Here is a 72,089-nt window from a genome sequence, read left to right as displayed (position 1 = left end):
TTAGAAATTTGCCACTCTGTGAACCCAGCTAGTCCAGTAGCCTCACGCGGGCACTGGCCAACAGACATCTTTCAAGCCGCCTGGGGAGTGGTGTGAACGACTCCCAGGCTGAGAAACTATAGCAGCCCACTGCAGAGAGAGGTGTCCCCTCCCCTAGCAGGAAGCCACTCAGAGTGTTAGGCCAAAAGGTGAACTCCAAAGGCTAAGCTGCCTTTGATGGGCAAATGGCGATGGTACCCATGAGGGTCTGCCCAATGTCAATGCGGCCAGGTGGGAGACAGGGCCAGAGAGGGAAGACCAATCCCCAAATCGGTTTTCCTGTGGGCTTGTAGCCCCCTGGTAGCTACACCTCTAGGGTCAGATACTAAGCCCCTCACAGTCAAGGAAAGGTTCAGACATCTTGAGAATGGCCAGAAAAGTGCACGTTGGGATTCCTAGATGCCAATTATTGCTGGAAAGACATCACCAGAAGGGAGCAGGCCTAGCAGACCCTTGGCTAGTGACTGTGTGGTCCCCTCGGGGTACTTTCCAGGGATAAATATAACCTCTTTGTTACCCTGAACCTCAGATCAAGTCGGAACTGGATCATGAACTGAAGAAGGACTGCCCTGCTGACCCCTGACTTGCAAAAAAAGAGGCTGCAATGTCTGCTGGACCGTGCCTGCTGCACCTTGGGCAAGTAAAGTTGGGACTGTGCCTGAGGTACCGGGCATGGGGAAAAGTCGCCCCCCATCCCAGACAGAAGGAGTGACTCCAAGGGTCAGTTGGCTGGTCCAGTGGAACAGCACCAGGGATATCAAAACTGAAGAAGCCCAAAGCAACACCGAGCGCCACAAGAGACGGATACTCGACAGGCAAAAGTTGTACCCAAGTCAGTCGGACCTGGGAGCATTGTTAAAGTCTAGATTGGTCAACCAAAAGGGACACTAGCCACAACCAAAGGATTTTGGCACCAACCTCTGTGTCCAGAGACCAGTAGCCCCGCAGTAGCTGACCTTGTCTTGAAGAGGACTTTGTGGTAACCCTATCTCTTTGGCTAAAGTCACTCCACATCACTTGTGGACCAAGGAATCACCACAAACGCACCCCTCCCAGTCGACCGCAAAGCTACCAGAGCATCATTGAGCATCTTTTAATCCTGTATCCTCAGCATCAGGACCCCTCCATTGTAGTTTATGGTGCTATCTGTTGTAAAGTTTGGAACTGGACTGACTGGAAATCGCTATGGTGGCCGGGTGACTGTCCAGATCTACCTCACTTATCCCCTAGACCTTCGTCCTGTCCAAACTGGGTTGGAGAAGCCAAACTAACTTTTACAAACGTTTAAAAAGTTTTCAAACATTATTGACCAATGCTGGTTTGCGGTGGAAATTAAACGTGCTCAAATCTTTAAAACCTCTGGTACATTTCCAACATCTTGGACTCTAAAAAAAAAATTCATAAAAATATAATCAATTTTTTAAAAATCAGTGTTATGTTTCCTTCGTGTTGCATGGCTTTTTTTATTTTGCTGCCTGATACTGTTACATGCTTTACACTAAGGGCCTGATTTATGAAACGTTAGCGTGGCCTTTGCGTCATTTTTTGATGCAAAAGCGGTACAAACTTACAAAATATAATTATATTATATAATATCTAATTATATTTTGTACGTTTGTGCCTCTTTTGTATCAAAAGATGACGTAACGGTGGTGCTAACTTTTCATAAATCAGGCCCTAAGTTCCTTTGTGCAAGCCTTGCTGCTCGAAAGCCATAGCTACCCAGGGTTGAGCTTAAGGTTGTTCAAACAAGCCTGACTGGACCCAAGACAATTTTTGCAAGTGTATTTCACAGTAAAGTTTCACAGCCATACTATATAATACACACAGATCCTCACACGTTCACTATTAAATAATGCCAATGTAAGGATTCATTCTCATAATGGGGAGGAATAGATGTTAATCATTGAATTGCATAAAAAATGAAAAAGAGTATGAAGAAAAACACCGGTATTGCAAAAACGCAACAATAAGACAACAGTGCAAAAAGAAAAATTAGTTGCCGTACTTCGATTGTGAAAACATAAGTGCAAAATTGATCTAACCTATAAGTGACAAATATTATGTAGCAATCCTGAATAGCCCGAGTTGTTATGAACATGTAAAATAAAACAAAATAAAAAAGGTTTACAAATTTAAAAAACGCTGATTATAATATTGTTTTCCAGACTAACGGCCGAGAAAGTGGGGAAGAACTCTATCAAATGTGAGCATTTTATGAAACACAAATGTGTACTGTCCTATGTATCCCCATTCTCCGTAAGTCTGAGTTTGAATCTTGAATGCAAGGACTGAATAATGATCTAATAGAATTCTGAGACGTGCGAGCATTGAGTGGATACCTGTAGTTACTGGTGGTAAAAGGATAAAGCCCTGACTACTGCTCTGTACCCGACACTGTTACTAAGTGACTAACATAGAAATAAAGACACCCTCCTCTATGCCACTGGCCCCAGACTCATGTTTGAGAAACATCCCTCTAGACGTTTCAAAATATCATCCTTATTTGTACAAGAATATAAGTGGAGGCGCTGGGAGGAGCGATAGAGCCTTTCTGGGAGAGGAGATAATGCATATGGAGATGGCGGATGGGCCAAGTACAATTTAATTTGAGGTTTGCCACCCTCAAATCCGCAGGAAAGTAAGTCAGCCTATGTTGCTGGGCAGCAATAGCCCGTTGAGGAAGGTGAGGAGAGGACTGAACGACTTGGAGTGACTTACAAGAGTTGGACACTGTGCAGGAAGTGTTATAAATCCGTACCAGATGAGCTTCAACGAGAAATGGCAGCTGGAGGGCAAAGGACAGATGGCTGGTGAAAAGTTGATAGAACAGTGAACTCAGTGTTTGCGAGTGAGTTTGATTAGTAAGGATACAGGAGCTGAAGAAGGTTGAACAGTGTATGGGAGCTGCAGTTCCTGTAGCATAGGGAGGTGCTGGAATTGTAAGGAGATTTTATATTGGTGCATTTTGGCAACTGGAATTACATTTATTATGCTATCTTCAGAAAAAGGCATATTCTGTAAGCTTCATCTGTGCCTGCCATTTCCCAGGAATGGTGAGTGCGTGATTTACCTATAGTTTCCAAGTTGGGGCACAATTTTGAGTTTGCTAGTAGTTACTGGTCAAATGGACTTTCAAAACGTTAGGACACTGTGCAGCATGAGCAGCAGTTGTTTGGCTAGTTCTGAATAGCAAGCTGAAAGTTTTGATGTAAGCAAGGCACCCACGTACCCAACAGAGGTATGGAGCACAAAACAGTGCACCTGGCTACGTGCGTGAGAAAAAGAATAGTCACTCTTAAAACCTACACTGTGTCATTACCCATAAGAGACAGCAAAAACTTGCATTAGCGTGATGGCACTTGATGGTGGCAACAATGTAGCATGGCAGGCACTGTCATCTGCAGCACACGAGGAATTCCAAGCTCGACATTTCTTTCGTGCATGAAGAAGGGAAAAGCTATGAACTGTAAACTAGGGCTGGCGGGGTTGGTAATAGTAAATGGAAAAGGTTGCAGTGAGCTTTCTGGTTACTGGCGAGAGGAGAAAGAAGAAATCTCAGTAATCCAGAGATTAGATGCCTACTGTTTAGGCAACAGAGGAAGTGTAGAACTGTTCCAGCAGTTGCTTGCTTAAAGAAAAGAAGCAAACCTGACTCAAAGGCAATTTTTCAATATACGGAGAATAGTGTCCCAATTCTTTGATGCAGCTGGTTTTTGGATATGTGATTTTATTGTTGCCCTGAATGGTTTCCAATGAAAAATGATTAGATTTATGCTGAAACACATTTTCTAAACACTAAGGGCCAGATGTAGCAAGGCTTTTGCGCCTCGCAAACGGCGAAAAACGCTGTTTGCGAGGCGCAAAAGCCCTCACGCGATGCAGAAACGCATTTTGCGAGAATGCGTTTCCGACTCGCAAATAGGAAGGGGTGTTCCCTTCCTATTTGCGACTCGCAACGCAATGTAAGTTGATTTGCGACTGCGAAAGCGGTCGCAAATCAACTCGCAGTTACCATCCACTTGAAGTGGATGGTAACTCATTCGCAAACGGGAAGGGGTCCCCATGGGCCCCCTTTCCCTTTGTGAATGATAACAAAAATATTTTTTCAGAGCAGGCAGTGGTCCTATGGACCACTGCCTACTCTGAAAAAACCGAAACAAAAGGTTTTGGTATTTTTTTCTAAGTGCAGCTCGTTTTCCTTTAAGGAAAACGGGCTGCAGATAGAAAAAAAAACTGCTTTATTGAAAAGCAGTCACGGACATGGTGGCCTGCTGCTCCCAGCAGGCCACCATCCCCGTGAGTGCCCATACTCGCAATGGGGTCGCAAACTGCGACCCACCTCATTAATATTAATGAGGTGGGTCTTTGCAACCCCATTGCGAGTCGCAGAAGGTGTCTGAGACACCTTTCCTCATAGCAAATTGCGAGTTGCAATTTGCGAGTCGGAAGGACTCGCAAATTGCAACTCGCAATTTGCCACCTACCTACATCTGGCCCTAAGTGTATATTTTCCTTGTAATTGGATGTCTCTTAAGTAAGTTCATGCAATTGATGGGTGAACTCAGTTGGCGGAGATATATAATGTTATTATAGAGTTTACAAGTTCATGTATGCGGTTTCGCAGGTTCATGTGTGAGGCAGCTTAAGAAGAGTGTAGAGTACCTCCTGCAAGGAGAAGCGTGTGTAGGGTGACCTCACGCTTATGCTGCAAAGTTCTCAATTATGTGTTCATTTTCTGAGGTCATGCATGTGATAGGAGCATGTTTCGAATTTGTGTGGCAGGTTGGGAAGGAAGTCTGGTACCTGCTACAGGATAGTTTTATATGTAAAGACTGCATACAAGTCCTAAGTAGTGCGATTTGACATGTACGCTTTGGCCTGTCTAGATGTTCATGAATTCATGCAAGTGGTGTAGATGTGATACATGCATGGAGACTACAACCCATATGCTGTACATGATGTAGACTGCACACAGGTTTTCAATCCTTAGGGGTGCAAATTCTCGCAAAATTCAGCTATTTTGAAAGTGGTTGATATATTACACTCTAAGACCTCGGAGCAAAATATATCCGCTATTGTTTCAGAAGCGATATCCCACATAAGGCTAACTGGTCCCATACCATCTGCCAATTGCCCTAAACTAAATAACTTTTGGAGCTCTATATTTCCATTTCTCAATAAATTATTTCATATTGATATTCCCTAAAATGCTACGATTTCCCTGCAGGATATTATCGTCTGCAAAGAACAGCTAGGTGATTTCGGACGCTGAAATATATAATAATGTTAGGGGCTTGTTTATTAATATTACTGAAACGGAAGTCCCCACTGATTCGATCTTTTATTGACTGGTCCGTAAACATGTCTTGAATTTAACAACTTAAAGAATTATATGCTAAAAGAGTTGGAGCTAGCTCACAACTCTTGAAGATTTGGAAAAAAAATTTCGCTAAAGATGCTGTTGAATTATTGGAGAAAGAAATGGGTGACTATGGACAAAGAAAGAAAACTAAATACCCTGCACTTTGCATATTGAAGTGATCTATAGTGACATAAAAATGTCTGAAGCAGGGGTAATCAGGATGTGACTGCACTTTACTAATCTCTGCACTTTAGATTTACTATACCAGCATTAGCCCTCTCTATGTTCTTGCTAATGTATTTTGAAAGTGTACTCTGTATTTATGTGTTAATTATTTCCGATGTATGCCTATGAAAGCAAAATAAAATTAAAAAATATATTGTGTACAGCTTTAGGTTTGTGTTGATCTCATGGAAACTGATGGCAGATACAGATTTGTGCTGTACTGTGGAGACTGCATAGGGCTTCAGATCAGTGTTCTAAGTAAGGAGATTATATACTGTTCTGGATTTGGGTATGGATGGAGACTGTATTCAACTGTGAGGTGTGATTGAGATTTACTTTTGCGATGTACCTCAGAAAATATGAAGTGATTGTATGGTAATCAGCACTGTGAATGTGGCTGTAGTGATAGGTTTCGAGTTTAGAACCTGTTATGAATGTTCTGTGATGAAACAGAGTTACATAGTCTGCCACTGGTTTGTCCTCTAAACATATGGAACTGGGGATGAAAAGGAAAACACCTGTCGAAGGAGATCTGAAGTTTCTTTGCCCTTGCCATCGTGTGACTGATGGCTATATGTCCTGGATGAATACATGTTGCCTTGTTATTTTTGCTTGAAGCGAGGGTTGGAAAGCCTCATGTCTTCTAGGGTTTTGAGTTTTTTCAATTTCCCATGATTGCTGTATGCTATCTTTGTATGTCTGCATGGGTGTTGGCGAGTGTACAGGGTGTTAGTTGGGCAAATATGTGACTGACGTATTGGCGATTTAGTGATTGCGAATGACTGTGCCAGTACTATACATGTAAGGGAATGACTGTCCTTTGTTTTGCTGCTGTAAAAGATAGATTGTGTAGTACCATTTGTGCCCTCATTCTCTGCATGCCTCAGATTGTGTTAGCAGTGTGGAGAGTAAATGATGTTACAGAATGTAATTGTATTAATGCAGCACTTGCTACCCCTGAAGAGGTGTTAAAGTGTTTGTGGTGAGTAGCATGCTAGTCTGGAAACCAAGCTTAGAGGCAAATAGGTGGTAGCTCAGTAATATGTGTTCCTTTTCCTTGTAGGTTTAGTTTTGTTAAGTTTGTGCTCTTGAGATCTCATGCATTAACTCTAGTGTTTCGAGTAGGGATAGATTAATTGAACTGGATTACTATAGGGAAAATATGAGATGTTGTTTGGGAGAGCTGGATATGTACGCTTGTTAGTTGGATGAGTAGGTAGAAAGAGAGAAGAGTTTGGAAAGCATGTTTGGAAGTCTGTTGCAGTCAAAGGTTTGAGGTGAATCACAGACTGGAGGGGGAGGTAGATATGGAATCTTTTTTTTATTTAAATATAGTGTAGTCTGAAAGGTTTGGGAAGAGTCACAGACTGGAGGGAAAGGTAGATGTGGAGGCTTTTTATTTTTTTTAATATAAATACACAAATATATGCATATATATGTATATATGTATTTACTTACAGACACTCATATACACTTTATACATCATCAGATCTCTACACAAGGCATAAATCAATATATATACACACAATTAGTTATATTTACATGGCCAAACATACACATATGTAGTACACATACATATAGATACTACACACACACACACACACATATATATATATATATATATGTATATATATACACACACACACACTTGCATACATTTTATTTGTTTGTTTTCATTTTTAATATCTTTGTATATCCTTATACACAGAAGTATAAAGCATAAACCCATATACATATGTACATGTACGCAAAACAAGGCAGGGAACTCTGGGTAGTTCTCAAGTTTTAGGCAGAGAGCAGCTCCTTTATACAGAACAATCTGCAACACCCACCAACACTCCAAATCTGCTCACCTCAAATGTATGTTTTTTCTAGAAAAGTTTTAGATAAGATTGTTATACACCCACAATAAGACAATAGCTTCTGTGTCGAGGGAGTCATGCTCATTCAAGTGTAGGCAGGAGAGATGGTCTTGTAATTATTATCATAACACGAGGATGAGTGCAGATTGCAGTTCTGCAGGAAGGGAATTTTAAAATGCTATTTCGGCATCAGAGAATGTTTGCTTAATTACTTAAAATGTGTTGTTTTAAGGTCCCACTCTTGCTTCTTATGAAGTTCTGGTGGCCTGCTAAAGGACAGCATGGCAATATATTTCAGCGAGTTGCCATGAAGCAGTCTTTTATAGGTGGCTCTTTTACGGAGAACCAAGTCCCTCCATCCATTATATACCTTAAACAAACTCAAGAAGAAGATTCTGTCAATCTCCCCCTCCTTTGGATATGAAATTCAAGTGCTGGCTGTACTCAGTCTGCGCCAAAAACATGCAAAGGAATGGGCCCTGCCCCAATGCGCATTCCAGAGACAGAGAAGCTGTACTTTTCCTTGATGAAAACCTTCCCAGACTGCAGCTCTCTTATCACGTCTACCTTCCACATCCCCCATGTTTTGTTCCAATACAATGCTGGTGAGAAAAAGCGCAAACACGTTCTATGTGGAAAACAAGCTTGGTGTGGAAAAATCCTGCACCACCACTGTGATGGCACCTGAAGTTTAGCACCAAATGGAGTCAGTGGTCAAGATGGAGTCGGTGGTAAAATACACATATCATTACACTCCACCCTTCGACCACTGACTCTCATAGCATACCAGTCTAAAAGTAACCTTTTTTGGTATAAACATAGAAATCAGGTTAGGTATGCATTGTATACAGCAACATAGCATTATTATAATACAAATTACTACAAGTATACCACCTAAAATGTACCTAGGTTGACCTAAATCAGGAAGCCAGCTAAATAACTAATCCCAATACCCTTTGTCTATGTCTGGCTTCACTCCCTTCACCAATTCATGCAAGGCCTCAATGTGAGTTTGGATATATTTAGAGTGGTCCGACAGGTTGAAGCAGCACATGCCCTCAAATTCTGAGCAGCCATGATCGCGCTACAACAGTAAATAATCAATGGCTGCCCTGTTTTGCAATGCAGCTTTTCTAGTACCTCATTTATCTAATAATACATCTGCTAAAGCGATAGATGTATGGTTAAGGTTATTGACCATCAAACATGCTAATTTGTTATTAACTTGAATATTGACAACTAATCCTGGAACTCCTACTATAGAAATATTTAAGCTCATGTATTCTGATTTAGATAATAACTGAATTTCAGAGTCACAGTCATCGCTTAATTGAACTGCTTCCTTTGTGTGTCAAGTATGTATTACAGAGTGAAATGGGAACATCATAAGTCCTAACAGCGTAAAAGCACACGGTCCTCCAGTTATATTGGTGGGAATCTACGTATAGGTGGTATTTCGACAAGAGAACAACCACCCCATCCGTAGTTTGACCTGCTTGACGTGACTAGCACCAGTCACAATGTATTTACAAGACATACTATTGTTGACATTTCTACAGGTTTTATGGTTTCTTTGCTGACATAGTACTCGTTGTTCCCACTGGATCTCTTGAGGAGACTCTGTTGTTGCTTCAAGGTGCATTTGAGCACATTTTCCAATTTTGTAAGCGTCTCAAGTTAAGTTGTAGCAGACATCACCAGCAGTAATATTGTAAGTAATCATGTGTGTTAGAGTATCCCATTTCTCATCTGCTGTTTCTTGGCGAAACTAGCATTGTTCATAGGGTGTGAAGTGTGTCAACACGTCACTTTCTTTCAAGGCTCCATCTTTGTTAGTGGCAATAAAGATTTGCAGCAAAACACTAGCAGGAGTTGGTATGGCGACTAAACGAGTTGCAATGACATCAATGGTACTTTTCATATTAGTTATGCAGAAATCCAATCGGTTAAACACAGTTTGTGCCAGGTAAGTCCAAACATTAGAAGACTGGTACAGTTGAGATGTTGATTAGTGCTGTCAGTCAATCACGTTTAGGCAAGGGTCTTTCGGTCCCTCCCGACCCTACTCGCACTCGCCAAAAAGGGTCCACACAGAACAGCTAGCACACAGACACCTTGAAGTATCATCATTAAAAGAGACAAGTATGATCATTCTCGCAAGTAACATTTATAAGCAAGTATATATTCCTATCTCTCCTAGCCTGGTTTTATGACTATCAACACATTATCCTACCCTCTTGCTATTATTTCTGCTGGTTCAGGAGGATGATTGGGGGATTCTACCCATACCTTAGTACCAGGATTGTTGTCAGTTGAACCAAAACCTCCCTCCCCAAGTACTGTAAGAAGGTCTGGGGCAGTTCCCTTTTTAACTATCCCTCCATACACTGGAATTATGACAATCTGAGTAATTGTCTCCAGGTTGTATTATCAAATCAGAGTCTCCACTGTTCAACAGAATCACTTTTGTGGCTGGAGGCACCTTCACTGGAGGTATCTTTAGACGACCCACCTTCACTGCTGTTGCTGAAATGTATCACTTTGGTCCAAATTGATAACAACCATCATCCAAGTATAAAGACATCCCCTTCAAAATGTCAATTCCCAGTATATACTCTAGGACGGGCAACCTCAAAACAGTGTATATATTTTTTTGTCGTTCTTTCTATTTTTATTTGAACACTATTCTGCACTGCAGGGGTTTGCTTCCCACCCATCCATGTGATGGTGTAGTGCTGAACTGTGAACCTTTTTGGGATTTCCATATACTAAAGAGGCCTCTGCTCCGGTGTCCACCAAGGTCTGAACTGTTTGAACATTTTTATTCTTCCTGTGAATTTCTAAATCAACATGGGGGTCTTACTATCTTTGCCAGCCCATCCCTGTAGCGGAGTTTGGTCTATTTCCTAATCTGATTTTAACCTGTCAACTTTTGCCCAAGTCAAGTCGGGCTATATATTCTCATATATGCAAAGAGATTCCTCCAGTTCTCTGTTTTCCTCAGTCAACCAAACATTATTCCAACCTTCCTCCTCCTTCCCCTCGGGTAAACACTTTTCTCTCTTTCTTTTCCTTCCTCCTACACCTGTGACTTGCCCTGATTCACTCATTCGTTATCCTGCTTATTTACTTTTCTGCTCCCCTCCTTTCTGTCCAGCCCTCGCTTGCAGTACATCTCCCACAGATTCTTGGTATCTCTCCCACCTATCTGTACTTTGTTGACACCATCCTTCTGCAATGCCAAAAACATATCTCTCATAAATACTCTGGTTTTATCTGTGTGACCTTCAGACCTCAAGGGCCTCTCAGGTTTCATCCAGTCTCCAAGCTCTCCCAACTCACGAATTGCTCCAGCACATCCTTTAAGGAATTACCTGTCTGATTGATTAATAGGTTAATTATCACATGTTTGTAGGCTGGAAGAGCAAAGCAAAGTATCTTGTTTCGCCCTAATAGAGAGAGCAGTCCATCTAACAGACGGTGCGCATCACCCAGGAAAATAGCAGTTTTCATTCCTTATTCCTTAATTCTCTGCATTTCATCTCTTAAAGTATACCAGTGCTTATCATTTTGTGGCCAGTCTGACTCTGTAGGATATTTCTGATTACACCCCATGACTCCTAACTGCAGTAGGGTGATCTGTTAGTTACCCTGACAGCCCCTAAACTGTTCTTGTACAGTGGGATCATTGCTAAGTATGCAAAACCTTAGAGCATCTCCTACATCCAGCATTACTCCAAAGGCTCCTGTGTCAAATAATCGCAATGTTTCCACATATCTCTGCCTAAATCTATTATATCATTTATCTCTTGTTGTGTATAATCCTCAAGAGAGTCCATAGCTGCCCCCCAGCAGGGTACCCTGGATCATGCTTTATCTTTCGTCTGTGTATGGGCTGCGCATGAATCATTTTCTGTTCATCTGCCTCGCTCTGAGCACCACTGTTTTTACAAAGCTCCTCACTAGAATCAGAAAAATCTGTGGAATCCCAAATATTTGCAACCCAAGCACCAGAGTTACAGTCTAGCCCTGCTTTAGCAATGGCTAAATGAACCTTCTTTTTATTAACTCTCCCCCTGAGCTTCTTGTACTGTGTGATGTGCACAGCAGCTTTCTCCGCCACTGACTGTTAAGTGTCAATTTTATCTTGCAGTCATTTATTCTGACAGGACAGCATGGTTGCATTATTTTTGGCTTCGACTAGCTGCCTCTCCAATTGCCGATTTTCTTGTTCTAACTGGACACATTTATCATGCATCTTTCTATAAGCAGATAGCAGGATCCAGCCCAGTCTGCCTAAAAGAGATAATTCTCACCCCCTATCTATGGGCACTTTTGGCAAACAATTTGATACCCGAGCTGGTTCAGCATTCACAAGACATTTGCCCCAATTTTCATAAAACACCACACCACATGCCCATTCATTCACAAGAGCATTAAAGGGTGCTTTTTTCCATCCTGATATGTCATTTGGCACCTGGGAAACTGCCTTCAACTTTTTGCCAAACATTTTCACTTTTCATCTTTTACTTCGAAAATCCTGCAGAATGATGCCAAGATGTTTTGTTCTACCTTGAACTAAGAGGAAACAATGCCAAAGAAAGCAGTACTCTTAGTCTGAGTAATGAATGTATTAAGGCACTTCCCAGATATCAAATAAAAGCACACACAAATATGAACATGAGCATTTAACTTGAAAGCAGTGAAACACGTGTAGATGCCAAAATACTTACAGCAGTTAAACAATGACAGAAAATGTGCAATATATCAACAACAATGAATATTTGCAGTGCATATATATATATATATATATATATATATATATATATATATATATATATATAAAAAACAGAGTTGCAAAAATGCGACTGCTGTAACCTGTGAGCAAGGAGCTTTTTGCTCTAAAAAGCGTTAGGTTTTTTCTATACTCGTGTTGCCGGATAATCAATAAACGTGCTTGCTTGCACATATAGAGTTACGGCTTGTTGGTTTTTTTTATTCCGAGATTTCTCGGATTTGCAGAACGACGTTACAGTTGGTATGTATATCTATATATATATATATATATCTATATATATATATATATATATATATATATATATATATATATATATACACTCACACACACACACAAATAGCCAAGCTAGATAATTAAGAATCAAAATGCATCACAATAGGGTTGAATTCTTCAACCAAGCCGAGGAACCCTGGACGGCTGAAGAAGGAGGTCTTCCCAACATGGGCTTTGTTCCCAGAATGGTGCATCCACGTTCAGGCGAGCTCCTTCTACCTCAGTGCCAAATTTCCCCACCTTATATACCTTAAACAATCTCAAGAGGAAGATTCTGGCAATTTCCCCCTCCCTTTGGTAATGAAATTCAAGTGCTGACTGTACTCGGTTTGTGTCGAAAACACTCAAAGGAATGGGCACTGCCCCAGTGCGCATTCCAGAGACAGAGAAGCTGTACTTTTCCTTGATGACAAAATTCCCAAGCTGCAGCTCTCTTATCACGTCTACTTTCCACATCCCCCATGCTTTGTTCCAATACGGTGCTGGTGAGAAAAAGCGCAAACACATTCTATGTGGAAAACAAGCTCAGTGTGGAAAAATCCTGCACCAACACTGTGACAGCACCTGAAGCTAAGCACAATATGGAGTCAGTGGTCAAGATGGAGTCTGTGGTCAAATACGCATAGCATTATGGGGGTAAGTAACAAGTCACTATCAGAGAGCACTCCCAAATTGTGTTCTTTGTCCACAATGTTTTTGGGAATGTCCTGTTCCTCTGATCAAGATACAGAGAAGGTTTTGGCTGAAGAGGGCATTAATGCAAGTGTTGTCGCCATTTTTGTGAGGTATTTTACAAACAGCAATTGTTCAGCACCAAAAGATAAACCTAAATAAGGCAGTGAGTCAAGTTGTGGAGGATGCCGGGCTTTTCATTAAGCTTGAGGTTGTACTATGTGTCAACCGCACACATCTCATATCCAACATTGTCTGTATATAAGCATTAAGGATTTGGTGATAAGGCATGGCCCTGTCGTACACCAAAGTAGAATACAGCATACCTTTGCTCATCAAACTCAAAAGTGACAGGTGTTCCACTCCAGAAGTGATGTACTCAATGCCTGAGAGCCCTCCTTGGAACTGACGTAGGTGGGATGTAACACCATCGGAACATGTGTTAGTCACATGCCAGGGGTCAGTGGTCAGGGTTATGCGCCAACCCTCATCAAACCACAGCCCCCCTGGAGAACAGGTGTCCGTGATGTGCTATGGAGGAGTATGCCCTTTTTTGATTCATAGAATGCATATAAGGAGTCTATGCCAAACCTAGAAGCCCCATCCTGAAAGAGATTGCTCTGTCATTATGAAGAGATACAACCCCCTCATCAAAAAGGTGGCCTCTGATGGTGAACTGAACACTATCGATACATATTATTGTAGCCTAACACCATCGGTATTGGATGAAAATGCACAGCAGAGTGCCCCTAAAGATGGGGGTTACAATGTTACGGCTTTCAAGAAGACCTCTGCCATCACCTTGAAAAGCGCAGCCTCAAGGATTTACCGCAGCTGATACCACTGATTAAGGGCAACAGCAGCTGCAGCAACGCCTCGTGCATCAAATTAAATGTTGGAAACAATTTAATCGACACAGAAGATGTTGAAGAATCTATAGCCCCTCCTAAGTCACTAGTCTATGAAGATATGGGGTTTCAGAAGGAAACTGCTCCGGAGGCTGTCATCGGCCAGCAGCTACATGTCAACTCAGATGCCGGTTATGCACCGATGGACCTATGCGACTCTCAAGATTTCAGAGCCACCACCGAGCGCCACAAAAAAGACGAGGTTAGTAAAAAACAAAAATAAATCTGTACACACTTAACGTATATACAGCAATATTTTATTTTTTAACTAATAGTTAACTTTCTTTTTTAACTGTAGAAAGCATCAGCAAAAAGACCCATGGTAGAGGGGCCGCCATCAAAGGTTAACAATGTATATTTTTACTGCTTATGCTGTCCAAAACGTCTGAAAGTTTCACAAGCCAAAACAAAGAGCTGTGTAACAAATGCGTTTGTACCTATAGTAGCGCCGATTTTGAAAAGGAAACTCCAGGCTTCCCCTGCGATGCCATATGGTCAGTTAAAGTTTTTGAGCGACTTTTGCGAACACCTTCATCAAACGTGACTAATATAACCTTTTTTACGCGCATAAAATTAATGATCCACAGCAGGAGGCTCATTCATGTCTATACAACTCATACCAGCCAAGAACAATCTGCCATATATGTAGCAAACAAGACCCACACAAGGTATATAAGCTGTTAAGGGTGGTGTATGGGCCTGTCCGAAGAAAATAAACACGTCCACCCTGATATGATTAACGTCTTGTCAACAATGCTCAAAGAGATCTGATACTTGAGCGAACAAGGCTCAAAACCCAAGCATATGCAAGGGATGTGTATGTATTTTGATAGAAGGATGATAGAAAGGGTTATAGAAAGAAGTATGTGCGATATTTATTTTAAAAATAAAAGAATCAGCCCTTGAGCCCCACGAAGACTGTTTTTTAAAAAGTTGAGGCCGACGGTAGCGGGTCATCCCTGTGTTCTTTATTGTTACATACTTACCCACATTTAGGATGAACATCAGAATGTCGCTGCACAAGATGCCTATGAGTTACTCCCAGGATACATATGTATTGCCAGATTGGTATGTGTGCTGGTTAAAGAAAGAATATATGAAATACACCCTGTAACTTTGCATTCTCTGAAGTTTTGTGAGCTGCCTACAGCGATGCAGTGCAACAGTCCTGAGTGTATCGCCAAATGGTGTATCAACAGGTGACTACCTAAAAAGGATGAATACTGGAGCTCGTACAAATGTCATACGCAGGAGTTAAGACTATAGCTGACGACTGGGTTATGCAGCACCTTGGAGCTTCAGACCGAAGATTATTTCAGAAATAAAGGTTTTGTATTGTCCAACCTAGAACTGTACAAACTTTTGAATGCCATCAGTATCCTGAGTGTATAAAGTTATAGGAGGGGTGAGTAGGAAGTTGTGTCTAGAGCCACTGAGTGTATGTGACGCTGTGGCAGATTAGCAGCCTAGCCCCTAGTAATGTATGTAGCATTTGTCATAATATGTATACGTAGTAAAAAGACAGCAAACTGTCCACGCCGCAGCCGCTGATAAAACAGGTACCAAGAAACTGTAAAGTATGCAGTGTTTATGTTTTGCTAACATTCTTTATTTTTTATAAAATGCCCTTACACAAAACAAGTGTCTTTCATTTCATGGGTTGTAGCGGCTGATCGATGTCGATGGATGGGTTAAGGAAGCTTTATAACGATACAAGAGGGTCCGCAAGCGCCAAATCGCTGTTTAGGAGGGCTCTAGATGAAAATGAGCCCGTAAACAGAGCGTAGGCAAAGACTTGGTTATCTAGGAAAGAGGTGTAGTGTATTCACTCCACAAACCACCCAGGAGGTGTTTTAAGAGGAGACCTACCATTGTTAATGCACAAATAGATTATCAATGGCAGACAGACATTATCAGTCTTCAAGGTTTAACAAAGCATAATTATGGAGCTCTATATATATTAACAGTCATATATGTATTATCCAAGTACGCCTTCGCAGAAGCACTAAGCAATAAAACTGGGGCTAGTGTCAGCAAGGCCTTTAAATCCATCTTCAGGAAAGGCCGAACCCCTCAAAAACTACGAACAGATGCAGGAAAAGAATTTTGAAACAAATTGATTCAGGAATTATTAAAACAACACACTGTTCATTTGTTTATAACGCACCTGGAGGTAAAAGCAGCTGTTATAGAGCGTTTTAACGAAACCTTAAAGTATAAGATGTGGAGATATTTCACGGCCTACAACACATACCAATACGTGAATGTTTTACAGGCTTTTATGGGTGTTTATAATGCCAGTTACCACAGAAACATGAAAACATCTCCCATAGAGGTAACCCCAGATAATTAATTAAAGAATAGTGTACGGGAGCCAGTTTGCTGCAGATGTAAAGAAGCCTCTTTTAAAAGGTGACAATGTTAGGGCTTCAAAGTTGAAAGGGGTCTTAAGGAAGGCCTTTAACGATGAGATATTTATAGTGGAAAGCGTGGAGCTTAAAGAGGATGTATATATTTAGAGGTTATAGGACTATGACAGGGAAATGGTGTTGGGCGTCTTTTACAAGGAGGAGTTACAAAAGGTACCTGACGATCTGCAAAGGGTGTACAGGGTTAAAAAGATTCTGAAAAGGAAAGGTAGCGGGTCTAGCAGGCAGGCCTTTGTCAAATGGAGGGGATCGCCAAAGAAATTTAACAGTTGGGTGTTGGCCAGCTCCCTGCAGGGTGTGTGAGAATGGGGAGGTCTCACTGTAGGCTTCAAGATGGAGACAATGTCATTTAGATTACTCTACCATCCAACACCTCAAAAGACATGTTCTCTGACAGTCAAATTTCAAATTATACAGTAAAACTGGCTAAACTCATGGACCTGAAAAGGGACTGGGAGGTAGCCCTAACATAAATCCAATACCCTAGAACATAGAATACATTTTGAATGCTTGATGCCAAATTTACTATAAAGCATGATCAGGACCCTTTGAGGATCCAAGCTGGCTTTCCTCACTGCTATTACCCCATCCGGGTCCAGTGGTTGAAGCCATCAACAAATCCATAGCAAACATTGAAACGTATATGAGTATTCAGCTAGTGCTAGATAACGTTAGAAGGAAGGTGTTTCTTAAAGCTCCAAATACTCGATACAGTGTTTAGCTGTACAGGTAAATTAAGAAGGGTTTTAGGAACAGTACAACATATAAAAAGCCAAGTAGAACAGGACCCGTCGTGCCCCGATATTAACAGCGGTTTCTATACACTGAAAATAATACAATGGTTACTAATGAATACAACAAACATGACTATGTCACAATTTCTAAAACCCATTTTGACACTATTTCGATCATGATCTTCAAAGACCAGTCTGAGCCGGTGTCCTATAAAGATGAGAAAGTGACAGGGACTATTAAGAAGTCATCATGGTGATTATGAAAACATATGGTGACCCCTCTATGCATAGGGATTATTACAGAAACTAAGCTGGGTATGGAGGACCACCACCATACTTTCAAGGAGCCCCTGTTATGTACAGGCCAGTTTGGGGGGGTTTCTTCCATAGTTTGCCTAGAAGAGCAATGCTGTTTGTAGGAAAGTACCCTCTTTTTGGCATGGCTACCTCCACTTTTTGCCTGCTGCCAGTGTGCTTTGACTGTGTTCACTGGAATTCTGTTAACCAAGACCCCAGAGACTGTGCTCTCTCCCTCTAAATTTGGTTACTTAGGACTCAGCGCACCCCACAATTGGCATACTGATGCCCCCATATAAGTCCCTAGTATATGGTACCCAGGGCATTGGGGAACCGGCATGTATTGTGCCAACCACGGGAGCCCATGCAAAATGTGTCTGCAGGCCTACTATTGCATGCACCCTTTCACTACAGGTCACTGCAAGTTACCCCTATGGCAGGCCCTCCTAGCCCAAGGGCAGGGTGCAAGTACATGTGTGTAAGGGCACCTCTGCATGAGCAGAGGTGTCCCTACTAAGTCCAGCTCCATTTCCCTGGACTTTGTAGGTGCGGGGAAAGCCATTTTATCTGTGTACTGGACACAGGTCACTACCTATGTCCAGCTACAGGATGGTACCTCTTAATCTGGGCATGTTTGTTATCAAACATGTCAGAATCCTATCCCAATACAGTTTCCAGTATTGGTTGGATGATGGCATGCACTCTGGGGGCTACTTAGAGGACCCCCAGTATTGCTCCTACCACTAATCTAGGGTTTTCCTGGCAGCCTGCGCTGCTGCAACCCCTCAGACAGGTTTCTGCCCTCCAGCTGCTTGACCAGCTCAAGCAGAGGAAGGCAACACCCTCTCCCTTTGGAAATAGGTGTTGCATGGCTTGGGAGGATTAGCCTCCCCAAGCCACCAGTATGCTTTGAAGGACACATTTTGTGCCCTCTGTGCATAAACCGGTTTGTACCAGTACAGGGACCCCCAATCCCTGCTCTGGCGGGATACTGGACAGTGTTAAGGGGAGCGACCACTCCCCTGTTCATCACCACCCCAGGGGTGGTGTCCAGAGCTCGTCCAGGTGGCCACTTGATTCTGCCATCTTGAATCCAAGGTGGGCAGAGGCCCCTGGGAGCATCTGAGTGGCCACGTCAGGCAGGTGACGCCAAAGCCTCATACTGATAGGTGGTCACCCTGCTAGGTAACCAATCCCCCTTCCTGGGCTATTTAGGGTATTCCCTCCATTGTAGGGCTTCAGATTCGATGTGCAAGATTCTATCAGGAGGACTCTGCATCGTTTACTTCATCTTCTGGCCACGGAGACTGCAACTGGACCCTCCAGGAACCGACAATCTACAACATCAGCGACTACTCCGCTCTGCAACATTGTTTCTCCCAGCTCTTTCCAGCAACTGCAACGTTTCCATGGCTGTGCATCCTCTGAGAGCGAGCAGTCTTCAGCCTGCACAAGAAGCAAGAAGGAATCTTCCTTGGAGTGAAGGAGTCACTCCCCTGCATGCGCAGGCACCAATTGCTATGATGACCGGCTGCGTGGATCCTCTCTCCTTCAGAACTGCGTGGTTCCTGCATCACAGGTGAAGGTCTGCAGTGGTCCCCTTGGTCCTCTCTACCAGCTGTCCAACTTGGCAGGCGGTGAGCACTTGCCTCTCCTTGCCGGAACGCACCTCTGTGCACCCTGGCTCTTGCATCTACCAAGGCTTACTTGTTCCCCTCCAAGGGATTCTTCAGGCTCTGTGTACCCCTGGCCCCCAGCACTCTTCCCTGCAAAGCACAGTCTCCTGTCTGCTGCTCCAATGACGTGGGACTCCTCTCCAGGGGTGTGCTGAATGGGCCTCACTGCGACTCCTGTGCCTGCTGCCTGTGAGTCGCCTGTTGGGGCTACGTCCTCTTCTTCTGACTCTCTCAGCTGCTCAGGGTCACCTTAGACTCCCCTCCTTGAGTCTAGTCCCCTGGGCCATGCTGGTCCTCTTCAACCTTGCAAAGCCTTCTTCATCAACTCTTGCATTTGCCAAGGCTTGCTGGTGGTTTTCAAGCACCACTAACTGACTGCATCACGACCGCCGACGTGGGACATCACTTGCATCACTTCTATAACTCCTCTTCTGCTCTTGTACTGCACTGCTAACTTTCTTCATCTACCGTCAACCTGGTTCTGCATCCACAGAAGGGTGGGTCTTGCCACAGCCAGACACTCGAACTCAAACTAGGACTGGGTCCCCTTCTTTTGCAGGCCCACTTCTGTCAGGATCCACCTTTGGTTTCTTCCAGGGTTTGGGGTAAAACCAGATACTTACCTCTTTTCTCCTGGTCGCTGTGTGTCACCCTGGTACTTACCTTTTGGGGTTCCTAGTTCCTCAAGCTCCCCTCTACAGATTCCACTTCCTTGGATAGGGGAATTACTTTCGCATTCCACTTAGTATATGGTTTGGTCTCCCCCTAGGGCCTTCACTATTTTCTATTGTTTTACTATTGCTTTCTATGCTAATCACTGACTTCTAATGTGTATATAATAGTATGTTTACTCACCTCCTAGTGGAGTATTGCCTATACAGTATTTTAATATTTGTGTTACCATAATAAAATACCTTATTTTTGTAACACTGTGTTGTTCTTTCATGTGTGTAAGTGATGTGTGACTGTAGAGGTATTGCATAAGCTTTGCATGTCTCCTAGATAAGTCTTGGCTGCTCATGCACAGCTACCGCTAGAGAGCCCCGGCTTCCTAGACACTGCCTACACCTCACTAATAGGGAATACCTGGCCCTGGTATAAGGTGATGACACCAGAGCTGCTCACCACACACCATGCCAGTTTCCTACACCGTTCTTTAAAAAAGGCTATCAAATTGCAAAACCGGATGTTAAAGCGGTGGCTATGAACACTGGACAGGGTGTAGTGGATCCTGTGACGTCGACTGTTGTCGACCGCATGAATAAACAACCCCGAAAAGGGTCCACAGGTATGTATCTGGGTCTCAACAATACGCTGCTGCACCTTATCTGTAAAGTCGTAAAAATGGACGGTTCCAAGATAGCGAATGTTGCTAATGTGGCGGCGATCGCTAACCCCATCGCAAAGATGTTTAATCAGGTGGACATCACCGTCGCGACCGATTTATAATTCAAAGTGATAACATGTACGCATATAGGCTCTACATAGGGAGTATTCTAAATTATAGACGTGATGCCCTGGACACCCCAGCATTCTGCAGGGCTCTTCTACAAAGCTATCTACAGACATTTTGAAGACAATGAGCTGGAGGGAACAACCAGGTTTTTGTAAAAAGAGCAAGCTTCACCGCAGGCAGTAGACAGTTTGACCTCCTTGGGCGTCTACATTCAGATCTTTTCTTCCAAGAAGAATTACTAGTCAGTAGTATCGATATTAAGATCAAACTTACCTGCGACAAGGACTCATTCTGTCTCATCAGTGGGGATGTGGAACATTATAAACTGGTCATACTGCCCACTAGCTTGTTGGTAAAGAGAGTGAAAGTGTCACCAAGCATCAGACTGGCTCACGCTGAAGCTTTACGGCTATAAACACCAAGTACGCCGTTTATAGAGTAGCTCTAAAGATATTCAGCATCCCAGCCGGTACCAGATTAACTCAGCAGCAAAATTTACTTCTGGGGCAACTACAGAAAATGATCATAGGTTTTGTGGACAATACCACTTTTAGTGGCCTTTATACCTCAAACCAATTTCAAAGATTACAACTTCAACTATGTTGCGCTGGTCCACGAGGGATCTATAATTCCTGCAAAACCATCCACACCTAGTTTTGGAACAGCTACTTTTATCAGGAAATATCTCGGTCTGGTTTCAATAACCGGGAAACACCTGCGGGACTCAGGAGTCGTCGTATGAAGAGAAGGATATGGGGCTGGCTACACACTGTGCGCGTGCGATCTGATGCCTGACATGGAAGATGGTGACCACTATGATCTCATCAAAAACAGAAATTTTAAAGCTGAAATACGTTTTAGTCATCCCTTGGCTACCAATGTGAACATGGTTGTATTATTTGTACTCAGCAGTGTCATTCAGATCAGCCACTCTCAAAAGATTCTGTTTGACTATCTTAAAAATATTGCAAAATAGACACTGTTCAGATATGCGAGTTCTTAAATCGTCATAAATAAGATAAGAAATACTTTTTAGGTGTTTTTCCAAACGATTGACCACCTGAGGAAATAGGGATAGAAAGACCCCACCCGCTCTTCTTTAACACAGATCCGCATTACAAGGGTGGGGCACACTGGGTGTCCCTGTTTTTGGATATCAACAAGGTTATAGTGTTTAACAGTTTAGTGGCGTTCCCCGAACACAGCTCTATACAAAACCTGTATTCAAGTATGTAAAAAGCTGCTGTGTAAAGTTGTCTAACACGTGTATGTGTAACAATGTATGTCTACAAAAAAAGAATTTAAACTTGAATTCAGACTATACATCTTCATTTTGACACCAGGACACACATTTTTTAAAAGGTTTTAAAAGACCACAGAAGTATGTTGAAAAATTAAAAGTGTTCATTACAAACAGTTTTTAGTACAAACATTATGCTGCTAAACTTACTAAAGAAATAAAAGAAGAAAATGTCTTCAGTATGTTATCTGTTACAAAACTATATACCGCGAACACACATACACAGGTACAAATGTCAGAATAAACTTCATACATTTAACCACGTGTTCATTTTGGACAATGCCTTTTTTTTTTAGGTCCCAAAGCCAGAGCTGGGGTGTTCCAAGAGGGTGGTAGCCGAGGAAAAAAAAAAAGGGGTTACTGGCATCTCAGCATGGGAGTTAAAAACAACAGGTGTTGCAGTACTTGGGGGGCTGTAAGTCAGATATTATAAACTTTCAAGCAGTCGCCTATATTCAGCATTACCAACGATAATAGAAGGAATGTTGAGTTCCGCAGTAGCTCGTTGAAACTGTTCCCACCCTCTAGGCACTTTCTGGAGTGATAGTGTTTTGGTGTGTGTGAGACCTTTGACTAAGTTGTATGTGTAGGACCCAGTAACCAGTTGACCTTTGTGGAGGAATTCACCCCGCTCATTCCACAAGATCAGGTCTTTAGAAGCTGACATGTTACTTAGCAACATTTGTGCTGCCCCTCTGTACTTTTGACTTGTATATAGAGGTTTTCAACAAAGATGTCTGACGATGGTGGTGGCGACTGTGGTGGTGGTTGTTGATCTTGAGGCATTGCAGGGGTTGGTGGAGGTGGTTCAGAGGCTGGGGTATATAGAGTCAGCTTGTTTTTTTTCACTATACTATCACTTGTAATATTGTAAAATGTTTTGAAGAGCTCTGGAGTAAACACCTGCTTTGTTGTGAGATTTTAAACCAGTATGGTTCAAAATGTCTTTAATCTCGGCACCTAGACGTAGCACCTAGACAAGAACATCTTTTGATCATAATCTATTGGTTCCCTGCTAGGAGGCTTGTAATTAACTGTATCGCTATCCACAACAACGAACCTATAAATCCATCTGACTGCTTTATCAGTTTCTTCTTAGAAATGAGGGAAGCCCATTTATTACCAAGCTTTTTGAGAAGGTGATGCTTCTTCTACAACACATGGAACTGGCTCTCTGATATAGGGACACTGCATTTTGGGGTGTTTAGGGCAATTTCTGAAATGGCAGACACTAAGTCATCTGAAGCTATTCCACAGGATGGCCTTTCTTTGCTGAGGGCTAGCTGTGACTAGCACTTTTAGAAGGGCTCCATTACGGCATAGACTTGCAGACATGGTCAACACTTTATACTGTAAGGTTTAGAGTGTATATGCTACCAACGTCTTTTTAACAATTCTTTTTATAGGCCCTGGGTCTGGTTTTAGTTGTGTAAGCGACAGGGAGATCGGATGGGAAAATACCAGCACGTAGTTTGTAGTCTTCTAGAGTGCTGGGTTTTAAGTCTACCACTAAATAGCCATGGGGGTTCGTGGTAGCGTCATTAAAGGCTTCCAAGAAAAACTGTGTTTCCAGGGTACATCTGTTAAACGATGATAGATATCTGCTGTTTGTGATAGGGGTGTTTAAATAAAACAAGGTATGAGGTGTTGAGAGCTATAGAACAGCTGCCCTTACCCTTGTAAAACAAGTTCTGCACGATGTAGCATATGCTTAGATTGTGATGGTGTTAATATTGAGTAAAAACTTTTTCTATCTCAGGGTAATCCCCACCTTCGCGCATAGGATCGTCTACAATCATCATGTTCACAAGGCCTGTAGGCAACAATGTGTCGTCATTGAGATTACTAGGTATGCCTTCTATAAATTTGATGTGGGAGAACCTTAGGGATAGTTCCGTATAAAGATCTTGCCATCATGACTAAATCCATCCAATATTGTTAGGGGTTTAAGATAAAACCTCAGGAGCATTTTCTAATAGCTTCTTTATAAAAAAAAAAGTTTACCGCAATTTGAGGGACCTGCTGAAACGCAGGAGAACAGATGTAGCAATCTGGTGTCCATAGTTGGGGACGTGGGGGGATTCAAGATTCTAATGTACCTTTAATAACTCTATGGTAGTGTCTTGTATCCTTCAGTCAGGACTCTTTTATCAAACACTAAAGCGTAAGGTTTTATGCAACAGTTTGGTTGTGATTTCCCACCATTTTTTGGACCGGACTATGCTAGGCGGTTTTACAACACTTGTTTAATAATTGTCACGGTTGCTTGATATAGCGTATTCGTTCACCAGATCCTCTAGACCAGAGGTCTTCAAACTGGGGGGCGGGCCCCCCTGGGGGGCCTCAAGTGATCCCGGGGGGGGGGGGGGGGCGCCAAACTCTGGCCAAAAGAAATATTATACAGATAACATGCCTTTGTTTTAAGCAGAAGCATGTTATTTCAGTTTAAAAAAGGTAACAGTACTTAACTGCAATGTTTAAATAGGTCTAGACATATTTAAACATTGCCATCTTTCTAAAATAATTGTGAAAAATTCTGAAGGGGGCCCCAATGATTTTTATTTTTCAACTGGGGGGGCGCAGCATTAAAAAGTTTGAAGACCACTGCTCTAGACTGTCAAAATGTATTTTGACGGTCTTGTTAACATTTTAAGGTGATGCCATTAAATTACATACACACTGCATTGTTAGATGTTTTGTAAGGATAGGTCTTGAGTCTGGGTGGGGTGAACTCCACTATGTACTCATCCTTTTCTGGCTTGCTGGTCAAATCTCCTGGATATACACCTAGTGGAGGGTCTTCATCCCCTACTTTCCTCACAAAAATAACAGAGTTGGTATTGTGATTCAAACACCTGGTCCTGAAGTTTATTCAACACCCTGTAAAACTCTAAACAAGTGTGAGTGGTAATGAAACAGGCTATGAAAATGTTTATATTAGTACAGGTTGTGGGGTACTCTTTTGTGTATTTCCAACACAGAGCTGCGGTCTCATCATCGATAAACTCGCAGCTGGACACCTCGTAACATGGCACAAAAAGGTACTTAAACAGTTCTTTAGGATCTGTTATTATGGTCGTGTTTGACAAGATTGTACTCTGTGCAAATTTTCCCCACAAGGAGTTTGGCAGAGCTTGGCTAACTGACGGCTGGCTAGGTTGACCTCAATGAACTCGGGTCTCAAGCTTAAACCCTTGTGAGCGTAGTAATTGTCAATGTACTTTTGCCTAGAGGTCTCCTTAATACACCATTCTGGAAACCCCAATGCCTCCTGCTTGTCTCTGAAAAATAAGTTGATATAGTCAGAAAAGAGTGGGGTTGTGGCCCTTTCAAAGTGCCATGTTTCCAGTATTTTATAACGTCGGTATCCTTTCTCTAGAGCCGCTTCTACCTCAATGCTACACCAAGTCCCAGCCAGCATCCTTTTCTCACAATTGTGTCTGCACTCGTTAGTCTCTTTACTTTCAGTGCATGTTCGACATAGTGGGAACATTAGCTTACCATCAACTCTGTACGGTAGCACTGGGAAGTAAAGCCTCAGGGCAGACAGATTTGGCATTTAACTAGCCCAAAGTATTTGCATTTGGGTTTAAAGTCCCTATATATGATGGAGGGGTGGCCTATGGGATATAACTTCAGTTTGTTCACAAACACGTACAGACTTGTGATATTGTAATAATGTATTTTTTCACCCTCTCTCACAGCCCTGTACAACTGTATAGCGTTTTTGTAATACCTACAAATAAGGCGTCACAGGGTTCCATGGGTTCGGGTAACTTGTGACTCTTAATGAAAGAGCTGAGTTCTGCATCTGATGTTAGCATATCTATCTGCTCATGCTCCCAAATGGATCTAATAACAAAGCTGCAGTTTTCAACATTTTGCGCCTTACCAAATTACAGCAGTGTAAGTGTTCAAACTTGGTACCCAACAGCCTGTTAAACTCATGGGGTTTGTAAAAACGAGGTAAAAGCACCCGTTGTATTCAAAAGCCTTTGGCACACCGTTAATTACAGCGTATCCATCTAGGTAACATGGCCCCAGACGGTAATTATCACCCTGTAAGGCATGTTGAATGAAGATGTTTTCCTTGTCAGAGAAGTACATGAGCCATTGGATAGAGGGGGTGGAATAACACTTGTTTACCGTTAGAAAGGTGGGATGGTATGCTTTCAGGTTTTAAAAACATGTGCTTGTATATAGACATAAACATGGAAGCAAGTGTTACGTGTTGAAAAGTGGTCATCTTGGGTGTGTTAGGTTTCAAAATCTTTTCCTGTTTAGTCATCTCCACCACAACGTCTCTGAAGAGATTGGATGCTGTTCGCAAGATCATTACATCTTCCTGACAGTAAGCTTTCAAGACTGTTTGAAAATTAAACTTATTTTCACGGTTTTCACTTTATCATTGTAGAAAGCTCTCTTTCTCTGCAGGCATCATACACTCAACACCGTAGCTTTTGGGGGAGGCATGGGGCCCTAATAATTCTGATTCACCCAGGTGTTAAAAAAGTGGGGGAAATAACCTTTACACCCTGAAAAACCAACAGCCTTTGGCAGCTTGCTCAATTTCACGGGCAGAAAATTCAGGTTATCAATTAACCTTTTTTGTAAAGGCACAGCCGTTAACAGCATCAGTTGGGAGCCCGAGTGCTAAGTTCTATGGGCAACTTTTGACTGAAAGTGCTTAGGAAATCGTTGACACATGAACGTCCTCGAAACTCCAAGTTGTCATCGGAAGTTAAATGATGAGCGTCTGGTGTACACCTGTCTCTTGTGTACACTCTATATCGAACACTATGTAGTCTTCTGTTTTGGTCTGGGGCCAACCTTTAATCATGTAACACGTGTTCTGTTTCCACCTGAAAAGACGCATTACACCTGGGACATTTCATGCCTTTGCATTTGTGATCTCCAGCTACATAGCGCCCACACCCCCTACAGTCTGTTTTAAGGATGCATCAAACATACCTATTGTGTATGCTCAAGCAGTTTTGCAAGCAACGAAACAGATTACATGTGTGACATCTCACCTTCTGGGACTACGACGCAACTGTCCCTTTGACACATTTTACAGTGCATTTCACTATGGTGAGTTGACTGAGTCTTGTAGAAGTGGTTGCAATGGTGCGCACATACTTGGCTCCTAGAAAACCCTTCAGGTTCAAGATATCACAAAAGTGGTTTTCATGATGGAGGACATAAATGGGCTTGTTTTTCACACGCTTCCCAGTTGTGAAGTACTTTTAAGATCTGTTGTGGTAAAGAACTTTCACCGTAAGTGCAAAATAGATCTAAAAAAGCCCTAGGTCCTCAACCCCTAGCAGTCTGTCATGAGGTATTTCAAGCACTGCATGGGCTTCAACCACTCTATAGACATAATATCCGCATTGGGTGAGCTGCGATCCAGCAGTACCCCCGTGTTGCGGGTTCTTTACAATAATTTTACTGTACAAGATACTCTTTGAAGGTCTGGAAACACCCCCTCATGACAAGGGAGATGACTCTGAAGGTCCCATATGCTACTATTTCTGCCTTACTCTGTAAAAGATTGGTGAAGTTTTCTAAAAAATCCGCAGCGTCAAACACATCGTGGGGCGTTTGTCTAGTGAACATGGCATTGTCAATGCCCTGCCCCTGGAAGCATGGTTGGAAGAAATCATTAGGCACCACAGCGTGGAACAACCTCTCTATGAGGGTTTGTACAGCCCGACGGATAGCTAAAACCCTTTGATCAGAGGAGTTAATGCGCTCTGAGTTAACAAACCTGAATACTTTGTAAAACTCTGCAGTGTTAAATCTCTCTACAGTACAGCTGTACCATCTAACACTCTCTAAAAACACAGGCTCTGAATCCTCAGATTGGTGTTGGATGGTGAGCTCTCATGTGAATCCTTTTGGGATGGCTGACTTTTGTTCTGAGCAGGTGTATTTTTAAGCCTCTGTGTAGCTTATATTCTGCCTTTCTTTAATTTACTTATTAAAAGCCTGCGATGCTTAGCGCTATTAGTCCACTTTTGTTTCTTACAGGCTCACCTGTTTTTAGGCAAGCTCACATATCCTATTTGAACGGTAGCGGTTGTATTTGCGACCGGTGTCCTCGCAGCTTCCCCTACTACAGACCCAGCAGTGGGACCTTCTGGGTGTTCAGGGTATTCAAGTCTCTCAACTTAATACCATGAGTGCCTGAAACATCTGGAGCTCATGATGTTCTCTCCTAACTTTATGTTTTGAGGCCTCACCGGGTCTTATTTATATGGCTCTGTCAATGTGTTTGGAACTTTTAGATCTTGGTTGAGGGGTTCCAGCTGCTTTTTGTTCTTGAGGACTCGTAAGAATTGAAGGGCTTTAATAAGTATATCTTGAACCTACTTTTTATATTTTGACCTCTGGACAGCTTTATTAATAAATGTGGAACTGTCACTCTTTAGGGCACGCCATAGGCCTAGTCATGCTGGTATAACACCTATGTCTGCAGTGGCTGATTCACAAGCTTGTAACACCTCTCTTCTAAACCTTTTCACCCTCTGAGTTATCTCCCTCTTGGCATCCCTTAAGGGACTGTTCTTGCTTCCCACCTTCCCCCAGTTTTAGCATCTTAGAGTTCAGCTTGGCTTTTAGCTTTCTGAGAGCCTGTTGTATGTTTTTGATATATATGCCTAGTGTCGTTTTTTGGTCCAAAACAACATGTTCTGGGGCATAAGCTGCTCCAGTTGGGGTGGGATGTATATTACCATGAAGCACACCTAGTTCGCTGGTTACCATCAATAGCCCCATATTGAAAGTGTGGACTTGGGTGTGTCAGAAATACAGGATCCCAATGTAAATGCCCTGGCGCCATGGAGGACGGTTCCCCACTAGACGCGGTTTCAAAGCTCTTATTTTGAAACCTGCTCCATCCTGTACTACTGTTGGGGTATGTTGATGGTAGATTTATACCCGATAGGGGGCTGGTGGGATGGTACGCTCCAGGAGGGTGTAATCGGTGACATCAGATATGGGGAATTTAAATGCTGGTTGTAATAGCTCAGGGCTGCAGAGGTGTAAAAAGCGCAGAGATTGGAAACAGGTAATTGCAGAACATGTGCTTCCGGCCCCTTGGAGTCTACACTACAAGGTCCGCTATGTGTGGCGGCTGCTGGTGTTTCAGAACTCTCCATAACCCTGGTCACTGCCCTGAGAAGCCATATACATGCAGAATAAGGGTCCTCTACGGGGTGATAATTTTCAAGCCTTAAGTCCCAAAGACTATGCGGGATAGTTATAGATGGTTTAGGGGATTGTCCTCTGGGGAGCACATCTACATTAGACACCTCAGACGTTGAACATTTAGAGACCTGTGGATTATAGGGACCTGCCTGAGGTGTAATAGTATTTTTTAAGGATAGATCTAAAGGAACTGTTTGTAGCTCCAGGACTACTGCCTTCTGCTTCCGATTCTTTAAGGAAACACGATTCGCTTTAGGGTTTTTGATTGACTTGAGACCCCCATCAAAGCTTTTACACAGTCTTTGGTGTTGTTGTCTGTGACTGGAAGTGCACACCCTTTGGGTTTCCAGCCCTAGGCACAAATGAAGTTCCTGTAGGAGGAACAATATACTGGTTATAGGCTTTACTTGTAAAGTGGTGTATGGGTTAAAGTTGGTACTGGATCTACGACTGTTATTTGCAGAGCCAGTGCATGGTTTGTCCCGACACACAGTGCAGCTCTCACCGGTTGTTGACGTCTGGATGTTTTGAAGGGTCTCAGTGATGTCCTTTAGAGGCGTTGATGTCCACTTAGTCTTACACTGGACTCCTCTGGAGATCTTTTGTGATGGCTGTACGATGTAGACATAAAAATACACATTAAATATTATTACATTTTTTATACTCCACATCCTTACTATATGCTAGAGGAACAAGCTGCTTCAGCGAGAAAGGCATTAGGATTCTTTTGAATCTGCATTGTGTAAAAACATATCTGATATCTTCCTTTGCAGAGTCCCTTTCTTTATAGGAGGACCGTCTTAAGCACTGAAGATTTCCTTTTTGGACAACCTTTTTTTCTCGCAGTTCTACTTTTTGCGGTGGCATACTTTTCTTCAATGCCTCCAGGGGATCTGTAAAGAAAAAAGCAATAAATGTCACATTTACAATATAATACACACAGACTTGGCACGCTTTCTGAGAACCCCATCTATATGGCCTCTATGGAGATGGATTGTCAGGGTTGATGCCTACATAGACTTTACACCCGAGCTAATTTTATTTAATTGCAAGAGCTGTATCCTAATGCACTATGGATGCCGCATCTTGAGCCTCTACGATTTGCTGTAGCGTGTCGATCGCCAGCTGTACTTTGGCATCATAACCTGTAAAAAACACACATACACAAGAAAACATTTTTAGAAAAGAAAAATGTAACAAATAAAACAATGTTGTTGAGACTGGTAGGTTAACAATGGTCTCTGAACTATAGAGCCCTAAATAGATGTGCCTTGCTGAAAGGCTGCAGTTTCCTCGAGGGTCCACGTTAGTTCTGGGAGATCCTGCCTACAGAAGAGACAAATTTTGCTTTAAAAAATAACTCTAACAATCACAGGCAGCTTTAGACCATAACTCATTTGGCCCACATTTTATAAACATCTGACAATGACACATTTTGAATTATGTACTTGTCAAGTGTAATAGACTGCTAAAAAACATATCCCAACAACCTGGAAAAGCAACCACTCCCAGGAGACTGCGTGGTTAAGTAAAACACATGAAATATAAACAGAAAGGGCACTGATTACCATGATGTATTTACACTATTTGTTCAGAACTACAACCATGTATTTTGCATGCAAAGTTAATCATATGAACACAAGACCCTCAAGAAGTCTCTTTCAACAGCTGTTTTAAATTATGATCCAGGCTAGACCTTATGCCACACTTACCTTTCTGTTTAAGAGATTTACTGTAGGCACAACACACATAAAGACTATGAAAATATAGAAAGGTGGTAAAACTGCTACACAGGAACACACAAAAAGTATAAGCCGTGTAAATGTCCTTGCACACCCAAGACAGAATTCACTTTCACAGCATAAATGCAAGCTTCCTTCATAAACACAGCACAGATACCATGTAGGTAACAGTAGTGCAACACTATATAGTTGTATGAGGTAAACTGTATATCTTTGCAAATACAATGGTCATTTCAACTGAAAATGTGTTTTCTGTCATAACAGTGCACTGCCACATTATTCATACTCTACGACACTCCCTCACTTTACTCTACTCCTCTCTATGCCACTTCTTCTCTGCACCACCAACTTTCAGCGATGCTGAACAATAGCAACGCTGGTGTACAACATGGCTAAAACACATTGGGAAAGTCAAAAGCTCTTGCATAGGCAAGACCTAATGCCTTTCCCCATGCTTGTTTGTATTATGGTCACAGAGTGAGGGTACCCTTAGACTAGAGGGGGTGAAATACATCAATTGTAGTGTCTGGGTTCATGAAGGGGACGGTTCTGCTCAGAAAGTGGGATCTTTGGTACACTCTGGGAAATAATGCAATTCCCCCCCGCTTTCTAGTGTAGCTTCATGTTATGGCTGGCCTGTGTCCAGCCCCCTGCAAGTTGTTTTAAGAAGAGAAGGTACTCCTGTTCACCCCACAACCACATGGCGAGCTGTTTTTTTTCACTGCTTTTTTTTTTTTTCTTATTCCCAACTTACTCCATGGGCTGAGATCACATCACAACAATACTGTTAGTAATACAAACCATAATGGCTTTAGGTAACTCCCATTCAGCCAGGCACAGCCAATTAAATTGCAAAGGATTTCACTGTCACATGGTTGTGGGCCACCTCCCCACCAACGCAGGAACAGTGGAACGCAGCCTGCCGGTAGCCTCTCTTGAGCGGGTGCCAAGCGCTCACCTACTGGTGTCCCCCAGGGCACAAGCCAGCCTGTACTTGGAAGTGGGGTAGGAGTGGGAGAGCACCGCCACAGCCCGCGCGGATCCAGTGGACTCATTTGTTAGGCAGACGGTTGCCGGATGGTTCCTTTCCCCCAGCGAGGGACCCAGGGCGGGGCGCTCGCTGATTGAAATCACCCATGTGACCCCCTTCCCTCTTTCTTACCCCCAAGGGAGAGGGATGCGGTACTATAACACCACTGATGATAGTAGCCGGCTAGGGTAGCAACCCTGGATGGAGGTCCCTGGCTCTGCCGACATTTTTACTCACTTTACTGCCTGTTTTCTGCTTGGAGTGCAGGAGCTGCTGGAATGGGACAAGTGCATCCTGGATTACCTTAATCTCGATTTGAAGAGCACTGGAGCTCCTGAGTAGGACGGGATGCATTGTGTTACCCCCATCCCCACCAATGTGTAGAAGCAGCGCATGGGCGTGGTGCCCCTCTAATGGTAAGTGCTTACAGACAATCCGGTATTACAGCTCATTACAATAAGCTTGACCTCCTGTATGCTGCATCCTTTCCCACCCTTTGCCACCTGATTATGTTTAGGTTGCGCCTGCCCTGTTGGGGGGGGCCTCACGTATTTTCAGGTTTGTGACACAGGCCTTATGGAGATGTTTCTTTCTGTAGGCACTCACGAGGAGGTTGTATAGTACATGTGTTGTTCTTTTTATTGGCATGCGTCATAATGTTTTGCCTGACTTAGGCCACTGGGAAATGTTTCTCTTCTATGTGAATACCTGAGGATGCCTTGGCATCATGCTAATGTGGTTGTGTGTATAATCCCTGAGGGGGGCTTCTATACTTGTTGACATGTGCCTTCTTGGTAATAACAACGCCAATACTACTGCTTGTGTTGCAGAATAGTAGTAACCTATGTGTTCACCTGACTACTGCTTGCTTTCGCAGAGTAATAGTAACGTGTGATGTGCTAACAACTGCTTGTTTAGCAGGGTATTATTGATATGTGTCCTGTTTAGTCTAATGTTGTCTGATGCAATACAGTTTATTTATATTTAACTTGTTGATGTGGTTCCATTGTGGTGTATTTATTGTGTCACGTGCATTATGTGTGTGTGTTGTGCAAATGCTTTACACATTGCCTTTGGGATAAGCCTGACTGCTCGCGCCAAGCTAGCAAGAGGGCGACCTGGGGTTACCTTGGGTATTTAACTCCCTCGCCTTGACTAAAGTGGTGATCATTGCCTGGCTGATGTGCCTACCCTAGCCAACCAGGAACCCTATTTTTAACAGTGAGTACATGAAACCATTGTTTTTTTATTTGTAAATTTAGTATACTAAGGTTGGTATGACCCTCCAGTGCCACACACCCTGAAAAAAGGCTTCAAGGAGCTGTAAAAGCCTTAAGGTCACAAGCCGGGATGCCACCCAAAACCTCCAGCAAGACGGGCATAATTAGTCACAATAAACCCCACTTTGTGTTAAAAACTTATCAAAACCACACTGTAAATAGAATACATGCCACAGGTATACCTTACCTTTACCTTACGTAGAAGTTGGCTTGCACCAACACTTTGTGCCTTGTCCTTCATACTTTTACTCCTTGAGGGCCTGGGGTAGCCCTGCTCTCCGCAAACTTCAAATAAGTAGTTCAAAGCAGCTTGTGAATGTGGTTGTGTGTATGATCCCTGAGGCCGGCTTCTATATTTGTTACAGCAGGTTAATTATGCACAGGCCTCCTTTCGTGGAGGGGGATTGGCGCAGAAATATGTGTTTGTGTTTTGGGGACAGGGGTTTCGTTTCACAGCCTCCGTCTGCTTCAACATTTGTATGTGTAAGCCTTTGTGGTCACTTTATACTTTAACATCTGCTAATCACGTTTGAGCCTCATAAAAAGCATAAAAAACAGACGTTGAAAGTTAATTATTTGAAGTAAACAGTTATTAGCAGGACAGATAATAGGGGTGGGGATAGAAACTCCTTTAGAAAAAGCATATCTGCATGAACCCCCCCCCGGGGTGTGCAGACCTCACTTATCTTTCCTTTACACATAGTTTCCATCCTTAAGGCATCTATGACTTGTGGTTTTTAGCTGTCTTGCTCTAAGGCAGAAACACCCTTGTTGAACTCATGTGTTGCATGAAGATTTAAAAACAAAGAGTCACATTTGAACAGCCCCTTTAGGTTAGACAGCACTGGGGACACTGGCTGTGTATTTCCACTGCTACTTCCTGTGAGGAGGCAGACAGCTTGCATAGGTCTGAGACTAGCTGAACAGGCCCAGGGATGCCCTTAGTCTTAGAAACACGACGCACACCAGTACAATTTTACATATCCCATAGCTCTAGACACTATGGCAACGACCCCGGCATGTGATTAATGTGATCAGATGATGTCACAACCCACCTGACACGCCTGTCAGTTCCGGGGAGGGCTCTCAGGCATTGAGGACCTTACTTCCAGGGCGGAGTACCTGTCACTTTTGAGTTTCATGAGCAAAGGTATCCCTGAATTCTACTCACCATCTCTAAGGTTGTTTATACTGGGAAGGAGCAAGCACTCAAGTTCTGAAAATGTATGACATAGTCAATTCTGGATCAATAGCCAAGGAGCAAGACGGTATTCTTGAAACAGGGCTGGCCTTTGCATGAATAGTGCCTTAGGCAGAACCAAATCTGCCGCCCCCTAATCCCCCATTTTACAAACTAGTTGTAGGCAGTAACCTGAGATACACAAAGAGCAAACCATGATCTCCTTCAACTTAGCAAGTATGTGTTTTCTTTGCATCCTGGTACTTGTAGTCCTACATTTATGGTGGGGAGAAACAAAACTGAAAGTACTAGAATGCAAAGAGAAATTGTAGTACTTTATTTTTTTACATTTTTATATAGTGCAAACTCAGCCCATTACATGAGTACTAGTTACATTGCATAAGCTCTGATTTATTTAAGCATGAGTGATTTGCCTAGAATCACAGGATATTGAACCGACGCTGGGACTCAAACATGGTTCGCCAGTACTAATGCCATAATGTCACACTGCCTCCCTTAATTACATACCAGCAATCAAGTAACACAGTAGATTTCTATTTGCAAACTAGTGACCAGAAATATGTAAGATGTTTCACGTTTCAAAAACAATAATTAGAATTTAGTGTTATAGAGTTTCAGCGGCTCCACCTGAGACCCTGCTGCCAGGTTGTATGCTGTCCTGCCCAACATTTTCTTCCTTGCTATTGCTACAAAGTAAAATTTGCCAGGAGGGTAGCCAGGGGAGTATTGTATTCTACATCAAGACACAGAGGCGAGCATTATGCTTTCCGTCTTTGCTGTTTATTATATGTAAAAAACACAGCAGCCAGTCAAAACAAACTTTTTATAAAAAAGACTTCATTTCCCATAAACAATACTTCATGTCCACTGCGCCAATGACTGGTCTTGCCCTATAAATGTCTAAACCGGCGCCATATTCCCCTCTTTCTTTCCTGCTCTGCGAGGAAAAAGATAAGTGCATCCTTGTTTTTATTTATCTTCGATGGTATTGAAATGACTCTTTACACACTTTACACGGTTGAGCGCTCCCCTCGCCAAATCGCTGCCCACACAGACACGGGTGCCTGGGGGTGGGAGATGGCGCGCTCTAGCGCAAGGACAAGCAGTCCTATTTTTAGCTCGCCCTGCACGCGTTATTCATGGCAGGCGGTCCCTAGTGCATAACGGGACGCGAGCTGAAAGCACAGCCTCAGCAAGTTAAGAGCCATCTGCCAGCACCATAAATTGATTGATCCTTGGCAGTCTAATGGTCTCCCATACGCCCTACGCCAGGGCAAGCACAGACAATTACAGGGTGATCCTGAGGGGCATAAATCCTATAAGTCTGCAAAATTTTGCAGCTGGGATTGTGTTTGTTACACCTGCATATTGCCCCCATAGCAACATATATATATATTTAAGTGGGCTGCCCCCCTTTGAAATTCTGATAAATTTGTTGGCCTGTCATTTTGCCTTCTATCATGGCCCAAAAAGACCTTTCTGACAATCTGTCCCAGACAGATGAAGACCTTCTCCTTGCAGGCAACATTGTCCATGCCCTAGATGCTTCAGTCGCACAGTCAGTGCACAGACCCTTTGCGGTCGCTCTTCAACCCATTGTGTGCCAACTAAAAAGATATGCTCTTTCTGTGCCTCCTTACGACACAAACCTGATTGCCGCCACCCCCCCCCCCCCCCTCCCGGAAGACAAGACTCCCCACCCCTCCAACTTGCCTCACAACAAGATCATGGCGTGCATTTCCCAGGCATTTGCCTCAGACCACGCTTACTCCACCCCCAAAGCATCCACCAGTACCGCCTCCCCGACGACCTCCACCCCGACAGGGACACAGGAGCCTCTTACTTCATTTCAGACTCAAACGATACTGACTCATACAGAGCTGCCAAGCATCAAAAGCAAGAGCCACAAACCTACACTCCTTCTCTCTCGGATTCCCTGCATCCACAAGGCTCCTCCTTTGATTTTGATGCAGACAATATTGTTGATCCACGCTCTTCAAGTTGGTCGCCCCTACCTCCAGTTGTGGAGTATGCCCAGGACAGGCTTCGTAAGGCTTTTGCCAAAGAAGTCTGCAACAGGCTTAAATCAAAGTGTCCCTGCCCCGACATGCCATACAAAGTAGCTGAGACCCCTGAGCTTGATGCAAACCTAGTCACCTTTCTGAAACATTCATCAAAAGACCCTAAGAAAGGGATTGATAGATCTTGGAAGGCCTGCCAGGATAATTTATTGGATATCTCTGGCCCATTATGTAAAATCCTGGACATGGCTGTGGTGGCCAAACAATCTGACACTCTTGTCGACCCTGACACACTGGCAGGCTGGGCTCAATGCCCTCTCTGTCTTTAAGGCAATGCAAACTGCGCGCTATCTGTGGAGCGCAGGAGATCAGTACTCATGTGCATAGATCCTAAACTGACTGAGCTGGCTCACGCAGAACCCGGACCCCTTGCCAACGGGTCTCTCTTTGGTGAAAAATTTGTAAAGGATCTAAAAAGGTTTGTTCACACCTTTACAACCATTGACAAGGCTCAAAGCTCTATCCAGAAGGTGTTAAACCAGTGCCTTTTTGCGAATGCCGGTCGTTACAGAGGGCGATCGCCAGGCCGTTTCGCCAACCGTAGCCCCAGCCCTTCCACCTCCTCTGGAGGTCATGGTTACTACAACCAGAGCAAGGATACCTTCTACCCAGCCAGTAATCGGGGGCGGGGTCGCCCCCTCTACAACTGGGGCTCCTATAGAACCCATGCTGGATACAATTCGGGAACAAATACCCAAGGTTAGAATAATTCCACCAATGTCTGTAACCTTGGGGGGCAGGACACTGTTTTTCATGAACAACTGGTTGGTTTTGGAGACAATCAGGGTTATCAGGCTAGAATTTTAAGGAGTTCCCCAACAAACTCTCTATCTCCCCGTCACCATTTTTCCCGAACAGATTAGATCTTTATTTAACAGGAAATAGATCAGCTCTTGCTGAAAGATGGGATATGCCACTGCCTCCTGGAAACTTCCTGCTGCAATATATTCACAGTGATGAAAAAAGGGGGAGGTTCCCCTCTGGTCATAAACCTGAAAGATTTCAACAGTTGGCTTCTCTATCTCCATTTCAAAATGGAGGGAATCCCATCTTCTGAGGGACATCCTCAGAGAGGGCAACTGGATGGTCCGATTGGATCTGAAGGACCCGTACCTCTTGATTCCAATTTGGCAACCTCACCGGAAATTCCTTCAATTTCAATGGAAGGGCCAGTGGTCCCACTTCAAAGTTCTACCTTTTGGTCTATCATTTGCCCCTTGGTGTTTCACCAAGGTGATACGTCAGGTAGTAGAGGCCATTCGCTCCAGGGGCGTTCGCCTCATAACTTATTTAGAGGACTTCATTATAATGGCCCAACAGTGTCACACATTCATGGTCCACCTGAATTGGACAGTCTAGTTGTTACAGGACATAGGCTTCCTTATCAACGAGAAGAAATCGGTCCTTTCTCCCTCCCGTTGCATAGAGTTTCTAGGCTTCCAGATCAGTTCCCAGACCTCCCTCCTCTCTCTCCCTCCACAAAAACTGAAGCCCGTTCGGAAATAAATAAATTCTGTCCTTCACAAGGACCTAATCTCCCTCGGAAACCTAGCCAGGATTGTGGGTCTACTGGCATCCTCGATCCAAGCGATCTTCCCTGCCCCTCTACATTACAGGGTGCTTCAGCGATGACGATCAGACACCTCCAAAAGAGAGTAGGGTACTCGGATCTCATATCTCTCAACTCAGAGACAAGAGCCGAACGTCAGTGGTGGCTAGAACACATGTCAGTGTGGAATGGCAGGGCCATCTTTGGCTGTCAACCCGATGTAGTTCTGGAATCAGATGCCAGTCGGTGGGGCTGGGGCACCAGATTCAGCGACATCTCCACCGGGGTTCGATGGTCCCTGGAGGAATCCCAACTGCACATCAATTGCTTAGAGCTCTTAGCCGGGTCCTTCGCAATCCAGACTCTGGCTCCTCTCTCCAAATGCTACATTCTGCTGCAGATGGACAATAGCTCAGCAGTTCATTATATCAACAAACTGGGGGGAACTCGCTCCCATATCCCGACGGAGATAGCAAAGAGCTTTTGGCAGTTCTGTCTCCAACATCACATTTTGGTAACTGTGGAATATCTTTCTGGTCAGTGTAATGTGATGGCAGACTGGAACACGAGATACCTCAGAGACTCCAGCGAATGGAAGATACTGCCTTCAGTCTTCCGAGCACTCTAGAATCGATGCGGCCCCATGGCGCACAGACCTGTTTGCATCTTGACTGTCACCTCAGCTGCCCTGGTTCTTCTCGTGGAGACCGGATCCTCTGGCCAAGGCCACAGATGCCTTTCTCCAACAGTGGGGGGGGGAGTTCTCATGATCCCGAGGGTTGCAGCTCAAACCCTCAGTCAACAAGCCGATCTAATCCAGGGCAATCCGCTCGGACAGAGCACAACCATGGTTCCCTATTCTGTTGGAGATGTCACTAGATTGCCCTGTGCTGATCCTCTTGTTACTGGATCTTTTGACAGATACAGTGGGCAACAGGCACCCTCTTCAACAGGGCAACCTTCAATTCATGGCTTGGCGCATTTCCAGACAAGATGGTTTGTGCCAAGCCTTTGGAACAGGCTGTTAACTTCATCTCCACATCTTGGTCTCACGCCACTCACAAGAGAAATGCCTCAGCATGGCGAAGGTGGATAGGTTGGTGTGACTCACAGAATGTTGATCCCATTAAGGCTCCCATGACCTTTGCAGTCAATTTCCTAGCCGAAATGGCCTCCAATGGTCTTAGTTATTGTTTGGTCAACAATTACTGATCAGCCATTTCCGCTGGACATACCCCTCTGGATGGTAGGGAACATCCTCTGGTAAGTAGAGTCATGCGAGATATTCGCCTAGCTAATCCTCCTATTCCCAAATATTCCGTTCTCTGGGACGTTGGCCATGTAACGCCGACCTGTCTAGCAAACAGCTCTCAGCCAAATTAATGCCCCTGTTACAGTTATTGTCATGTAAAAGAGTGTCTGATGTCAAGGCTCTGGATCTCTCTGGTCGTGTATTTGCGCCAGAGGGGGTCTCGTTTCCCATCTCGAGATGCACAAAAACTTTCTCTAAGCAGAATTCTTATCCCATTTTTCATGAAAATCGGAAACTTTGTGTTGCACATTGTCTAAAGCAATACGAAGACCGCACACGAGAATTTAGATAGGCCAACAGGGGTCAACTCCTGATTGCCCTTCAAAAATCCTTTCACTCAGTGTCATCCGCTACGTTAGATCGCTGGGTGAAATGGATTTTGTTGGAAGCAGGTATAGACACATCTATTCAGTGTGATGACCCATGGCTTCTTAATCTTACTCCTTAGGTTCACAGTTGCAGGACATCATGAAAGCATCAGATTGGTCTACTGATTCAATATTTAAAACATTCTATTATAAGCCTACACAAGATGTTGCTTCGTTAGTGTTACAACAGCTTTAAACAAGCATAATACGAAGCCTTCGGTCCTAACATAGAATAAAAAAACTTTCTAGCATTTGCGTCAAGAATTTTAGATTCTATTAAGGACACAGAGGCGATTATTATCCTTCCCATGTATTTATTTGTTTATATTTTAACATTATACAATACAATTGTAATGATGCAACAATGTTAAATATTCTGCTAATGTTTTTCCCTCCCATATTGCGCTATTTGTTATGATGACTGATTTATCGGAGGTTGGGTATTACCAGGTCCTCTTTTATTATTTTACAGATTCTGAACAGAAGACTGGATAAAGGAATGCGGTTTTCCTCCTGGTGTGAGATTTCCTGACCCTGTTGGTCATCAGTTGCGTTATGGCTGCTGAGAATCTTCTGATTGAACTTGATCCCAGGAAAGTCAGAAGCTCGTTGTACAAGTTCCAGTTAAGCCGTTAGTCAAAGAGGATGAATATGGCACCGGTATAGACAATTATAGGGTAAGACCCGTCATTGGCGCAGTGGTCATGACATATTGTTTATGGGAAATGTAGTCTTTATAAAAAGTTTGTTTTTGATTGGCTGCTGTGTTTTTTTTTTTTACATATAATAAACAGCAAAGAAGGAAAGCATAATACTCAACTCTGTGTCCTTAATAGAATCTAAAATTCTTGACACGAAAGCTAGAAAATGTTTTATTCAGGGCACCAAGATTTTCATCTGATTCACCCTCAGCTTCTTCCTCCCCGTGCTACATTGTAGAAGAGGAGGGTTAGAGGGTGTTAAGAAGATGGACGGGAGACAGGATTTTATTGGGGCGCCTGTAGCCTGTACAATACAAAAGCTTTATTAATCACTGTGTGGGCTGAAATGCAGGAGCCATTTCAGAGGGTGAGTGCTGCATGACGTGCATGGCGAGAACTCCTTACGACCACCCCACCAAGGAAAGTTAATGCCCTGGACCAGGGCCCAGCTCACCCATTCTAAAGACAGGCCCCGTCCTGAAAGGTTAGGCAGCGAGTGGTGGAGAAATCAGCAGAGGTGCTGAGAAATGTCAGCCAGTATTAGCTCTGGAGAAATCGCAACAGGAACTACGAAACGTCAGGCATTGAGAGTTCTGGATCCACCACTGCGGGTGTTAAGAATTGTCAGGCAGTGTCAAGCCTAACATGTAAATAAAGAGTCTCTTTTCTCGTTGACTGGCTTCTGATTAATAATTGAAGAACCTTCCCCTTACTTCACACCAGATTGGTGGAACGTGCAAAGTTTACCTTGCAAATATCACAACGGCAGGGAAACGGGCACCTGACGCTGTTTAGTTACTTCTATGTTGTTGGGGTTGAATCACAAAACATGTACGAGTTTATTCTCCGAGATTCGCCAGGCTCGCATTCCCAAATATTATTTGCCATTAGAATGATGTAAAACATTTTTGCAAGCTGTCGGTTGGCTCTGCCAAGCAATGCAAACAAAGGCCGGGGGGGGAGGGAGTGGGGTACACCAGAGCAGCGGCACAACCACACACACTTGGAAGCCAACTTAGTGGAAACGTTTTTAGCAAGTCGAGTTCCAAGGTGAATAAAACAGCATTGTATGAATTAGCGGGTTTGGCGTGTGTAAACCAAGCATAAACGGAGACCAAGGAAGTTATGGCATGGAAATGTGGACCCTTACAGCTGGAAATGCGTTTAAGCCAAAGAAAACAGCCTTCCTAAAAAAAGACTCCTTGGCTTACCCCAGGGACTCCATTAGGAATGGGGTGAGTGTTCTCCACGAAATACCAACATTTCCCTATATCTGAAGAAAGTTTGACACAGAAGGGTGACCGGTCTTAAACGAAGGGTGCTCAGAGTCCTTTATCGCTTAAGAAACATAGATAATCTCCGTAAATAAAATTGAGATGTGCGCTGACTTCAGTGTGAAAAAAAGGCACCGACAGAAAATAGTACTTTACACTCGCTGATCGTTGCAAATTCTGCTTTAAATCTCATCGCCAGTGGATCCAATGTAATCTGAACCATGACCGCTTTAGTGCAAACTTTTCCGATGCTGTGAAGAAGTCCGATGAAAGTTGAGATGCTAACTGTCCTCCTAATGTGATCTTGAGCAATTGTTTGGGAATCGGGACATCATGCCTGTCTACATCCTGTACATACGCAGTCCGTCTACCATACGCTGCTGCCCTATGACCGCAGATCACCTAGGACACCACGACAGCTTCATCAGGTCCTTTTACCCAAGAACGCTGTGTTCTCTCGGACTTAGTTCATTGTAGCTGTACAAAGAAGTCTTACATGCATATTTCTACATGCCAAAGAGTCCCGAGAGCTGAGGATGTCACGCACGGCGTATCCGGCTGCCACGGACGACCGATCACAAACTTGCTCTGCCCGATGTGCCGGTGCACAACGTGGCTGTACATGCGCATAAGGCGACAGTGCATATGTTACGAACCCGGAACATCCCGGAAACTGCAATGCACAACAAGAAAAGTGGAATAATTCTATGCAATGCCGCCGCCTTCCTTGGTAACGCCTGCTGGAACATGTCATGCCGATAAAAGTACATCACGACTTGCCGTCTTCGTAGGCTGGAGGAAAGGAGGGGTGATGGGAGGAGCAAGAGGTAGCTGGTGCTCCGCCCCGGTGAGACCAGACTACTCCGCCTCACCCTTGCGAAGAGGAGCCACGTCAACGACCCGCAGAACTGGACCAAAGCTTAGCTGGACGCAGGCTAGTTCGGACTGGGAGCCAGGGCTTGGGGGGGTGAACCGAGAGAAAAAGAGTCGCAGAGGGGTCAGAAGTTGGAGGACACGAGGGGGGCTCACCCGCCAAAGGATGCGTTGTGCAGAAATTAGGACACTGATGAAGTTAAACAGGCGGTACTAACATTATCGTAGAATTGTAGCTGCATTTTAGAAACTCGCGCAGTTTTAGGAAGTACTGGTATAGTTCGATCCGGTATTAAGGAAACGTTCGTAGAAAGTCAGAAGAAGTTAGGGACGTTCTTGTAGCTAAAAAAAAGTATTTCTTAAGTTTTTGAGGGTCAGGAACAGAGTTTTGAAGGTTTTAGGAGAGTCAGAAATTGGATCGGAACTTTTTTTGCAGATTCTGAAATAGGATTAAGAAATCCGTGTTTTTGCAGGACAGCACCATTTTTTGGTGGGAGGGGGTACGCCCTGAAATACAAAGCTTTGTGAGGTTTCGAAAAGGAGAGGTACATTCTTGTGGAGTCAGAGGTAAAGAACTCCTGGGAGTTTCTGATTCGAGATTTTCAAATATAGAGGGTTTCATATCAGGTTTTAGGAAATTCAGAGAATTTTACAACCCAGATTAGGAAATTGATGTGGTGGGGCGTTTTAGGAAACCACTGATCTAAGTCAAGGTGTGGACGGAAATTCAGTGAGTGATCTAGAGGAGCCACTGTTTCTTTAGGAAGACCCAAGTGCCGGTCCTACCTTACCCAGCCACTGCCACCATGAACATCTTTCGCATCACAGGAGACGTCTCCCACCTACTGGCCATGATCATGCTCCTGTGGAAAATGTGGAAATCCAAAACCTGTGCAGGTGAGCAAAGGGCTGTTAAGGGGGCAGCAGCGCTGAGCAGTGGGGGTGGTGGAGAAATTGGAGGTGGCTCAGGGAGGGATGGAATGGGCAGTGACAGAGAAGACCACTCAACAGTAGGAGTGGGCCAATCCAGGTGACATGGGAGCAAAGTCTGGAACAGAGTATTCTGCAGTGGTGGGGACCGCAGTTTAGTGGGAGTCTTGGTGAGGGAAAGTTTTGCAGGCCCTGGAGCTGGTTGTCGAGTCTGCGGCTAATGGTCGTTGGATGAAGGAATGTAGGATACATGTGTGTGGATGTAGTATCTATTGCGGAGCTTTACTTGGGCTTAAAACAAGAATTGGTTTAGGACGAAACGGATAGAAGGGAGGCGGCTATTGGTTTAGGCCGAAATTTATAAAAGAGAGGTTGGCACAACTTCCTGACTGATGTGAAAGCTGAGAATGTCCTTTGACCACAAAAATGAGTCCAAATACACCACTCTAAAATGGGTGTGATGTTATAAACCACAATAAGAGGCCTAGTTCACAAAACTAAGAATGCAGCCTAATACATGTGAAATATAACACTGCGCCTGACAAATTTATAAAAACATTTTTTCTGGACAAGGAATAACCAAAACCAGCAAGTTGTAAGATATTTATTTAACAGTTTATATACACCGCTGGTCCATAAGCAGTAAAACACTTGAGAAGGTAAAAGTAAGCACTACACTGGCTGCTTGATATCACCACCCCTGAAGAAGCAAGTGTCCAAGGGGATATCAATGTCACCTGAAATTAAGTAGTATCTTAAGCCCTGGCACAATCATGATAAACAAGAATATCCACCTTGTTGCTTCGTCCACATATCGCAAACTGAACTCCCTGTAACAAAGTATACAATTTGTACTCCAGTGTATGAAAGGCAGGCGAGTACAGTTTTTTTTCATCCGACGAATGACGGATACATTAGGCCCTTGTGCCTTGGTTCAGTGTCCATTTTTTCACCTGGTGTTAGCCATGACTATTAGATTCCACTAAAATATTTTCTAAAGTCATTGAAATTTTTCTTCCATCCCCACAGCATACAGAAGGGCTATTAAGACAGGAATTGTAATGATATTTATATAGCGCTTACTAGTCCTGACGAGGTGTCGAAGCACTTTTCGGCGATTAGCACACTACTCTGGCAACCAAAAGGATTAGTGGTGAATTTGTATAGAGGAATAGGAGTGCAGTATTAGTATATGGAGATATGATTTAATTTGAATGGAGGAAGTGAGTCTGTTAGTTAGATTGCATAGGATAAAGGAGGGAGGAATCCATAAGTGTTAATTGGGAGAGCATAGTAGCAAGACGAGGTTTGGGATGAGCAAAGGAGAGATGGAGGAGGGAAGAGATGGTAGAAAGGGGTTTAGGGAGATCATCATAGTAAAATGGGAATTGGTATAAGTTAAAGGAGAGATAAATGAGGGAGCATTTACTAGAGTTGTTTGGAAGATCATAGAATTAAACTGAGGTTTGGGGTTAGCCAGGAGGGGTAGAGGAGGGAAGAGTCCCAGAAAAGTTATTTCAGAGATCGTAGTAGTGGAATGGTGAGTCAGAGAGAGGAGATGGAGGATAGAGGTATAGGGTGATGGTGAGACAGAGTAAAGCTTTCAAGATAATATTTTTTTTGTTATTTTTGATTGAATTACTGTTTATTTATTTATTCCCTTTTGTACAGTAGGACTTAAGTAATAAATACATAGTTACATAGTAAGGGAATATATGTGTGAGGGCTATAATATATTGAGATTTAAGTTGTATCGTATAAACATAGGCGTTTAAGAGTTGCAGTATTTGAAGTAAAATTTATTTGTGTAACATTATTTTATCTTTCCTCAATATTTCAATAGGGAAATCCTTGTAGATAAATAGTTAAGATAATATTTACCTATTACGTTAGATAAAATAACAATAGAGACACTTAAGCAGCTATTCAAACAACATATAGAAATTATGCAATGACCTATGAACATGTTAAGTATTGAATAAGATAACATATATACACATACATAGTATATATACACTCATACATAATCTGCACATACATACATATATACATTTACCCATAAGTAAAATATACATTTGTTAAAACAGGCGTTAAGAGTATGTATATATTTTAAGGTAAAATAGTTATTATACCTATACAAATAAATACACATATAATGAGATTATAAATGTTTACATATACAGGTATATGCAGACCATTGCTGTTTGAGTATGGTGGTTATGTAGGAAAGAACCAACTCTTGAATAGTCGTCTGAAGATGAGATAGGTATCCATGGATCTTTTGTCTGGGGGTAATTCATTCCATAGTTTGTCTGCTTGGACAGAGAAAGATATACTACCTTTGTCTTTTTCTTGTAGGGTGGTGTTTTGAGGCGGGTGACAATTTAAGCGGAGGTTTCTTTTTTTAATGTATTTTGTGATTTTATTCCAGATGAAAAGCGGTCCAGTTCCATGTATTGCTTTGTGGGTGATACAAAGCAGCTTGGAGGTGGATCTTATGGTAACCGATAACCAAATTAGGGTCCTCAACGCAGGGGAGATGTGGGCTTGTGACTTTACATGTAGGAGTAGTCTAGGAGCCGAGTTCTGAATGCATTTTAGTTTTTTTTATAGTAGATAGATATGATCCATTGTAGAGGCTATTGGCGTAATCCAGTTTAGATAGTACAGGAGAGATAGTAGCCTGCACCTTGTGTGGAAATACAAGGTGGGGGAAGATGCGTCTTAGAGTTCCATGGTGATGAAGCTTGATGTTGTTAATTTGTCCACTTGACCATTCATTGTTAACTTGGAGTCCATGGTAATCCCAAGGTTTCTAATTTACTTAGATACTTTAGGAGGAGGTCCCATATTGTCAAGCCAGGTGCAGAGTGGGTCATAATTTTTCCATTCGCCACATTTGAGTATTTCTGTTTTTGAAGCATTCAGTTTGAGATGGCTCCATGTCATCCTCTCATCAAAGGCTCAGAGGCAATTGAAGATTTGCGAGTTTCCAATGTCTTTGGAGCATTCCAGTTTAAGGAGTGTTTGTGTATCATCTGCATAGTTGTAGCATGTGAGTTGAAATTCATTTATTGTTGCTAGTAATGACATCATGTAGATGTTGAAAAGCATGGGTGAGATGATTGAGCCTTGGGGGACCCTTGCTTTTGTGAAGTAGGGTTTGGATGCGAAAGAGGAGTATGAATGACATTTGTTCTGTTTTGAAGGTGGGATGTGATCCAGTAGAGAGCAGCCCCCTCTATGCTGGCTTCGTAGAGTCTTTGTATTAGAGTATCATGGTCAACTGTGTCAAAGGCAGCTGAGAGGTCCAGGAGAAATAGAACAGCAACTCCATTGCAGTCTATTGTGTTTTTAAGATCATTCAAGATGACGATGAGAGCAGATTTGGTGCCTCTTCCTGGGCGGAATCCAGTTTGGCAGTCTGAAAGTATGGAGCTATCTTCAATGAATTGTGATATCTGGGCGAAAGTTGCTCTTTCTATCAGTTTGTCCAGGAAAGGTCCATTTGTGATTGGTCTGTAGCTGTCGGGGTCATGCAGGTCCAGGTTTGTTTTCTTTTATAATGGGCGTATGTATGCCTTTTTTAAGATCTTCAGGAAAGATATTTGTAGGTAAAGAAGAATTGATGATTTATTTTTTACTGGTGTGGCAGCAGAGGTAGATAAACAAATGTTTTTGAAGATTTGTGGTGGACAATGGTCAGAAGGGCAACTGCTTGCTTTGACCAGATCCATAAATTCACTCTGTGATATTTGTTTGAAGGAGTGCAGAGGCTGGGTTGGCTTACTCATGCAGGGCATATTTTTTTTAAAAAACAGATTGCTGGTGGTGGTTTTCTTTTGTTTGAAATAGGAATCCAGTGTGTCTGATTTGGTTATGTAATCATTTGCCAGTTTTCTGTGAATATTTAAGTAATGGGATGAGTTCCTTACATGCATTTAGGTTTTCAAAATTCATTAAGAATTTTATAAAATGCTTTATTTGCAGATATAGCATTTAGAATTTGGTCTGAGTAAAACATTTTTTAGCTTTTTTGATTGATGATTTGTATATTTTGTTAAGTTTGTGTAGGTGAAGTTTGACTTGAACTGTGTTTGTTTTGAACAGGTTTGTTGCAGCCTTCTGATTTTTTGTTTTATCTTTTTTAGTTCTGTGTTTTTCCAAGGTGCTTGTTTTGTTTTGTTTTGTTTTTCTGAGTAACATTTATGAACATAATTTATTGTGTCTAGATCTGTGTTGGCTGTTAGTTGTGTTCTTAAGTATTCAAAATTGAGTTTGTTCCAGGGTCGATAGGTGGATGTATATAAGGTGGACTTGGATGTGCTGAGATGTTATGTTTTATGTTGGAAATATATCAAATGGTGGTCTAACCATGTGGCTGGTGTGATGCATTAAACTGTAACTAGTTCTGGGTTTGTAAAAATGACATCTAGGATGTGTCCAGCGATGTGTGTGGGATTGTGTATAATCTGATGTAGTTTCAATGTGACTACGCCAGTGATGATAGCTTTTGGATGAGGCATATTGGGTTTGTCATACCGGATGTTTAGGTCCCAAAGAATGCATAGGTTGGGGTACAGTGTTATAAGGTTTGAACCTGTGTCTAGAAATGTGTCTGGAAATACTGAATTGCTAGGTGGTGTTCTGTAAAGGAGAAGGAAGTGGGTGCTGGGTTGCACCTGGTGATGAGGGTGTCACTGCCTTGTATGGAGATGTTGTTTGTTTTGCTGAGATTTATTGCTTGTTTGGATGTAACAGGTATTACACCTCCTCTTTTGCTTATACAGTTTTGTGTGATGGTTTGATAGCCTGGAGAAACGGCTTAGTGCAACACTGGAGCCATGTCATCTCCCAACCATGATTCAGTTATAAAGAGTAAGTCAGGTTGTGTGTCCGTGAGTAGGTGGTAAATGTGGTGCTTGTTTTTAGAGAGTGATCAAGCATTTATGAGTAGGTAGTTTTGTAGAAAAGTGAGCAGTATATTTTGAACTTGTAGTTGGTGTGTCATTAGTGGTGATATTAACTGTATGAGGGTGATAATAGTGTTGTTTTTCTATATTGTGGTCCCCATCCAGCAGGCTTAAAAGGCATTTTGTTGGGTCTGTGTGTTTGTCGGTGGTGGAGATGGTAGTTGCGAGTGACACAGTGAGTTGTGTTATTTTTGTAGAGTAGCCTAGTGTAATAGACATAGGGGTGCGAAATTGTGAAGAGCGGCATGTTGTTTTGTTTGCGTCTGTTTAGGGGGGAAGGAGTATGGGTTAGGGTGGTGGTGGAGCTTGTGGGTTATATTCTAAGGCTCTAAATTGTGTAGTGAATGAGAGGCGGGTGAATGAATGTTGCTGTGTTGGGGTGTTTGTGGTAGATGTTGGTGAGGATTGGGAATTTTGGAGTAAAGTTGATTCAGGATTTGTATTATTTGTGTAATCAAGAGGGTGGGACTGGGCGTGACGGGAATTAATATAAAAGTGTGTGTTATTCTGATGTGCTAGTGTGTGTGTTTTTGTGGAGTAGCGAGAGGGCACATTGATGTAGTTCTTTTGTGTGAAGGATTTGTATGTGAGTTACTGCTGGTGAGTGGTTTTGAATAGTACAGGGGGTGGTGATGTGTTCTGGAGAAGAGTGTATGTGGTGGGTAAGAGGGGATGGACAAGAGTTATGAATGTTTGTGTTAGATTTGATCAATGGAATTGCTAATATGTGTGGTGTAGCGGACTGTAAGGATTGTATTGTTGTGTGTAATTGGTAGCAAGAGGAGGAGGATGTTGGTGGATGGTGTGGTGTAAGGCTGAGTATATGTTTCATATGTTTCGGTAAAGGGGTCTGTTACGAGCAAGTAGAGGATAGAGCTGGTGTTTTGTATGAACAGGGAGTGTGTGTCTGAATGCATTAAAGTTATGTATAATGTGGCTTTGTGTTGTGTTGGTGATGTGTTAGTGGTATAGGATAGATTTGTGTTTTGTGTGAGAATGAAGGTGCCATAGTTTTGTAGTTGTGGTAGAATTGTGTATATATGTTGTTTGTGGGGGTTTGTAGTGGTGGTTGAGACATTAAAATCTGTATGAGGTTTGTTTGTGGTGTATGAGTAGAACACCTTTGCTGATATTGTGCTTGGATGCTTGTGGATGTGGAGGGCTTAAGGTGGTAGCTGGTGAGTGAGAAATTGAGCAGCATCTCTGGCCCTAGGCCCGACCTGTCCAGAACATGCCCAAACAGGCAGCTGCGCTTGGCCTCGACACCCGAGCCGAGGCACCCTGAACCCTAGACTTAAATAGTCCTATTAGCCAGTGGAACCCTAGCCCTAACCCATCAGAATCCTAAACCCTAGAGCCACTGGTAGACCTGACCCTATTAAACAATGACAGCCCAACCCCTAACAACCAATCAAAACTGAAGCCCTAAGTTGAATTGGAACCCAAGCCCTACTATCTAATTAGAACCCTGGCCCTGACATCCAATCAAAACTGTAACCTTAAACACTTATTCCAGTGGAAACCCTAGCCCTAGTAGCCAATCAGAACCCTAGCCCTGACAGTCAATCAGAACTGTAACCCTAAACTCTTGTCCTGTGGAAACCCTAACCCTAGCAGCCAATCAGAACTTCAACCCTAAACACTTAATCCAATAGAAATACTAGGCCTAGCAACCAATCACAGCAACAGATGCAACAACCAATAGAAACCTATATAAGAGGGCAAGTGACCTTAAGTTCAGGTTGCAGGGGCAGGGAGATGCTCCTCTATTCAGAATCTCCTTGGATACAGACAGGCAGAATCCACATTTCTAGCTACCAGATTCAACTTTTCAGGTAAGGGACACTTTTGAAACCACTGCAATACTGCTTTTTGCGCACTTAAACTAATCACTTTTTTAAGTTAAAAATCGAGTGCTGCACACACTTTCCAAGCACAGTTTAAACCACAGAGCAGATTAAGTAGTCTCATAAACAGACTGTGTTTAACACTGATATATATTTAGCCTTTTAAAAAAACTTGTAAGGGGGATATGGGTAGGTGAGGCTTAATGCAGTCTTTGTGACAAAGTAGGAGGGAAATTCATACAGTAACTGGTAGCACAAAACAGCACTTTAACCCTTTCGCTGTCAGGCCTTTTCCCCCTCCTTTTTTTGGCTATTTGGGGCAGTTCGCGCTTAGGCCCTCATAACTTTTTGTCCACATAAGCTAGCCAAGCCAAATTTGCATCCTTTTTTTCCAACATCCTAGGGATGCTAGAGGTACCCAGACTTTGTGGGTTCCCCTGAAGGAGACCAAGAAATTAGCCAAAATACAGCAAAAATGTAGTTTAAAAAAAAAAAAAATGCGAAAAAAAGGGCTGCAGAAGAAGGCTTGTGGTTTTCCCCCTGAAAATGACATAAACAAAGGGTTTGCGGTGCTAAAACCACCATCTTCCCAGCTTTCAGGAACAGGCAGACTTGAATCAGAAAACCCAATTTTTCAACACAATTTTGGCATTTTACTGGGACATACCCCATTTTTACTATTTTTTGCGCTTTCAGCCTCCTTCCAGTCAATGACAGAAATGGGCGTGAAACCAATGCTGGATCTCAGAAACCTAAACATTTCTGAAAAGTAGACAAAATTCTGAATTCAGCAAGGGGTCATTTGTGTAGATCCTACAAGGGTTTCCTACAGAAAATAACAACTGATAAGAAAAATATTGAAATTGAGGTAATAAAACATCAATTTTTCTCTACGTTTTACTCTGTTACTTTTTCCTGCAATGTCAGATTTTTGAAAAATATATAGCGTTACGTGTGCTGGACCCCTCTGGTTGTGGGGATATATAGGGCTTGTAGGTTCATCAAGAACCCTAGGTACCCAGAGCCAATAAATGAGCTGCACCCTGCAGTGTTCATTCTATACCGGGTATACAGCAATTCATGTGCTGAAATATAAAGAGTGAAAAATAGCTATCAAGAAAACCTTTGTATTTCCAAAATGGGCACAAGATAAGGTGTTGAGGAGCAGTGGTTATTTGCACATCTCTGAATTCCGGGGTGACCATACTAGCATGTGAATTACAGGGCATTTCTCAAATAGATGTCTTTTTTACACACTCTCTTATATTTGAAAGGGAAAAATTTAGAGAAAGACAAGGGGCAATAACACTTGTTTTGCTAATCTATGTTCCCCCAAGTCTCCCGATAAAAAGGATACCTCACTTGTGTGGGTAGGCCTAGCGCCCGCGACAGGAAACACCCTAAAACGCAACGTGGACACATCAAATTTTTTTAAAGAAAACAGAGGTGTTTTTTGCAAAGTGCCTACCTGTAGATTCTGGCCTCTAACTCAGCCGGCACCTAGGGAAACCTACCAAACCTGTGCATTTTTGAAAACTAGAGACCTAGGGGAATCCAAGATGGGGTGACTTGTGGGGCTCTGACCAGGTTCTGTTACCCAGAATCCTTTGTAAACCTCAAAATTTGGCTAAAAAAAACACATTTTCCTCACATTTTGGTGACAGAAGGTTCTGGAATCAGAGAGGAGCCACAGATTTCCTTCCACCCAGCGTACCCCCAAGTCTCCCGATGAAAATGATACCTCACTTGTGTGGGTAGGCCTAGCGCCTGCGACAAGAAATGCCCCAAAACGCAACATGGACACATTTAATTTTTTGAAAGAAAACAGAGGTGTTTTTTGCAAAGTGCCTACCTGTAGGTTTTGGTCACTAGCTCAGCCGGCACCTAGGGAAACCTACCAAACCTGTACATTTTTGAAAACTAGAGACCTAGGGGAATCCAAGATGGGGTGACTTGTGGGGCTCTGACCAGGTTCTGTTACCCAGAATCCTTTGCAAACCTCAAAATTTGGCTAAAAAAAAAAAACACATTTTCCTCACATTTTGGTGACAGAAAGTTCTGGAATCAGAGAGGAGCCACAAATTTCCTTCCACCCAGCGTACCTCCAAGTCTCCCGCTAAAAATGATACCTCACTTGTGTGGGTAGGCCTAGCGCCCGCGACAGGAAATGCCCCAAAAACGCAACGTGGACACATCACATTTTTTTAAAGAAAACAGAGGTGTTTTTTGCAAAGTGCCTACCTGTAGATTTTGGCCTCTAGCACAGCCGGCACCTAGGGAAACCTACCAAACCTGTGCATTTTTAAAAACTAGAGACCTAGGAGAATCCAAGATGGGGTGACTTGTGGGGCTCTGACCAGGTTCTGTTACCCAGAATCCTTTGGAAACCTCAAAATTTGGCTACAAAAACACGTTTTCCTCACATTTTGGTGACAGAAAGTTCCGGAATCAGAGAGGAGCCACAAATTTCCTTCCACCCAGCGTTCCCCCAAGTCTCCCAATAAAAATTATACCTCACTTGTGTGGGTGGGCCAGGTGCCTGCAACAGAATAAGGTCAAAAACTTGTAGAGATAGAGGAGATAGCACAGCGAGTTGATAAGGACATATTCTTCTTTTATACATCTTTAGGCTGACTGTGCTTTGGGGACCCACACAAGTGAGGTGTCATTTTACTTGGGAGACTGAGGGGAATGCTGGGGAGTAGGAATTTTGTGCTGGAGCGGTGATCGTACTAACAAAAGTCAGGAAAATATGCTTTTTTAAGCAAATTTGCGGTTTGCAGAGGCGTCTGGGTAAGAAAATGTTGGGGGATCCACGCAAGCCACATCTCCCTGCACTCCTTGGGGTGTCTAGTTTAAAAAAATGTCTGGGTTTGGTAGGTTTCCCTAGATGAAGGCCGCACCCAGGACCAAAAACATAGGTGGCACCTCCCCCCCCAAACACAGGTAGTTTTGTAATATATCATTTTGATGTGTCCACATACGTCTGTGATGTGCCAAACACTATAAATGTGAAAAGAAACGCCCTTAGGTTATGTGAAAAAGACCCCTCACCCACCAACCAAGTTGGTGGCATGCTTCATCATCGGGGTCCCACCTGAGACACCTAGGGTGTCTCAAGTGTGCTGCGACGCCTGATTACAGCGGAGCAGGTTTTGTCATTTGTACCACACATACTGGTTGGATTTGGCACAAGGGTGAGTGATGGTTCAGTAGATCAAATTTTATTAACAAGAGATTTCACAAAAGTTAAATGCACTGGTAATTACTGAAAGGCCAAAAAACGGAACCAATGACTCACAGTTTGTGAGCTGTAAAGCCAAGACAAGGCACCAACTGCTTTACAGTCCATTCACACACCTTTCATACATGATATGCACAAGACCATTCACACCGTTAGCCACGGGCCTAGCACATTACAAGACTCGCATCGACAGACAGCGCCAGTCAAGGGCCCATCACTTTCATACGCCCACATGCCTGATACAGCAATCACACAGGCTGATGAGTGTTTGGACTGGCGTTTGGCACTGCCAGCCAAACGCCACCCCACCCACACCGCCAGCCAAGCCCCACCCCACGCACACCGCCAGCAAAGCGCCCCCCCACGCACACTGCCCAAGCGCCACCCCACGCACACCGCCAGCGAAGCGCCACCCCACGCACACTGCCAGCCAAGCGTCACCCCAAACTCACCGCCAGCCAAGCGTCACCCCAAACTCACCGCCAGCCAAGCGCCACCCCACGCACACCGCCAGCCAAGCGCCACCCCATGCACACCGCCAGCCAAGCGCCACCCCAAGCACACCGCCAGCCAAGCCCCACCCCACGCACACCGCCAGCCAAGCGCCACCCCACGCACACCGCCAGCCAAGCGCCACCCCACGCACACTGCCAGCCAAGCGCCATCCCACGCACACCGCCAGCTAAGCGCCACCCCACCCACATCACCAGCCTAGCGCCACCCCACCCACATCGCCAGCCTAGCGCCACCCCACCCACATCGCCAGCCTAGCGCCACCCCAAGCACACCGCCAGCCAAGCGCCAACCAAGCGCCACCCCACGCACACCGCCATCTCTTTTTTTTTTGGTTATAAACAACAAAGAAACCACTAACTAATTATAAAATAAACACAAAACTACAAACACAAAAGCTCTAACTAAATACATGACAGTGATGCCAACCGTGAAACTCAACATATGAAAATATAAAACAGACCGTTTACGCTCACTGTATTTCCCAAAAGTTATTCCTTGTGTGGTAACTTCTAAAACAGCTGGGCACACACAGCCCAGGTTTTGAAGGGCATTCGGGGCAGTACATCCGGCTCTCCCTCCAGATTAATCTCCGGGCACATACTCTACATTTCTTTGTGGGCAAGTCTTTTTTGGGAGTGGGAGGAATGTGATCGGGAAAGTGCTGATCTTTCAATCTAGCCACATCCTCCACCATTTCTACTCTAGGAACTCTTGCCTGTTCCACCACAATAAGGCTTTCTATCACCGACTCCTGAAATTTAACAAATTTCATCCTTGACTCAGGTGAACAATCCTTGAATACAATAAAAGCATTAAAAGTTGCCAAATAAAATAAATGTAGAGCCAACTTTTTATACCACACGTAAGACTAAGAGCAGTGTAAGGTTGCAACCTCTGATCTACTCTATCAACACCACCCATGTGCCTATTGTAGTCCAAAATGCACGCAGGTTTGCGCACTTCCACAACCTGAACCCAAACAGTCACAGGGGAAGTACTCTCATCATGGATGGTAGACAGCACGTACACATCCCTCCTGTCTGAAAATTTCAGAGCTAGCAGCTCATTATTCTGCAAGGCACTGCACTGTCCCCTCTCAAGTATTTTTTACACACAAGCTCCCTTGGATAGCCTTTCCGGCCAGAATGGATTGTGCCACAAGCAACAGTGTCCACTCTAAACAACTCCTTGAACAACTGCACTCCAGTGTAGAAATTATCTACGTACAAATGGTGACCTTTGTTAAACAGCCGTCTACCAAGTTCCCACACAATTTTTTCGCTAACTCCAAAAGTGGCCGGACAACCAGGAGGGTCAATACTGGAATACCTACCAGTGTAGACCTGGAAATTATACACATATCCTGTACTGCTTTCTGACAGGATATATAATTTAATCCCATACCGTGCCCTCTTACTAGGAATGTACTGCTTAAAAACTAAACGCCCCTTGAAAAGGACCAAAGACTCGTCCACACTTATCTCTTTGCCTGGAACATAGACCTCTGAAAACCGATCTACAAAATGATCAAGGACAGGCCTAATCTTAAAAAGACGGTCACAATCAGGGTGATCTCGTGGCAAGGCTAAAGCATTGTCTACAAAATGCAGCATACGAAGAAGAAGCAAATACCGATTACGTGTCATAGTTGCAGGAAATATAGCCGTTGCCATCAAGGGACTAGTAGACCACTAAGAAGCCAGTGATAGCTTCCTGATCAACCCCATCAAAAAAGTCAAACCTAAAAACTTTTTTATCTCTTCCAGATATGTGGGAACCCACTGAGTAGCTCTAGACTGAGGCTTAAGTCTGGCAGCGTTGTCCCTCAAATATTGCTCTGCATACAAATTAGTCTGCTCCACAATCTCTTCCAAAAATTCATTGTCCATAAACAAGTGAAAGAAATGGACTGGCAAAAAGTTTTCTGTATTGACTCTATAGCCTGGGAGACCAGTAAATGCAGGTAACTGTGGCTGCTCCATGTTTGGGGCAATCCAGGTGTCAGGTCTTCTAATGGGAAACCCTTCAGCCCCAGGCTGCTGCACTCTTGTCACATCAATGTCCTCCTCTACAACAGGCCCTTCATCTGCACTGAGAGTAGCTTCCTCATCAGAAGAATACTCTCGGACAGAAAACTCACTTCCAGAATCTCCCACTTCCTCCTTTGCCTCAGATGCAGAGTCAGTCTCGTAATCATGGTCTGAAGACGACTCAAAGAGCATGCCAACAACCTGCTGAGCGGTCACTCTGCGGCTAGCCATGATCCTCACTAACAACAAATGGATTGCCAACAACTAGCACTAAAATAAGTAATAAACAAAGTGTAGCTTTATCACAAAGAGTTATGTACTAAAAAACTATACTCTCACTTGCCTGAAAAAGCTACTCACCAAGCAACTACTCTGCACAGACACAGCAATCACCAATGATATCCCACTAAAAAGAAAAAAGAAAAAAGTAAATTACACATATGACAACACAAGTATCATTGTGCTCAAATCTAAGGACAATTTCACACACAATACTGCATTTAGTACACCACCTGCAAACATGTCATTCATGCATGTCAACAATACTCCTTTGGAGTAAATTGCTTCCACTTACCTAAAACATGCAACTATGCAAACTGCAGGACAACTACTTCCAAAAACGCAAAGATCCACAGCAAAGGAAGCAAAAGTGTTGAACTAGAAGAAAAAGAAGAAATAAATTGTTATAATCACAAATACAAATACTCCGCCACTTGACAAACACCCCACCACCAAGAACTTAGAAATTGTCCCTGGTACCTAAGTGGATTCTGCCCCACTTGGGGGCAGATGGGCGTAAAAGAAATTGGCCGATCTGCCCCCAAGGGAGACAGAAACGGGCAACAGCTGTGTGTCCCCTTTAGGGGGGACCATTCCCAAAGGGGGCACCCCCAGCACAAAACAAAAAAAAGGGAACCAAAAAAAAAAAAACTGCCGTAATGGTGCTTTCTGCCCTCCTTGGGGGCAGATGGGCCTACAAAAATAGGCCCATCTGCCCCCAAAGGGGGCAGAGATGGCCAATACAAACTTTCCCCACTTTGGGGGAGCGACCCTTGCCCAAGGGGTGCCCCCAAACACACACCACACAATCCCTGGCGCCTAGTATGCTTCGACCCGCCCCGGGGGCAGATCGTCCAAAAACATGGCTGATCTGCCATCGGGGGGGCCGAAACAGAAAAAAAAAAGCCCCCCAGGGGAGCGACCCTTGCCCAAGGGGTTGCCCCCAAAATAAACATATAAAAGTAAATCCCTGGTGTCTAGTGGATTTCGCCCCCCCTGGGGGCAGATCGGACGTAAAATCGGCAATCTGCCCCCCGGGGGGGGGGGGGGTTGAAATACTAAATAAAATAGCCCCCCGGGGGGCGACCCTTGCCCAAGGGGCCACCCCCAAAATAAACAATAAAAACAAAATCCCTGGTGTCTAGTGGATTTCGCCCCCCCCCCCCCCCCGAAAAATCGGCGATCTGCCCCCGGGAGGGGGGGTGTGTGTGAAACACTAAATAAAATAGACCCCCGGGGGGGCAACCCTTGCACAAGGGGTCGCTCCCAAAATAAACATACCCCAAAATATCCCTGGTGTCTAGTGGAGATTCCTGCTCCACGATCGCGAGCAGGAATCTAGTGAAAACAGGCACAGGGGGAAAGGAAAAACCCTTTCCTTTCCCCCGTGTCTGTTCCCCCCCCCCCCCCTAAAATCCCCAAAAAGGGAAGGACTTACCAATTCAAGTCCTCTTCCCTCGACGCGCTGGAAGCAAATGGCTTCCAACGCGTCCCGGCAAAACACTTGATCTCCCCTTCCATCCCCGCCTTGGGGGGGGTGAAGGGGTGCACAGGGGGGAAGCGCTAGCGCTCCCCCAAGTTCCCGTGTCTTGGACGAGGTGACCTCGTCCAAGGCACACGGGAACCGCTGCCTTGGACAAGGTCACCTCGTCCAAGGCATGCGGGAGGTTAATGGTACCAAGTTTGCAAATAGACAAGAGGTAAATTCAGAGAGTCACAGGCAGAACAGAAACAGCAGTTTAAAAGGATCAAGTTTGCATAAAACCAAGATGTAAATTCATAAAAATACACGTAGAGCAAAATACCAGTTTAAAATACCAACTTTGCGGAAAAACAGCCAAGTGTAAACAAACATGGGTAGGGAAAAAGCACTTTTTATAAAAAATTACAAGAAAACACAGCAAGTCAGTGATATAACCACCTTCTTTGACTCTTGCTCACTGGGCTGTTTAGGGTGCAGAGAATCTGGGCTCACAAATGGAGGTGGCTGGCTTGGGGTTCCCTCCACAAACTTAAAGGAGCTAAAGAGACAATCACCAAGCTCAGGATACTGGGGCAGGGGCAGGGGCAGGGAGGTGCTCCTCTATTCAGAATCTTGTTCGATACAAGCAGGCAAAATCAACAATTTCTAGCTACTAGATTCTACTTTTCAGGAAAGAGATGAATTTGAAACCACTGAAATACTGCTTTTTGCGCACTTAAACGAATCACTTTTTTTCAAGCCAAAAACAAGTGGTGCACACACTTTCCAAGCAGAGTTTAAACTACAGAGCAGATTAAGCAGTCTCCTAAACACACGCTGGATATGTCCCTTGTATGATGTACTATTATATTCCTCTGCCCCAGCTGCCCAATTGAGTGTATCTGGTAAGCTTTTATTTTTTATTTTTGTCCATAGTCACACATTAAGTAAGTATGAACGCAGAGGCCTAGGCCTGTGCCTTGATTCGAGTAAGGTCCTGCACCCGTCTTGTGACCTGAAGTGGAACCCCAGGGGTGCCCCATTATATAGGAAGTGGACCACTGTCCTTACACAGGTTTAATACAAAGAACAGTGGTGAGAGAGTACCATGTGTTGTGAATCCCTAGTAGTGAACAGACTTTTTTATTTGTGTCACTGGAGTGGAGTCGTATTGGCCCGTTCATGTAAAGTGTATGTTGTATGTGTATGTGGCCTGTATGGTACATGCATTGTGTGTTTAAGTGAACCAGAGTAATGGAGGCCTGTGGGAGCCATTTGGATGCCATAGGCTTCGCCTTTTGCATATGATGGAGGTGAGACTGCTTTCCCAGACAGTGAAAGTGTATTGCTGACATTCCTAAAGCTGGAGGGAAGAGCCATAGACACTGAAGTAGGGATAGAGGAGACCAAGCTCCTTTAGAAATTTGATTAGACTTTCTGCTGAGCTGCTCATTAATCTTCCTCCACCACTGCCATTTGATAGATATGCAGACGAAGAGTGGGACTGCGGTCTCAATTGTTCAAGGAAGATCTTCAGTGAGGCCAGCCTTTTGTCTTTTACGTGATCAACTTAATTGTTGCCTATGACAGCCAAGTGTAGAAAGGTCACACCTCCTTTGTGTCTCTGTTATGCGTGCTCAACACTGTGAGGACCATCACTCTGGCACAAAGGTTGTGTCTGGAGGAAAGCCTGGAAAGGTCTCTTAAAAGGAGAAAAACGTTTCTGAAAGTGCAGACATTGGATCCACATCTCCTGTCTATATTTAGTGTAGCACAGAGGGACCTATTGACCCCCTTGTTCCAGTTTCAAGTTCTCTAAGTCAAAAGAATAGAGACATCCACAGAGTTCTCATAGGGCTGGTGTGCAATCAGAGCTGCTGTCTGCCTGAAAGACAGCTTCTGAGATGAGAGCACCTCGCCTGAGTCTACCCCTTGCTGCAAAAGCTGATTACTTATCCTAAATTACTAAAAGCCAGCCGGCCTGTGGGGAGGGGAGGCCCTTGCTAACCATGGAGGAGGTATGACTGTCATTGGGTGAACAATATGTAGTCCTGAGTGCAGTGGTTCTACAGGAGAGAGCAGAGGACTACAGAGAGTAATCTGTGTGCCTCAATCTTGGTCAGCTCCAAAACATTTTTTTTTAAAGCACAATGACGCTTACCATGGCAAAGCTTTTTTTTTTTACTTTCAGCCATGCTGCTGTACAACAGAGCAAACAAAAATTGACAAAGCTAGTAACTTTTGCAAGAAAAGACGTATTAGCCTTTCGAGTGCTCGTCTCTAATCTCACCTCTACAGAACATGCCAACACTTTATGGACTTCAGTTCCCAAAGAAAATGCTGGAAAAATGCTGGCCAAATAGTATCCATCCTTTGTTGTTCGTTGAAAGGAATAGATTTCTGGGAAATCCTTTCTGACCCAGCCAGCTTTTAACATAATTGTAAGATTGCAATCAAGAAATATATTAAAGCGAATTTATGTGACTGGTTACAAATCCCTTAAGGTATGGTAAAATATTATGATGGAAACAAAGGGAGTCACACGTGCATCGTTTTACTGTCAAAGTCTGTTGTAGGACATATTGTTGAAAGTTATTAACCCAGTCATTAGTGTTTACAGCAAGAATAAAATGTTATAGGCATTTAAATAGAGTATTCCCATAACTTGTAGGAACCCTTAGAACTTTAGGAATCTAGCTGTCCATTTAGGGTGTGGAGATTATTGGTCAGAAGTTGGGGTGTGGAGGTTAGGGAGTATTTTGTTCATGATGGGGTTAGCTTGGGACATTCAATCTATCAATCAATCAATCAATCAAGACTTATAAAGCACGGCCAATCACCCGATAGGGTATCAGCTGCGTTTTATTATTGCAACGGAGTATTTGGGAAAGCTGGAGGTCTGACTCAATTAGAGAAAGGTTAACTTGCAAAATAAATGGGTAGGGGAAAAAATATTTTCAGTTACAGCAGAATCAGATAAGGCTACAGTACCGTGTTTGTGAAATAGGTACAAAATACTTTTTGAAGACAATATTTTTTTCAATAATCGAGTGATTTTAATTTGTGTTTTTGAGGACCCGAGGTGATATCTTAAAACATACTGGTATTATATTTATCTCCTGTAACCATCATTGTACATGATTATGTAAAAATACAACTTGTTTTGAATTTGGATGAAAATTGAGAGATGCAGAAAGTAAGACAAAGCGAGAGTTACTATGCCAACCCAGTGGCCAGGGCGCAGCCTCAGCATCCCTAGGAATAATGTATGGACAGCTTTTACACTGCAGCACACTTCACTGAGTGCAGTATCTCTAGCCACTGCAAATAAAAGAGTTTAGTTTATTCAGTTGCTCAGGCAAGGAAGGCATTTAGCAGCCTTAAGGGTGGCGCAGATTTATCCACCAATGTAGATGTACCTCATGCAGATAACATTATACCAACCTCTCTTCCTGTAGTCTTTTTTTTCACTGAGCCAACTCTGCCAGAGCTGGTAGTGGAGCAGCTCCTTTAGAGTAGGCCTTCTACCACTTCTGGAGGAGTTTATATTTCCCAATGGCAAATCCAGAGGGGTTTTCACCAATGGGACAACCACCAAAAAATCAAACCACAGATATTTCATGTCAGAGGCTGTGTTACACCCTTACTGCACATCAAAGCCATTGTTCCTTTCACAATCTAAACGGATGCACAATGTTCTGCACATGAGGATCTGAAGTGGACAGAGCAACCTTAGGTGAAGGCCACCACGCAGAGGCGCTGGGGCACGACTCACTCAAGTGAGTAATTTATATCATTAACTATGCACTATCACACGTTGTTCATGAGTAAAGTTAGGCAGGTTCCTACCAGGACCCCAACGAATAACAAAACCAAGATGGGCGGTCTGAATTGAGTCTTGTGAAAGTGCCTTTTTGGGCTTAAAAGAGGTGCTGAGTACAGCAGTACTAATCTGAAAGTGCCCCAATCTAGCAAGTCCCAAAGTTAGACAAATAGTTGCTCCTAACCAGGCGTCAGCAGATTACATGGAGCAGATAGTGAGAGAGATGGCGGTGGGGTGCCACATACTTTCTTTAAGATGCAGTCTTTTTCTGAGGAGGCAGGAGTATGCGATTACCACAAATGAATACCTTGTTTCTGGCTGTGAGCCCCGTGGAGGCAGCAGGCCTGGCTCTATGGAGCACGGTCCACAGTCCCTTCGGACTACAACCGACTGAGCTGGCTGCCGTCTATGGATAGGGCCAACCCAAAGGGGTTCCCAATGGCATTTGCCTACAGTCCGCAGACATAGAGGTGTTTCACATTTCGGATGCCGGTGTGTTTGCCAGGACTGGGTAAGAGGATAAAGCATGGTAGCTTCCTACGCAGGGGCCCTGCCGGACTCTTATAACATTGGCGTGTGCCAGATGTTAGCAGCGGCAGTAGTGCCCAATTAACTGTATTTTCTCTCCTGTTTTCCACCGCACTCCCATCCGAATAGAAGGCACACGTGACAGCAAGTCTTCAAACCTGTCTTTCTGGAACGGCGGCAAACCGGAAGGGCAAGGGATGCTTGCCCTTCCTCCCAGGAATCGTGCCAGTTTCCTAATTTCTGCATAAAAAGCTTCGTCTCTCGGTAGTAAATCTACTGGGAATCATGCAATCAGATTCGGCAAGATGAGTTTCCTGCGTATCACGAGAAGCTAGGAGGTGAAGAACACCGCTGGTAGTTTTTGAGTTGCTGTTGCGTTTATTTATACCAGCATGGAGCAACACCAATCCGCCCTTCCCTGCAGCCTTTAGCACTTAACAGAGTACCTAAGCATTTCGTTGTGTTTGTCACTGTGTAGACTAGATTGTCGTATCTTCTCTGTGATTCAATTGACCGCCATCAGTGTATTCTGGGGTTTTTAAAGGTGTGCATCAACTGGGTATTGCCAAGTAGCACTGAGTATTCCCAAGTAGCACCTGGTACGAGTAGCGTCCCCTTTTAACCCCTGCAAGGGACGGGAGGAGGGTGTGGTTGTTCGAGGCTCCTGCTGTTTCACAGTCCTTGTGCGTTAAAGCAGCCCTAGTAGGATCTGATTTGTGGATCTGTCCTAGCCTCTCACCGCGCCTCTCTCCCCCCAGGGATCTCCGGTAAGAGCCAGCTCCTGTTCGCCCTGGTCTTCTCCACCCGATACCTGGATCTGTTCAGCACCTTCATCTCCGTGTACAACACCGGCATGAAGGTATGTACAGCCTATGGCCGAAATGTGCACAACGCTGCATCCGATAAGCAGGCACAGAACTGCACCAACAAAACCGTGGCCCGGCACTGCCTCTACATAAACAGGACAAGCACTGCAATCACTAAGCCATCTTCGAGCATTTTCGCCGCGAAATTGGGGAAGCCCTGTAACTGCCATTGCAAGGTGGTAAAATGAATGATCTCTAACACTATGGTCTTGCAGCATGTCTGCCATGTTCTGCACAATACCGCCATCTAGTGGTTGAATCTGTAGCAACACCCAAACGCATGGAAAAATAGTGTGCACCGACTCCCCACATAACTCTCTCAGAGTAACTTACTCTTAACACACAACAGCCACTAGTATTAAATAATGCCTCCTAAATAGTGCAGCGCCGGAAACAACACATAGCTGTCAATACACCTCAGTGCAACACCGAAAGCCATCCAAGTGATGAGAACCTACACCGAGCTCTTACACAACATCCCAACCCTGGCATGTTGTCTGCAGCAGTCCCGAATCCTAGAACCCAAAGTAACACTTTACCAGTATGCCATCTAACCTCAGATGCTGGCAGCACACGTGCCCTGGAGGTACACCTCTGGGGATGTACCCTAATCCTGACCAACAGCAGTCACTGCCCGGACTGGTAAGGGACTGCACGAAGCTCTGTTGACGTACTACAGTCCTGCCATTCGGGCACTGCAGCCCCACAAACTGCTGCACGTGCACCTCACTGCTGACCTGTAAAACCTCCCGATGTTGAAGTACTGAAACCCCCGTGAGGCTTTTACCTATCACCCCAGCTTTGACCTGCAACAGCCACTGCTACACATGTAAGCCATGCTTAGTCTTCAACACAACCCTGACAGTGCACCTCTACCGTGGCCTCCACCTGTGGCATTCAGGCAGCTCTCAGCCTGCTGCAGCCCTGTCCCTCTCGTACATAGACCCAAGAACAGTTCTTAAAATACACCATGTTCCAACACTGACACCCATGCGCAGCTCTGCCAGGGCAGATGAACCCTGAGCTGCTGCACCACCGGCTACATTATGAGCTCCCAAACACCCTTTCTAAATGATTCCCTCTTGTATTCCTCCTATGACTCACCCCATACCTCTCGTTACTACTGTGATCTCTCTCTTTCTAGAGACTCTGCCCTCCTCCATCTCTTCTTGTACTCTTTCTAAACCATCTTACTATCTCCCAAATAACACTTCATTGACTCTTCCCTCCTCCACCTCTCTATTATCCTACTCCATTAAGCTAACAGGCTGGCATGTCCACCGCTCATATTAACTCATTTCCCTATACTAATCCAGTACTAACCCTTTTTGGGTTCCGGAGTAGCATGGTACTTGCTGAAAAGCACTTTGACGCCTCTTCAGATGTAGTAAGCGCTATATAAATACAGTTACATATGGAGTGAAAGTGAGTGTTCTCTCTTCCTCCCCATAGATCGTTTTCCTTCTGTGCAGCTATTTCACCATATACACGATCTACGGAAAGCTTCGGAAGACCTACAACAGCGAAAACGACACCTTCCGAATGGAGTTTTTGTTGGTTCCAGTTATTGGCCTCTCATTCCTGGAGAACTACGAGTTTACCCCTTTGGAGGTACAGGCACAGCAGTCTAAAAGATACCATGTCACAGTGTTTATAAGTTGGTAGATCTGTGAATGATGATTTTGATTCGAACCATCAAGCCGCCTTTAAACAAGTGTAATCTCACACAATGGTCAATGCTTCTCTCCCCAGATTTTGTGGACATTTTCCATATACCTCGAGTCTGTGGCCATCCTCCCCCAATTGTTCATGATCAGCAAGACGGGTGAGGCAGAGACCATCACTACCCACTACCTCTTCTTCCTGGGCCTCTACCGTGCACTGTACCTCGCCAACTGGATCTGGCGCTACCATACTGAGGGCTTCTACGACCAGATCGCGATAGTGTCCGGGGTGGTGCAGACCATCTTCTACTGCGACTTTTTCTATCTCTATGTAACTAAAGGTAGGAAAATGGAGACAGGGACTGGAGTGTGGGGGAACAGAGACTGGGTCGGAGTGATGAAACAGAAGAGGAGGTAGCCATGAAAGTTGATGTAGAACGGTAGGACAGGTCGTAGCAGGGAAATGGAGTAATGATTTTAGGCCCAGATCTCTGTACTGGGGGTGAATGTTTGACATTGTTCAGCATTTAGTCCATCACTTGTTCTTTTTGCATTTGTTGCCCCAAGTGGGAAGGGTATGCCCAGACGTGGGTCCCGAGCTTCCCAGGCCACTGGAATCAAGCTAGCCTGGCTGATGAAGGGTGATACCCTGAAACCGGTCTTAGTATGCTTGTTTGTGGTCCAGGAGGACCTGGGTTGGCAGTTCGGGCTGGACTGTTCCCATGGGGAACAGGGTCAAGACTGATGGCTGGGTCCAAACTGGAACAACATGGGCAGCAAAAAAATGATGGATTTAGGCCCAGTTCTATGTACTGGGGGTGAATGTTTGACATTGTTCAGCATTCTGTCCATCACTTGTTCTTTTTGTAAGTGGAGTAATGACGCCAGAACACATCATCCGAGGTAGCGATAGAGAAATAAAGTTACTTGCCTGAAACAAGAGTTCTTCCAAATAACTATTCCTGAATTCACAATCTGTGATTAATATCCACTGTTGTCCGAATGACCTCCGGTAGGGTTATGATGGTTTGATGGCCCTCTGTCAATCTGCTGCCAAGACTCCACTCAGAATAACGCACAATTAGGTTATTCGTAATGTATTTATGTAGGCCTAATCTTCCCAGAGCTGCCAGCTCCTTCGCCAGTTCTCATTCTGAGTTTCTTCGAACACACGGAGAATGGGTAAAAGGCAGAACGCAAGAGACTTATAAAGCAATCTCTGTGGTGATTTAGTTACCCCCCCAAGCACGTGGTCATTATAAGAGCCCTCTCAACAGCACCTTGGGCACTTGCCAATAAATACACGCACATTAAATTATTTTCAGATGAAACTGGCGTGAGATCGAATACGGGCAGGGTGTGGGGGCTTGTCTACCTATATGAACAAAAAAGTGCGAATCCTGAGCCCAAGAAGCTCTTCTAAAATAATGGAAGCATTTTTCTTTGCACTTCTGCTTGTGGGTTACATATAAGTTGATACCTTTATGGTAACGGGCTCACAAAGGTAACTTTATCCTTTGTCACCATCTATATATTTTATAAATTAATATAACCCTCGCTTTCTTTCCTACGGGGTGATAATGACTATATGGACTTAATAAAAAAGCTCAGTGTGGTAGGTATGTGGAATTGTATATTCCGCTGGGCCAGAAAAGTATGGTGAAAATAAGCTCTAATTACTGAGGAAAATATCCCAAATGCAGGTCCTGTATTTTACCACGGTTTCAGTCTCGCCTGTGGGTGATAATCAATAAGCTTGTGTGTCTATGAAGGATTTCACTTTGGAGAAACTGTGCTATCGGCATGTAATATTCCCAACTTCGCTATGGCTCCCTCTCAGAGTCACAAGAAGAAAAAACTCGAATCAGTCTACTATTTAACAAAAACATATTGGCAAGAATGTTATGTACTACCCGAGACTCACCAAAACATTTAAATATATGCATTAATGTTACAAAATAGATCGATGAGGTTCCACGAAGCTGCCAAAAAGACGGCAGTCACTGGAAAGGTGCGTTTGTGGCTTTATTCTTAGTACAACGGGACAGCGGTGACCTAGTAAAGAACATTTCAATTGTGGCAATAACGTTTGAGAGAAGAAAAATCCTCCTGAAACTGCCCACTTAGACACTCCTTGAGCTGTGATGTCTGCACCATAAAACATAAAGGGTTGCCTTAAACATCTGATGTCGATCACCCAGTATAAAGTGGTAGGGGTCCTAAACGTTTACAGTATGCAACTAGCTAAACATTTGAATCGTAGAACAGATTTAAAAAAAAAAACGAAAACTGCAAGGTTACATAGTTTACTAACAATCATAAAAGAGAACAACCTTATCTATGTGATGGCTTCTGTACCAAAATTGTTAAATTTAACCAACTGTACATGTCCAGGCAATTTTAATTAGAGAGGGCAGCACATGCCACCTAATTGGAGGAACCTTTATTCCAACCTTTCTACTGGGAATCAGATGGGATAAAATTAGGAACAATGTTCTTCATGGTTATTTTGGTAGTCTTAGCCCTTGCTCTTCCTCACTCAGTACTGGCTGTCAATCTCTAACCCCATCATCAGAGACCGAACTTCACTACAATATATGCAGTGGATTAAAAGGTAATGTGTAACATCTGCTTGCATGCATTCTTCTACACAATTTTTACACAGGTTTTCAGTTAGATTGCAACTGTGTCAAAATAATGAGTTTTTCTTAAAACATACATCTCAATACATTATTCTCAAAATGCCATGTTTCCACTATATGGTACTTGAGAAAACGTCTGGCAAAAATATTTTAAATAGTTATTAGATAGAATCTGTCTCTGCTCCTAGAAAATTTAAAGCAAAGCATTTGTCACGGATATTAGTCATACTTTTGATAACCACCCAGACCTTCACAACTATCTAAACAATCAATATAAAACAAATAAATCACCTATTATCACTGACTCTTTCACTTACGGATCAAATATTTTTCAAAGATTCATTTTCTTCATGTTGTTTTTTGAACTATTTACCATGGCCTGTCACTTGCACATGCCAATGCCTCACCAGTTTTTCACAAACAGTTGAAACTTTTTTTTTTTTTTAGAAAATATACTTTTGAAACACATAATATGATCAAGTGGCTTGTTTATTTGTGCTGCTTGTAAAAGAGAATCAGAGATGTGACTACAGGTGAGGGATTAACCATGAGCCTCAAATGCTCTTAAGACGTGCACGCCCTCCTTCCCAACTACTTCTTAACACATTACAGTATATGATACTGTTCTTGAACTTTCTTTCTTCATATGGAAGATGTCTCAACTTGCCAGAACTTGGATGCAGTGATTTCAAGGCTTAGCTAGAAAATTAGATTGGACTTTAAATCAATCCTTGACATACATCTAAGGGTTTTCACATAGGCCTATTATTAAGTCTCCTTTGATCATTTGGTCATGGGAGATGCTCAACTTTCGAACAATGACCTTGAAAAATAAGCTCTGTTGTGTTAGAGCTAATAGCAAACCAACTATAATGCATCCACACTTAGATGTTGGGCACCAATTTAGAGAGTATCTGCATCCGTTACAACATTGCTGGTCAAATCTGTGTTTCATCAGTGCAGATGTGAAGCAGCAGTCACCAATTCATGTGTATACAAAATAGCAAGAGAGTTCTGGGAAGCCGCCACAGCACTCCGCACATTTATTCCACCAATGATGTTGAAACTCCACCTGGGAAGTGCTATTTGTAAAGAAAGACTCGAAGCAAAGAAGAGCTTTGGAGGAGACAATAGCAACATGCTACTAGCAGATAAACAAGTTATAGTAATCTCAGGTACCCAATGCAGCAGTGCGATCAAACAACACCAAAAGTGCTGCCTACCAATGAGCTTCAGTTTTCAGTAACCCCTCACAGATGTAAAACAGGGCTATTTCTGTGGTTCAACGAGGTCTAAAGCCCACCTGTAAGTCTCCTAAGAGGACAGTAGCCTCAGGGTGACTTGGTAAGTGATTGGTGACCCCTTTCCAAGGAATTTAGTCAGAAAGGGTCACAGCAATAAAACCTAGGCTTGCCGGGTTGTTCAGACTCAAAATGTGTTTCTTGAACAAAGATGGATGCCCATGCATGCTTTGAATAAGTTAGCATCACACAAATTTCCAACAATGTGTTAGTAATGTTATAAATAATCGAGGTGAGGACTGGAGCAAATTCTTCTGCTAAGAAAGACCACCATGATTCATCTGGACTCTGTGTTAATAATCTCTTTAGCTCGACCTCTGTTGGTGAAGAGGGAGGAGAAATGGGTAGAGGTGAAGCAAAAGTGGCTAGAGTAGAAGGCTTGGTGCAACCCACCCTTTCCAAATCAGTCTGAAGAGTTGATATCCTACATCTCAAATGTTTAGAAGGTGGGCCTCCAAAGATCTGTAAAATAATGGTGGGAGGCGGGGAGGGAAGACTGCAAGTGGGAGGTTTGAGAAGACATGAATGGTGTGGTGGATGAACCATTGGAGAGACAAGGTAAGATGATCGAGATATCAGTGACATCTTGTTAGGTACAACCTATGACAGGAAAGTAAGGAAGGGTGGTCAGAAGTTTGCAAGACATAGCAGAGCCTGTGGTGTGAGGAAGGGATCATCGTCGATTTTTGGAGTGGGGGGAGGGGAGTGTGGAGCGGGGGATCGTAAGCTAAAGTTTAGAAATGATACTCTGAATTTTACAAAAAGTAGCCAGGATTGTTTAATGAAAGATGGTTAAGGAAAGGATACTAAATGGGAGGTGGCCTCAGAGTTAGGGAGGATATAAGGGGAACATGGTGAAGGGAAAGCTAACATTTTATACCTTTTTCTTTTTCTGTCTCCAGTTCTGAAAGGAAAGAAACTCAGTCTCCCAATGCCAGTATAAGAATTCTCACAAGAAACAGACAACTCAATATTTGGACTGCACACCTGCATCCGGGATCTTGGTCATGGGCCACAGACACAAGAGCACACTTCTTACTTCTGCACAAGTGACCCTTTTGCTAGGGGCACCGCCAATGACAAAACATAGCTATTTGTGGTCCAATTTTGTAGCTTGCTTTCCATGTGGGTGGGTTGCAGTGGAAATAATTTTTTATGAATATATTTATGTTTTCTACTCTGTCCAAGCATGGTGCGGAACACCTTAAGAGATGTATGGGTCTTAACTAGTGCTACAACCTAATCAGACATGTGTAAATAAGGTACATATGTGACAAAGGGGAATTATAAGGTGTGCTTTTGGGGCACCTGTCTTTTTAACTGTTTTCACTTTTTATGTAACGCTTTGAAAAATTCCAATAAAATTTGAATAGATGATACTTCCTCATGACTGCAACAGCATGCTACTAGTGTCCTGGAGCTCCGGTTTCCCCCTACTTCTACCGTTGATACAGGGTCTAGACCTAGTGGCCAGGGGCTGTGTGGCTAGTGTTTAATTTATGTAGGAGGTTGAAGGTGGTGGGCATCAGCACTAGTTTTTAGGTAGAAGGCTACCATACAACATAGCTGTCTGGTTTGCTAATGACTTCCTGTGTACTGTCTGAAAGATGACCTAGGAATTCATTCTGCCCATTGCTTATCATTGGCTTTGTGGTTTGTAACTCTAATTTGCATACTTTCTGTTTGCTGGCTTTATTTGTTTTAGGCTGTCCAGTTTGAATCTGTCCCTCCGGTGGTGCATAGCCTATTTACAGTATTCTTCCACAAGTACTTGCTTTCTTTAAACTGACCTTTAAATCTTGTCCTTATCTCGTCACATTTGCTGTGCATTCAAAGACAGAGATCAAACATTAGGTTCTGTCTTTTGAGGGAACTTGGTGTTTACTTTCCTTTCTCTGACTTCAAAGTGAGAGGATGTATCTGACAATCTTGCTGTGAAAGGAAGTGGTTTTTTCCTACCACCCAACAAAATTTAAATTTCTCTAAATGAATTGTGTAGACATTTCAGAATATATCAGAATTAGTAAAGCACAAAAGAAGCACTTTTTTGTAATTTTGAAGTGTGGTGGAAACAAATATTTTAATACAATCAAAACAAGTCAGTATACTAGGCGATTACACTTTCAAACATTATTATTTGTGCGCTGTATACTTTTATTAGTAACTTTGTCTGTACAAATGTAATGGTCATTGTAGTTGAATATGTGCTGTATGTAATTTCAGTGTGCTGCCACACCATGTGTAATCCGCACTAGGTCACTTCACTTTACTCCACTCTTTGTCCCTCCACTGTACTCCACACCACTCCATGACACTCCACTCACATCTATGCCACTCCACTCTGTCACTCTATGACACGCCACTCTACTCTACAATATATCACTCCACTGTACACCACAACACTCTACTCCACTCTACAACACTTCACAACACTCAAATCTAAAACATATCTACTTCACTGCACTCCATGCAACTTCCTCTATACTACTCCACGTTACTTTACACCACTCTATGCTACACCACCACACTCTACTCTAACACAATTTACTCTACTCTATGCCACTCTAGTCTATGGTCTACTCCACTTCACCAAACTCCTTCTACAACACTTTACTCCACTCTAATCTATAACACACTACTCCACTCTGCTGCCACTCCATGCCATGCCAATCTGACACTGTGCCACTCCCTCTATGACACTCTACTCAACACTCTACGAAACTCCACTCTATGCTACTCCACTCCACTCTTTGCCGGTTCACTCCGACATTCTACTTCATTCAACAGCTCTGTTCCATTCAACCCCCTCTACACCACTCACCGCTACTTAACTCTATGTCACACCAATCTACTCCACTCTGACAATCCACTCTCCAACACTACTCCACTGTATGAAACTCCCTCTATTCCACTGCATGCCACTTTATTCCACTCAGTGCCACACCACTGTATGCCACTCAAGTCTACAACACTGTGCCATTCCACTCTACTCCCTCCATGACACCTATGACACTCCACGACTTTCCACTCTACTCCACGACACTCCACTCTATAAGAATCTACTCCACTCTGCAACAGTCTATGCCACTCTGCACGATTCCACTCAATGACACTCTACTCCTTCCATGACACTCTAGGCCACTCCACTATGACACTCCACTCAACTCCCTGTACACCACTCCACACCACTTTACTACACTCTTCGATACTCTATTCCACTATATGCCCTTCCACTCTACTCCACAACACTCTACGCCACTCCAGTCTACGACCCCCCCCCCCCCCCCAACAACACTCTACAACCCTCCATGGCAATCCATGCCACTAACT

General features: G+C 43.5%; 1 protein-coding gene across 1 annotated transcript; it reads left to right on the top strand.

Moving 5' to 3' along the window:
- Positions 1-42,665: 42,665 nt before the first annotated feature.
- On the top strand, positions 42,666-70,138 carry KDELR3 (KDEL endoplasmic reticulum protein retention receptor 3). Its single transcript, XM_069231323.1, has 5 exons — positions 42,666-43,551; positions 63,045-63,145; positions 64,605-64,763; positions 64,905-65,157; positions 69,662-70,138. The coding sequence occupies exons 1-5, from the start codon at positions 43,461-43,463 to the stop codon at positions 69,700-69,702; spliced, it is 645 nt and encodes a 214-aa protein (XP_069087424.1). The 5' UTR covers positions 42,666-43,460; the 3' UTR covers positions 69,703-70,138.
- Positions 70,139-72,089: the final 1,951 nt, after the last annotated feature.

The sequence above is a fragment of the Pleurodeles waltl genome, chromosome 4_2, assembly GCF_031143425.1.
Source record: "Pleurodeles waltl isolate 20211129_DDA chromosome 4_2, aPleWal1.hap1.20221129, whole genome shotgun sequence".
NCBI classification, from domain to species: Eukaryota; Metazoa; Chordata; class Amphibia; order Caudata; family Salamandridae; genus Pleurodeles; species Pleurodeles waltl.
The sequence above is the reverse complement of the archived record's forward strand: the minus strand, read 5'-3'. Positions and strand labels throughout refer to the sequence as shown.

Bases quoted from the DNA above. Each gene is read 5' to 3' on its own strand.
- KDELR3 (XM_069231323.1), top strand. From the start codon at position 43,461: ATGAACATCTTTCGCATCACAGGAGACGTCTCCCACCTACTGGCCATG. The intron at 43,552-63,044 runs GTGAGCAAAGGG...CTCTCCCCCCAG, and splicing joins GAAATCCAAAACCTGTGCAG to GGATCTCCGGTAAGAGCCAG. The intron at 65,158-69,661 runs GTAGGAAAATGG...TTCTGTCTCCAG, and splicing joins CTATCTCTATGTAACTAAAG to TTCTGAAAGGAAAGAAACTC.